This window comes from Budorcas taxicolor, chromosome 8, assembly GCF_023091745.1.
Source record: "Budorcas taxicolor isolate Tak-1 chromosome 8, Takin1.1, whole genome shotgun sequence".
Classification (NCBI taxonomy): Eukaryota; Metazoa; Chordata; class Mammalia; order Artiodactyla; family Bovidae; genus Budorcas; species Budorcas taxicolor.
The window spans coordinates 63298424-63361152 of NC_068917.1; the positions used below are offsets into that span (position 1 = coordinate 63298424).

A 62729-nucleotide genomic window follows, 5' to 3' on the forward strand; every position below is an offset into this window, starting at 1 on the left:
ACTTGCTTTAATTCTCTGTATCAACAGAGAGGGAGAGAGCCCTGAACCAAACACCTGTATTCCAACATTTTACATAGCAGTCCGGGCACCCTGTGCCTAGGAAAGCTGGCCATGTGTCTGCTCCTGAGTTTGACCTGGGCCAGGGCTGTTAGTCTTCGGAAAATCAGAATGCTTTTAGGTCAGGCATACAGAGGCAGTTGCTTCCATAACAAGGTAGCCACTAGGTAGCTCACATGAGGAGTCTGCGTTAAATCAGCATCTTTTGTTGTTGCTTTCAGGGCAGCAGAAGAAGCCTTTGTAAATGACATTGAGGAGTCATCCCCAGGCACTGAGTGGGAACGGGTGGCCCGGCTGTGTGACTTTAACCCCAAGTCCAGCAAGCAGGCCAAAGACGTCTCCCGCATGCGTTCTGTCCTCATCTCCCTCAAGCAGGCCCCCCTGGTGCACTGAAGAGCCACCCTGTGGAAACACTACATCTGCAATATCTTAATCCTACTCAGTGAAGCTCTTCACGGTAATTGGATTAATTATGTTGAGTTCTTTTGGACCAAACCTTTTGTCTTTAGAGTTGATCATTGTTTGTGATTGCATGTTTCCTTCAACTGTGTTCTCCCTGGCATTCAAAGAGGAGGGGAGGTGGCGGCAGAGGAAGGGAGGGAGGCCTCCCAACGGCAGCCTCAACCTATGCTTTTGTGCATTATTCTGAGAATAAATTTCTGTTCCAAGAAATAAACATGAAGCTTCATTATTGATCTCAAGGTGTGCTGCAGTTGGGAGTGAGGTCAGTGAGGAATTTCCTTTTATCCTTTCTAGGGCTAAGGAGGCACAGCCATTGGGTGCCCACCCTGCCTTGAACTAAAACAGCTCTGCGTCTCCACTGTCTGTAGTGGGAGTCTGTGGACCTTTCCATTTGAAAGGGGACTAAGGTTGCCTGAAAGTTCACCTCTCACTGCCCACTGAAGATAGAGCTACGAATCCCCTCACCACCCTGGACGGTTTCTCCCAGGTGGCTCGTTTGTCACTGTCCTGACTGTAGGAGCCTGGGTAGTGTATTTCAGCAGGGTTCTCCCTGGGCAGTAGAAACTAGTGAGACACTTACTCCTCTGGATTCAGCCAGTAAACCTGAGTCGGGATGGCATGAGCATGCCTGGCCCTGTTTCTCTGAATCCCTGTAGTACACACTGAGATCTGTGCCATTCCTAGCACTTTGCTCATATTCCTGTTGTCAGATCCTTCATTTAGACCTTGCTGGCCAGTACAGTAGCTACAGTGGCTATTTAAATCAGTCAGAATTAAAAACACAATTCTAGCCCTAGCTCCTTTTCATATGCGCTGTGGCCACATGTAGTTAGGATGCACTTGGATTGCACAGGGCAGACTATGGAACATTTACATCATCACAGAACATTCTGGACCACACTGATCCATATAACAGGTGCCTGTAGGAGGCTGTGCTCCATTTCAGGCATCAGCACGTTCACTACTTGCTCTCAGAACCTGTCACATTATAGGTGATGGATCGAGTGACTAATAAAACCATATTTCAGAAATCTGCTAGAGTTACCTGCTACTAGTTCCAGGATGCAGGCTGCTGCAAACAACTGTAGTGCCACACTCAGGAGGTGGGTGGGCAGGGTTAGGTCTTGCCATTGCCAAGAAGGAAAGTCCATCATCTCTTGTGTGGTAATTATGTCTGGGAGGGACAGGAGTGTTTACTTTTTTGCCTCTCTTCCCCTCGCCAAGCTACTTAGTTGGGCATTCCTTGATCTGGGCTGCATTGCTGGTCTTACTGCTCTTCCTCCCCTTTAGCCGCCTGAGACTGCAATCAAGCAGTTGCTTGCTGCTGTTCACCAACCATTTGTTGCTTTTAGGCCTTGCTAATGTCATTGAAAAGATCACATTGAAAAGTTGGGTTTAAGAACTAGCTCAAAGGCCACTTACGTGATGCCTTTCCTTTCCCCTGAGTTCCCATGACTGTCTACATGGGACAGCTTACCTTTTGATAATGTCTTGATGGTGTCATCTGGCCTGGTTTTGCATCTCACATAGGATTGGGTGTCTTGAAGGTAGATGTGGCAGTTATGTCAGTAAAGTCTGACTTTCTCCAAATTAAGGTGACTGCATCATATGACAGAAGTAATGCTATATGTTTCCAAGGCTAGCTTGTAAAGGGCAACATAGTTTACGGCTGGTTTATTGAAACAAACAAGCTGGTAGTCCTTGAGCCACCATGTAAAAATCTCTACCACCCTGAGGCCACCATGCTATGAGGAAGCCCAAACCAGCCTACGTGGAGAGACCCTGAAACTACAAGCAAAGAGAGATGCGTGGCCAGCCCTGTTCCAGCCCCAGCCACTGCCTAACTGCAAGCACGTGAGATGCCCCGAGTCAGAACTGCCAGGTAGAGCCTTTCCAAAATTCCTGACCCACAGAAACCATGAGAGAAAATGATTACTGTTTAAGCCTCTTAAGTTTTGAGGTGGTTTGTTACACAGCAATGGTAACTTTGAACTGTCTCTAATGCCTACAGTACCCACGTGGGGCTTCATAAAAAGGAAGGAGTTGGTCCAAGAACTCAGTGGTGCTCAGCATTTAGTTCCTGCACTTAAGCAAGAAAAAAAAAATACCCACATTGGAAAGGAAGAAATGAGACTGTCACTATTTGCAGATGACATGACTAAACTCTTAAAACTGTTACCAATAACAACTAGTAAATGAATTAAGTTGTAGGGTATAAAAACAATTACAGAAATTTGTTGCATTTCTGTATGATAATAACATTGTCAGGAAGAGAAATTAAAACAGTCCCATTTACAACTGCATCAAAAAATAAAATACCTAGAAATAAATATAACCAACACTAAAAACTATTAGACACCAATGAAAGAAATTTAAACAGACTTCATGCTCATGGACTGGAAGAATTAATACTGTTAAGATGTCCGTACTATCCAAAGCAATCTAAGGTTTAATGTAGCCTATCAATATTCCAATGGCATTTTGTTCACAAAAATAAAACAGTCCTGAAATTTGTATGGAAATACAAATGACCTGAATAGCCAAAGCAATCTTGAGAAAGAACAAAGCTGATAGCATTACCCCCTGATTTCAAATCGTATTACAAAGCTATAGTAATCAAAATAATAATTGGCATAAAAACAGACACATGGATCAACGAAACAGAATAGAGAGTCCAGAAATAAACTCACATGTATATGGTCAGTTAGTAGGACTACATCAAACAAAAAAGCTTCTGCAGAGCAAAATGAAAACTATCAACAAGACAACTTACTGAAAGGGTGAAAATATTTACAAATCATACATACAATAAGGGGTTCATATCCAAAATATATGAAGAACTCATACACTCAATAGCATAGAAACAGTTTACAAATGAGCAGAGGATTTGAACAGACATTTATCCAAAGAAGAGATACAGCTGGCCAATGGGTAAAGGAAAAAGGTGCTCAGTATCATTAATCATGAAAATGAAAACCACAGTGAGATACCACCTCACATTTCTTAGGATGGCTGTTGTCAAAAAGACAAGAAATTACAAGTGTTGGAGAGGAGGAGGAGAAAGGGAACCCTCGCGCACTGTTGGTGAGAATGTAAACTGGTGCAGCCACTATGGAAAACAGTATGGAGGGTCCTCAAAAAACTTAAAATGGAACTCCCATATGATCCAGCAATTCCAATTCTGGGTATTTATCTAAAGAAAACAAAAGCACTTAACTCCAAGAAGTATATGCAGCCTTACTTACACAGTCAAGATAACAGAAACAACCTAAGTGTCCACCGACAGATGAGTGGATAAAATCTGGTGTAAATACAGATGACAGAATAGTATTCAGCCATTAAAAAAAAAAATGAAATCCTCCCATTTGTGAAACATGGATAGACCTTGGGGGCATTATACTAAATAAGTAAGACATCAGACTAAGAAAGACAAATACCATATGATCTAAGTGCTACGTGGAATCTCAAAAACAAAAAAAACCCAGCTCACAGAGAACAAGATTGGTGGTTGCCAGACGGGGTTGGGAGGTGGGGAATGGGTGTAGAGGGTTAAAAGGTACAAACTTCCAGTTATAAAATAAGTCACAGGGATGTAATATACAGCATGGCGACTATAGTTGATAACACCATAAGGCAAATTTGAAAGTTGCTACTAAAATCAATCTTAAAAGTCCTTATCACAAGGAAAAAAACTTTTAACTATGGATTGTGATGATGTTAGCTTAACAGTGCAGTGATCATTTTGCAATATATATTTTTTTTAAGTTATATAACAATGCTTTCTATTAACAAGGTTTTTTTGGGGGGATTGTTAAGTCCATGTTAAATACCTTAAAGAAGTTATAAGACCTTCAAATAGTAAGCAGTATAACAAATCTCTTGGGGAGGGAAATGTTTTTAGCTAATGAGCTAATTAAGAACAAAACAAAATAGAAAAATGTCAGGATTTCCACAAGGAAATAATTTATTTTTTCTTTAGAATTTGGCTCAGTACAGTAACATAAAAATATTTACATTAAAATAAATTAAGATGTGATCATTTTAGCTAGTTGTAATAATTATGTTGGAATATATTAGCCTTTCCATGAATTTAATAAAAACTGAGATCTGGTTTTATAGATTCAGTACCATTCTTCCAAATACTTGGTATGAAACTTGATAGCAATGCAACTGTCTGGTATATACAGTAGTTGTAGATTTCACCAAGGAACAACAGATGCCCCTTCACAGTACAGACTGGCCCCAGACGCTGATGGCCAAGCCAGCAAGCTTCCTTCCCAGGAATCAACATGGAATGTTTCAGCCAGGACCTGGAGATTATTTCAGAGCTGACAGAGTTCTAGGAATCAGCCAGCCTATCTTTTCACATTAACCCACCAGGAAGGAAGGAATTCAAATACAATCTTGATTCCTTTACATGTGAACAAGTGAAATAATATGTTGTAGAAACCTTCAGGTTTTCCTAAAATAATAAATCTGAAAAACATATGCTAATTTATAGATTGTTTAAAAGTACCCATAAAAACCTGTCACTAGACGAAATACTATATTGGCAAAATTTCCACAGCATACAAGAATATTTTATTAAATTCACCACTGAGAGATAGTGTCAAGGATAAATCAGTTCATTTGCTACTGAGATATTCTTGTGAAAGCTTTCGGTAGCCTGGAGTAAATCAGAATGTATTTGCACTTTGGAAGATTTTGATATGACTAGAGGTTGTGTAGCTTAGCAGAAAAAGCACAGAGGGACCTGCCTCAAACCTTATCTTTAAGACTCATTAGCCATGTGGTTCTAGGCACACCACTTAATGACTTAGTTTGGGGCTCTATAAAATGGGAATTAAAACACCTACCTTACTGGTTGTGAGAATTTAGAATAATGTATATGAAGCACCAGGTTCAGAGCCTGGTACACAATAGGCACTTAATAAGTGGTGGCTATTAGTATTTCTTCCAGGTTGAAATTGATAGCAAGAACCTTGGCCTCTGCATCTTGACACCAATACAAACATGGAATCTCACTTAGCCAGAATCCAGATTCACAGATGTGGGCTCTAGGCAAAAGTGAAGTCGCTCAGTCATGTCTGACTCTTCACGACCCCATGGACCGTAGCCTCCCAGGCTTCTCCATCCATGGGATTCTCCAGGCAAGAATACTGGAGTGGGTTGCCATTTCCTTCTCCAGGAGATCTCCCCGACCTAGGGATTGAACCCAGGTCTCCCGCTTTGTAGGCAGACGCACTGTAGGCAGATGGTAAGTCTGAGCCACCAGGGCTCTAGGTATATAACACACAATAAACACTGCATTTATCAGTACTCCAGTCATATTCAACACAATGTGAAAAGCTACTGGAGAGAGAGGTGTCTGTTCTCAGTAGCAAAGATCCTTCTGGGATGGTTAATCTTTCAGAGACTGTAAGTCCTAGTGCCTTCTCAGCGGTCCTTAAGAAGATAAGGACAAGGTCACTAAGGCCACTGTAATTCAGACCTCTGATCTACAGTTGCTCAAGATTCTGAGAGAGTAATAGCAAATGACATCTTTCAGCAAGTAATGTACAGCAGTGAGAGATACGCCTGATGTCTTGATTGTGGCCATGATTTCATATAGATGTCAAAACTTACCAAATTGTGCACTTAAAAAAATACCTCAATAAAACTGCTTTTTAAGAGTTTACTTAAGCCTTTCGTGGTGAGATTTCCTTCCATTCCCTGACTGGATCCCTTTCTGTGTTCTGAATTTAGGGTCAGAGGAGGAAGGATTAATAACTCAAAACTCCAGTATCAAGGTCCCACCCCAAGCAAGGCCTGCAGGTCTGAGTGGTACATCTAGTAAATGGAGTCCTAAGGCGTCCTTGGCTACTGTTGTAGCTCCTTTTGGCACAGAAGAGTATGACAAGGTTTGAGCTTAAATAACCCCAGGAGGAGCAGCATCTACAAAATCAGGTTGGGAAAACTGACTTTGGAAGAGGAGACTAAAAGCAAAAACTTCTCTGCCGTAGTCACCTGCCAGATTGCCTAATAAGAAGTGCTCATCTAGAAGACAACCTGATTCCACCAAGGAGCTCTCGAGTCTCTGTCCTCGTGCATTCCTGGGAGGCCTAGTAGATCCTGCGAGTCGTGTAGTCCAGAACCATGCTGGCGGCGCCGAGCAGAGCAGGTTCCACCAAATCTGAAACCACCACGTCCACGTCCTGAACCGAGGACAAGGCTTGCTGGCGGATGACGTCTTTGACAGTGTGGATGTAGTGACTGGCTAGGACTCCAGAGAGGATCACAAGGGAAGGATTCATAGTGTGGAGGATGTTCACAACCCCAAGACCTAAAGCCGTTCCAGCTACAGGAAAACAAAAATTAAAATAAGTTCTTGGGAGAGAGCCCAATCCAAAGTCAAAGGAATGTGAAAAAGGGCACTAGCCAGGAATAGTTCACCTATACAGCCTCATGGGAAGTAGTGCTTTTAAAGCTCTTTATGGACTTTCCTGGTGATCTGATGGTTAAGAATCCGCCTGCCAGTGCAGGGGACACAAGTTCGATCCCTGATCTGGGAAAATTCCACATGCCACAGGGCAGCTAGGCCCCTGTGCCACAACTACTGAGCCTGTGCTCTAGAGCCCGTAAGCCACAACTGCTAAGCCCATGCACTGCCACTGCTGAAGCCCGTGTGCCCTAGAGCCCACACTTCAAGAGAAGCCACTGCAGTGAAAAGCCTCACTGCAACTAGAGAGAGCCTGAGCAGCACCAAAGACCCGACACAGACACAAAAGGGAGCGGGAGACAGTGCCACACATGACCCAATCAGAAAATGGGCACAAGACCTAGACAGACATTTCTCCAAAGACGACATACAGATGGACAGTGAGCACACGAGAAAATGCTCAGCATCACTACAGAATGCAAATCAAAACTACAATGAGGTGTCACCTCACACCAGTCAGAATGGCCATCATCAAAAAGTCTACAAACAATAAATGCTGGAGAGGGTGTGGAGAAAAGGAAATCTTCTTGCACTGTTGGTGGGAATACAGATTGATACAACCACTACAGAGAACAGTAAGGAAGGTCTTTAAAAAATTAAATATGGAGAACAGTGGAAGTTCCTTAAAAACTAAAAATAAAACTACCACATGACCCAGCAATCCCACTACTGGGCATACACCCTGAGAAAACCATAATCGGAAAGACACATGTACCCCAGTGTTCCCCGCAGCACTATTTACAACAGCCAGGACGTGGAAGCAACCTAGATGTCCATCAGCAGATGAATGGGTAGAGAAATTGTGGCACATAAATATAATGGAATATTACTCAGCCATAAAAAGGAACTAAATTGAGTCAGTTGTAGTGATGTGAATGAACCTAGAGTCTGTCATACAGAGTGAGGTCAGAAAGAGAAAAATATCATATGTGAACATATACATATGGAATCTAGAAAAATGGTACTGATGAACCTATTTGCAGGGCAAGAATATAAGTGCAGACAGAGAGAATGGATCTGTGGAAACGGGGTTGGGGAGGGGAGAAGGTGGAACGAATTGACACGTATACACTACCATGTGTGAAACAGACAGCTGGTGGGAAGCCCAGCTTGGTGCTCTGTGATGACCTAGAGGAGGATGGGGGACGTGGGATATATATGCTTATGTACTTAGAGCTGATTGATAGGTGTACAGCAGGAAGTGATGCAACACTGTAAAGCATTTATACTCCAATTAAAAAATAGAAAGGCAGTGCTACCAAATACCTTGAATGCAATTCCTTGTTGCCTCAGTAAGCAGAAAAATTACCTCTGGACAGACACGACGGAGCACTGGTCCTGAGGCCAGCTGGGCACCTGCAGGAGCTCCGGGCTGCCCCCAGGCAGAGCTGCTCAGAGCTGTGTGCTCACCTGTTCTCAAGATGCTCTGGGCCTTCGCGTTGCCGAGTTTTGCAGCCTGGATGAGATGGAGTGCGCCCACAGCTTCATCTTTTGGCACTGACATCCCTTCCACCAAGAGCTGGTCTTCTGTTTGGGCAGAGGCGAGAAGGAGCAGCAGTCATTCACAAGCTGCGGCAGCCCCGTGGGAAGGCCACACTTAGAACTGTGTCTGTGGGCAGCAGGCCCCCAAGTGGGAAGATGATCATCTTTTTTCGCACTTTGCAGTCATCATAAATATCCATATACTACATCTGCCAAAGAGGCCTTTGCTGCCTGGTTATACATCATCCAAAACTTCTTTAACTAGAAAACCCTCCCTCGCTTCTCCATTCCGTATTAAACAGTCGTGAAGTGTTTTTTCCTGCAAATTACCAGCACTCCTCTGCATTCATCTCCTTCCTTGCTTGTCTAGCTGAGATGCAAGGCTGCTGCCAGTGCCCCACAGCAGCAGGAAGGCCCAGCGCCTCCGGAGCTGACGGACCTGGGTTCAGCTGTCAGCTCCGCCCCCGCTGGCTGCACTACCCTGCCCACACGCGTCACCTCCACGCGCTTCTCTTCTAAGACTAGGGTAACGATACCTACCCTAGCAGGATTCCAAGTGCTGGCCAGAGGAAATGCTAAATGAATGTAGTATTCCTGTGATCTACAGTCCCTGTCCTCTGCCCTGACACTGCCGAATCACCAACCTAGATCACTCTCCCTCCTCATCGGCTGTTACTCCATCTCTGATGGGAGAAAATCCCAACCAAGAACACAGTTACCTAGACAAAAGCTGGGGGCTTCCTATCTTCAGAGGCCCTCACAGCTGCCCTGCCCACTCTGCCAGTCCCCTTCAGGGCCCTTCTCAGCCTTCATCTCCTCAGACTGTCTCTCCCTGCCCCCACTGTCAATATCTCTGGCCTCTTAGGGAGAGGACACCTCCAGGCAGGAACTCCCTTTACTCTCCTGCCCCTGCCTCTAAACAGGGCTGTGTTCTCGCACCCCCGACCTGGGCTTTGCAGCTCCCTCTTCCCTGCCTCCCCAGGGCCTATACGGGCTCCTCCCCGATCCTCTCCTGTGTTCTCACACCCCCCTACCTGGGCTTTGCAGCTCACTCCTCCCTGCTGCCCCAGGGCCTTGTACGGGCCCCTCTCCGATCCTCTCCTGGGTTCTCAACCCCCACTTCTGCTCCCACATCTCCTTGCACCCTCGCTGTCTCCTCTCCGCCCGTGCGGGCACCCAGATGCCTCGCCCTCAAGGCATTCTTCCCTCCTAGTCAGGGTAGTTAGTTTTCTGCTCCCACTACCTGACCAAACTTCTTTAAGATGAGCATTTATCCCCATGGGGGCAAAAACTGATCCTTAGGGGCAAAAAAATTTTATACAGAGAATACTTAAATAACCAACGTTTCTGTGGTATTCAAGTTTCATGGGGTGGTATGACTAGGAAAAAGTGTCTAAGCATTTAGACTTCTTAGTGGGGCTGATGATAAAAATGAGGTGGAAAATCAACACTGTTTTCATGGCTTCAATTGGGGTCCTTCCTCAGGGTCAAACCAATGAACCTGCTGGTTGCCTTCTGCTCAGCACTTGACACTACCCTCCACTCTCTCCCTGAACCACTCCCTCTTTGGTTCCTGTGGCTTTACCCTTTCCTGGTTTTCCTCCCTGCCTACCAGTACTGATGTTTCACAGAATTCCACCCTCAGTTCATCTCACTCCAAGGCTCATTCGCAGGCTTAATAACTACCTCAATGCCAAGGATTCCAAGTCCAGCCCCGTCACCTCTCCTGAGCATCAGATCCCTGTGGCCAGCTGCCTTCTTTCCATTGCTCCTGCACATCCCACTGGTTCCCAACCATCATCTTCTGCCAGACTCTATTCCTTCTCTTAGATTCCCAACCACAGTTACCCAGCCAGAGAACTGCAAGTCATACAGAACACTGTCCCCCTTAAAGCCATCCTCCACTCAACTATCATTGTCTTCCTAGAAAACAAGTTTTGTGAACAACCTAAAATTCAGATCTGTCTTTTCCCTAAAGTTTTTTAGTGGCTTCTCCATTAGCTGCTGGTCCTGGCAAACCTCTGGCTACACTGTACCCTGCCTTGCCCTTATGCAACACCACCTCTGTTTCCTATGCTTGGAAGTGCTGCCTGGCTCATCCGAACTTGCCTCAGTAATTTTATTTACCCTCTGACTTTCCACCAGACAGCCCAATGCTCCCTTCCCTGTATGGAGAGGGCAGGGAGGGGACACTGGTGTCCTTCCTATATGCGTGTATGTTCCTTGGCCATCATTCTCATTGCACTCGACACACCATATTATAATGATATTAAATGATTCCCTTTTACATTAGACTGGAAACCATCCTGATATTTATAACATGTCCAGAAACAACTGTAATTCAAAAGACCGCTCAGACTTGAAAAATTGTATGTTTATCCATTTACTTCTCCATTAAATCTGTATTAAGCTACCCAACCTGTGCTAGGGGTTGAGAAGACAAAAATGAAAGAAATCTCCCCTGCTCTCCTGGAGCTCAAGACCCTAGTCCCTGTCCACTGCTGGAGAGGAAGAGTGTTAATAGGGGTCAGTACCAGAGAGGCTTTGAGCTTCAGTATGCGGAGTCCTGATTTTCCGCTTCAGTATGCGGAGTCCTGATTTTCCTCTAGAGAGTGAAAAGCTTGAAAGTTCTGGCTTCCAGCATTCAGCTCTTTTTGGAATATTTACTTTGAAAATATCTACCACTTGGCTATTTATCCCTCAGATGAAAGAAACCCACCATCATGTAGCTTTTTTGCTTCCCTCTGCAAGGCCATTCCAGAGGCATATGCTTCAATACACCCGTGGCTTCCACAGGAACAGTCAGGCCCATCCAGGGACACCACAATGTGGCCAAGCTCTGCAGCACAGAAGGAGCTGCCGTGGATCAGTTCATGCTGGTGGACGATCCCCCCGCCGATTCCTATAGTGAGAGACGACAATCACTGAAGTGGCTCTGCACCTGAAACAGAAACCTGAGCTACGGCGATGCCTCCTCTGTTAGCAGACTTTGGAATGTGAGGTCCTGTATGGTGCCTACTTCCTTAAATAGCTAAAACTTGACCAAGTACCAAAACTTCATCTGGAATCCTTTTGGATGGAAATGTTTAGTGATCTCTGATGCCCTGTGTTGCATCTGCTTGGAGTCACTGATTTCAGCTTGGTTCTCACCAAGGTCTTATCTGGCACTCAAGTAAAAGCCAGCAGCCATGGGAGCACGTTGCCCAGAGGCAACCTTCAACAAGGAGAGACAGGAGCCAACAGATGTAGTGGGCAGCTCTGGGTGGATTCTACAGGCTTCCAAGGTAGCTTTGATAATGCATCTTCTAGTGGTTCTCCTGCTCTGCTCCACTCTTCCCACCGCCTCAGTCCTGTGTCTCAGAATCACCTCCAAAATAAAGTACCCACACCAAACTCCTTGCCTCAGGCTCTGCTTTGGGGGAAATCCGAGATAAGATAATCTTTTTAAAAGGTTTCATATACCACCTGCTTTTTTTTTTTTTAACACCTGCTTTCTTAAACAGAGCAGTTCTCCTGGGTTTCCTTACCCTACTGCTCTCCACCCGGGTGCCCTTTCCCAATAAAATCTCTTGCTTTGTCAGCACATGTGTCTCCTCGGACAATTCATTTCTGAGTGTTAGACGAGAGCCCGGTTTCGGGCCCTGGAAGGGGTCCCTCTTCCTGCAACAAATGGCAACTCTGGCGCGGACTCTTCTTCGCTGAGACTGACATCCTGACTACTCGGGGTACTCAGGGGCCAGCTTGCCTGCAAATGGACCAGACCCAGCGGCCGCAACTGGGACCCTTTTGTCCCTGGTCTCCTCCTGATGTGGACAACTGGCCAGAGTGCCCTGACTGGTAAGGAACAAGAGACTTTATTGACGTCTCTCCCCTTCCCTCTCTCTTTCCTCTCCTTAACCCTTCCTATCCTTCCCTGTTTTTCTAGTCCCCCAGTCCTGGATGCAGGAATCTGGTCAAAGGGCCCTTAGCCTGAGCTGAGGGTTGGAGACATCACCTTCTCTTGGCAGAGAACTCGAATTCTGGTTCTGGTCTGGTCTGATTTCTGGTAGGGCCGAGTTCCAGTCCTCCCTTCTCTGGAGGCCCAGGGAAAAGTCCCATAACGCCTGGGCATCTGTAGGTGGCAGGAGATGTCTGTAAGGCCACCCCTTTTGCCCCCTCTTTCCCGCCTCCTCCCCTTCTTTCAACCTGGCTTCCTTTCCTCCCTTGAAATCTTTGATGTTAGTACTTGGATCTGAAGTTCTGTGTCTCTATAGGAGGTTTTCTGAGAGACTGTATTCTTGTATTTAAGGGCTTCCCTGGTGGTGCAGAGGTTAAAGCGTCTGCCTGCAATGTGGGAGACCTGGGTTCAACCCCTGGGTTGGGAAGATCCCCTGGAGAAGGAAATGGCAACCCACTCCAGTATTCTTGCCTGGAGAATCCCATGGACGGAGGAGCTTGGTGGGCTACAGTCCACGGGTCGCAAAGAGTTGGACACGACTGAGCAACTTCACTTTCACTTTCTTAAACAGAATATTAAATAGTTTCGGCTCTTCTTAATGCCACCTTGTCTAAAAACGTATCATTCAATAATTATGAATATCAGTGAATTTTTTTTGTCATGGAGCTGAGGAGTTAGAAAGGGCATTTGGCCTTAATAGGTGTTGCATTTTAGAGCTGCCCTCTCTTACTTTCTGTAGCACCTGCTCCTCAATCTGCACTCCTCTAATTTGCAGGTTATTACTGGAGAAGGAAATGGCAACCCACTCGAGTATTCTTCCCTGGAGAATCCCATGGACAGAGGAGCCTGGCAGGCCATGGCCCCTAGGGTCGCAGAGTCGGACACGACTGAAGTGACTAAGCATGTACTCCTCTGAACTAGGAAATGATATCCAAGCTGTTAAATTGTGTCTGAGACTAAGTGCGTGACCCGTTTAGGGAGGGAGTCTGACGTGGAGGGAGTCTGACGTGGAGTTGAAGAGCACACAGGGTTTGAAGGGAGAAATGTGAGACCAAGTGTTGCCTCCAACACTGACTAGCTGAATCTGTTTCCTCATTTAAAAAATGAATTGGAACATTAGCAGAAGTGACAAAGTAGGAAGTCCAGAAGTCCACCCCTCCACTAAAGCAGTGATAAACTAGCAAAAACTGTCAGAATCAACTTTTTTTGGAACTCTGGAAACTAACCAAACATTTACAGCAGATGGGAATTGAGAGAAAACAGCTGAATCTTAGAGATTTCTGGCATTTTCTGGTCCCATCACCCCTACCCTTCACCTCCCAGCTTGGTGATGGCCATGAGTAACAGCCTACATTCCCAGTGCGGATGGCAATACTGGAGGGAGGAGAATGAACTATTCTCAAAACACTGTGGTGGTTTGTTTAGACCTGCTTGGTGGTTCCTGGAGGACTAGCTCAAAGGGCTGGTCTTTATCTCATCCTCCTCAGAACTCTCTAGCTCAAAGGGCTGAGAGGCTACCCAGGGGGCACTTGTCAAAGACATTTAAAGGCAAGATATACTTACTAGTTTCTACTGCTTAAGGCAATGGATGATAGTTGTGACAGACAATATACTAACCAAAGAGAGTGGGAAGAAAGGCTGGGGAACTAGCAATGAGAAGCTCTGTGGAATAAGGGCTTTGAAGAGCTCTGACAGTTCCTGGCAATTCAGAAGGTCACATTCACGCCCAGGGTCAGGCACATGCTCAGAAAAGACCTGGGTATTCTCAGCTCTCGCCTTCAGGCCTTACTGAAGCAGGAAGGGAAGGTGAAACTGCCTGAAGGTAAAGGCACGTGCCCAACACACACCGAGATCCGAAGCAGCCTTCTCTACTCTTACCTGTGCCTGTGATAAGTGTCACAAAGTTTTCAAGGCCTTTTCCTTGGCCAAATTTCCTTTCTGCCAGGGCGGCACAGTTGCCATCATTGTCTACCCACACGGGGAGATGCAAAGTGTCAGACAGGGGGCTTCTGAGGTCCACGGAGTTCCATTCTTGAATCAGTTTGGTTGAATGCAGCACAATTCCTTCCCGAGGATTTACACGGCCACCTGTGGAAATGCCTGAGCTCCACGACAAACACAAGGAAGATAATTCTGTTGAGCAATCTCAGAAGACTATGCTGGCTTTCTGGGCTTAGAACACAAACTATTCACCCAAGATCTCCTAAAACAAACATTACCAATGACTGCAAGGTAATGTAAGGCTAAACCTGTGCCTCCCCATAGACTGACAGTTCCATCAATACTTTTCACAATGTTTGCTGAGGGCCCACAAACAGGACTGGAGCCATCTACACACACGACAGTGACCTGATGTTCTGTGTCATGCATCAGAACTTAGCAAACTTTGTATATGGGAATGAACATGCTTGGATATGTAATTCACAATCTCACCTACTCCCAAAATTCTGCAGTTCAGTTTTACAGCTTCTGCTGCGGCTTCTACACACATCTGTAGGATTAGATTAATCCTCTCTTCATACGTTTTAGGGTTGAACTGAGTATACTTCTTAACTATTTCACCCTGAAAGAGAAAAACCAGATCTGTCTCACTGGTCTTAGCTGAGGAGTATACAGTGAATCTCTGACCATTATCATGATAAATCAGACATTGCTTTAGCACAGTACTGCAGACTCAGATGACTGCTTGGGAAGAGAGCCCCTGCTGGCCTGGGCCAGCCCTTGGTTACACGCAACTAGTTTCCAGGAAGCCAACCTGGCATATGGCCACTGAAGCAGTGACAACTCCACAGCCAACCAGATGGGCCCTCTCTTCTGGCTAATCCGCATCTTCACTGAAAGGTCATATTTTACTCTTTCAGGTTGATAAAATTCCCTTGTTTAAATACTGAAGCAACTAAATAAAAATGCCAAGTAAACTTTAATCATCTCCTATAACTGAAGCCAATAATGGTATCGAACCATGGTGTTTATTAAATTACAGTGCTTGGTGACATGTTTCAATACCAATCAGGCATAGTCCCTCCTAATTATTCTTGTTTTTAAATTTTTTTTTCTGTGCTCTTCCCACTTGTGTCTTCTAAGTAAATTTCAGAATAATGTTGTTAAACTTTAAAAAGCCTCACTGAAATGTTGACTAAAATTATGTTAAACTCAATTCAATTTGGAAACTCCTGGCATTTAAAAAATACTCAGCACTCCCATCCAGGAGATTTTTCAAGGCTTTCTATTTTATAGTTTTTAGATGTTCTTTATATAGGTCACATAGTTTTCTGGTTTAGATTTTTCTTAGAGGTTATGTTGTTCTAAATATGATCTCTTTTTCCATTCTTCTGTTACTAATGACTTAAAAAAAATTTTTTTTTTATTTTTGGCTGTGCTGGGTCTTCATGGCTGAGTGGGCTTTTTCCCTCGTTGTGGTGCAGGGGCTTCTCGTTGCAGGGACTTGCTGCAGAACACAGGCTCTAGGGCGCTATAAGGGCTTCGGTAGTTGCAGCTCCCGGGCTCTAGAGCACAGTCTAAATAGTTGTGGTGCACAGGCTTAGTTGCTGTGGCATGTGGGGTCTTCCCAAAGCAGGGATCAAACCCACGTCTCCTGCATTGGCAGGAGGTTTCTTATCCACTGAGCAACCAGGGAGGCCAATTAATGGCTTTTTATCCATTTACAAGGGTTAAAACTGTCACTAATGATTGTCATTAAAAATAAACCTCATTGTGCTTCTTGACCTTCACTGTGCATCAGAATCACCTGGACAGCTTTGAACAAATATTGATGCCTGGTCCCTACCCCCAGAGACTGGCATCTATCTAGTCTGGTGTGGGGGCTAGGCATCCATATAATTTTTTAAAGCTTCCATGTAACACTAGTAATGTGCAATCAGGGTTGACAAATACTCACCTACAGAAAAACTCAAATCTTTATCTGCAATTTCATATAAGTAAAAGTTATTGATACTTACATATTTATCATAATATCTAACCATTTTACTCAATTGTGTTATTCTACAAGCTTGTTGGTTTATTCATATTATCTATCATTTTTTTATCCTGTGCACAGTCACCATTTTTGCTGTTCATTCCTTGCTTTACTCCCTTCCTAACTCTGAGAATTATGTTAAATAATGTTCCAGAAAATATCCTTCTTTTCCATGTGATTTTAATGAGACTATCTTTAGACCTGCCACTATTGAGGGTGTTGGTCATTGATATGGAATGTATGTGAAGAACCCTGGAGAAGGCAATGGCAACCCACTCTAGTACTCTTGCGTGGAAAATCCCACGGATGGAGGAACCTGGTAGGCTACAGTCCATGGGGTTGCAAAGAGTCAGACACGACTGAGCGACTTCACATCATCATCACCATCATATGTTAAGAAAACATTTTTCTAGTAATATTTTTAAACTAATTTATTTAGTTTTTGGCTGCTCTGGGTCTTTGATGCTGTGGCACTTGGGCTCAGCAGTTGTGCACAGGCTTAGCTGCTCCTAAGGCATGTGGAATTTTCCTCGAGCAGGGACTGAACCCATGTCCCCTGCATTGGCAGGCATATTCTTGGAAGGAATCACCAAGGAAGTTCCCTATTAATACTTTTATAGGGAATTCCCTGGCAGTTCAGTGATCAGGATTCCACACTCTTACTGCCAAGGTCCTGGATTCAATTCCTAGTCAGGGAAATGAGATCCCACAAGCCACGCAGTGTGGCCCCCCAAAAAAATTTTTATAAAGGAGGCCCTTTGGCTTCACTAGATAAAATCATGTTTTGTTTTGCCTTTTTAAAAATTGATCTAAACGACTTTGTGTTTAAAGTCCTTTATATTTCTCATGGACTCCTGAAACGTCATACACCTATAATGTTTCAAAGATTTTTCTGGTAACTATTCTTCCTTGTCACATCATCAAAGATTATTTTATCACGGACGTTTTGGTGTTTTATAAAGGCTCTGTCAACGTTATGGTGCTGGTTTGCTTAAGAGACTGAACGTATGCTGAACTCAACTAAAATCATGATCCAGAGGAGAAGCAACTCCCCTCACCATCTGAAGATACCCTCCCCAGGGCAGTGAGAGTAATCAACATGCTCCATGCTCCAAGCTGTTACTGAGTATAGAATTTCAGGTCTCCTGCATGGTAGATGCCCTCTCTGGTGTCTAATGGGTCTCCCATTGTCAGCTCAAATCTACAAACTTGAATTCCTTGAGAATTTTACCTCTTTAAAATGTTAGTGATTAGTAAAATAGTAAGACAAGCATTGTAATGGACTTGTAAGTCAATACTACTGGCAAATGATTACAAGCTCTTATGTATGTTTATAGTCCCACCTTCCAACCATATTTTAAGAAAGTCAACTACTCGTGGGCTATAAAGTTATAACCTTAGGTGTTATTTTACCTTCATGCTGACTATTGCAACTCGGAGGTTCGTCCCGCCAAGATCAACAGCCAAGGCACTTAGAGTTTCAAGAATATGGTCAATATCTTGAGAGATGTTATCCTTCACAGGAGGAAAACAAAATTTCTTTTGTAGTGGCTCTTGAAGATCAATAGATTTGAGAAACTTCAAAATCCTTGGAACAGCATTTCCATCCCCATATATCTTTGAACTGCAATGTCCAAAAAGTCAACTAAATTAAATGTTTCTCTTGCACATATTAAATTATATGGAGGACATGGTATTATTGGAATCTGAAACTTCAGGTAATTCATAGTTTGGGCTTTTTCCCTTTAAAATATAAAATAATACCTGGATCTCTTCAGCAACACTTAATTAAGTACCTTCATATTATCAATGGAATATCTAAAACTACTGTTGATTGAAATACAACTGTTTCCAGCCTGAGATATCATTAATAAAATGCCAATAAGATCAAAGGAAAATTACCTCTTTTAAGCCAATATATCATAGTTTGGGATAATAAAAAAGTATTTTTTTCTTTTTATCTTTACTTCTATGGGGAAAAAGTTATTTTCAGAAAAAAAGTTTCAAGTAAAGGAAAACATCTTTAATTTGAAACAGAAAGGATAGTCTAAATTAAAATGCTGAAATGTACTGTTTTTAAAGAAAATCAGTTACATTATTTTCTAATACTTACATAAATTCAAAATAGGCTAAAGCAATATTTCCTGGTAGAAGTGCTACATTAATTAACTAAGACAAATAAATTATTCTCCACTGGAACCCTTGGTAGAGTCATAGCGGGTATTAACAAGCCCTATCTCACCAGCAGACAGGGACCCCTAAGAATGCAGAATGAGAATGCTGTTAGGATAAACAGCTTGAAAATAGTGCCCAAGGCAACTCCCCTTTTAAATCACTTTAAAAGTGCACACTCACCAAGGGTACTGTTTACCAAACTGAAGGTGCAATGCTTGCAATATTTTGTCTTGGGTATCAGCATCCCGGACGTGAAGGACATTCTCGCCTAGGTAAGTCCAGTGATGTCATGGTGATTCAGAAGTGGGAGAAACAAGAGAAGACAGAAATGAGCAGTGTGTCGTGCTCATCATTAGTCCTGAACCCAGAAGGCTTCAAACAAGTCGTCTTCTATTAGAGAAATGAACTTTTCTACTTTATACCTTTGCAAGCACTCTCAGCAATATTTCCATATATCAAACACTTGAGGGGCATAGATTCCTTTATTCCCAAAGAGAATAAATAAAACTTTGGTTTCTTTATTGAAATAAATAAGGTAATTAATCCAGTATCCACTTGTCATTCATAAAGTCATCCAGCACATCCACTCTCTCCATCTGCCCTGACTTCCATCTACTCAGCCAGTTGCTGGATCTGGTCAGGCCAGGGTATCAGTCAGTTAGCCAGTCAGCTGTTGATGCAGTCACATTCTCTCCATACATTTTCTGACCAATTTGAGGGAGTAAATACAGTGACAATGACATGTTTTTCAACAGACTTGGCTATGAGGAAGAGCAGAGCAGAAGGGTGGTGGCTGGGGAGAGGTGTGGGGTCAGAGAAGGGGTTGTTTTGTAGTTTTAACATAACAGAGGTCTAGGCATGTTTAAATGCTAAGGAAGCAACATGGAAGAGAAAGGATGACTGATAGTCCTTGCGAAGACAGGAGGGTGGGGCTTTAGAACACAGAAGGCTAAGCAATGGACAGGCAGGGGTGACCCCATACCCCACATACTCCAGTGTAAAGAAGGTAAAAAGGAAAGGATGGAGGGCATGTGTTTGTGTAAGTGTGGTGGCAGAAAGGACACACTGCTTTTGCTAGATGACCCTGGTGCCAAATCCAGTGTTCAATTCCCTATTCATGTCTTACTTGAACTTTCAGCATCATTCAACACCATCTCCTTGAAACTCTTTCTTTTCTGGGCCTTAATGAGATCACACTCCTGATTTTCTGGCAGTTCCTTTTCAGTCTTTCTTCCTGGCTCTTCCCTCCTCATCAGAAAGACTCCAGAGGTTGGTCTTGGGCTCCATTCTCTTCTCTATTTACATGTTCCCCCCTGGGTAATCTCATTTCATCCCTTGGTTTTAAATGTCAGTATCATTCCTGGCAGAGTGTGCCATTATCCTCAATATCCTTTGTACCAGTAGCAGAATTTTTAGTCTGACATCTGATCACCCAGCTAAAGATTATACACATTTTTCAGCTTCCCTTGGATGTGGCCATGTGACAACATTCTAAGCTGTAGGAAGAAATACTTGCAACTTCCAAGTTGTGCTTTTAGGGGGAAGGGTGTCTTCCCCTCTCCTCCTTCCCCAATGGCTAAAATGTGCCAGTGTGTCAAGTGAGAGCAAGAGCTGGAGCAACCATCAAGAAGACAGAAAAAAAAAAGAGAGAGAGATGGAAGTTAAGTCTCTGATGACTTACCAGTGAGAAACAAAGAAAATCTGTTTGAAGCACTATTTTCTTGTGTCTGTTATAGCAGCTGAACTGATATCCTAACTAACACCACCCATTTGCCAATCACTCTCAAATTTGTATCTTCAATTTCAGCTCTTCCTGGAACAATATAGGTGCTAGCCCGCCATCTCCACTCCAATATCTAAAAGGCATTTCAGACTTAACATGACCATCAGAGAACTCTTGGGCTTGCCTGGTGGTTTAGCTGGTAAAGAATCCGTCTGTAATGCAGAAGACCCTGGTTCAATTCCTGGGTCGGGGAGCTTCCCTGGAGAAGGAATAGGCTACCCACTCCAGTATTCTTGGGCTTCCCTGGTGGCTCAGATAGTAAAGAATCCGCCTGCAGTGCGAGAGACCTGGGTTGGGAAGATCCCTTAGAGGAGGGCATGGCAACCCACTCCAGTATTCTTGGAGAATCCCCACAGACAGAGGAGCCTGGAGGGCTACAGGCCATGGGGTCGCAAAGAGTCAGACACAACTAAGCGCAGCGCAGAGAACTCTTAATTCTACCCCCTCCCAAACTGTTCCTTCCTCAGGGTCCTCCGTATCAGGAGAGAGAACCCCCATAGCTCAAACCAAGAGTGTAAGGGTATTGTTGATTCCCTTCATTTTACTGGACCCAGGAAGATGAAAGGCTAGCATTCATATACTTAAACATTCAATCACATTCTCAAACACAACTGTTAAAGACCATAATTAACTAAGAAACTTTTAGCTCTGCTCTTACAAAGACAATAAAAATACAAGTAGGGCCCTAAAACTTTGGTAGTATGTGTGCTATCTACAGGTTTCAGGCTACAGTTGGTCATTAACCTCATTTACTCATTTATTCATAAACACATATGACAGCACTGATACATGCATACCTGTAACAATGCAAACAAATGTAGTAAGCCTAGTCAGTTGAAAGATAAAGGTAACTACCTGTTTCTCTTCCAATCTGACGTGTTCCTAAGTTGATCACAGGTGTTCCAAAAGCTCCAACTTCTCGTACCCCACAGCTGCTGTTCCCAATCATACAACCAGCATGGGCAACCAGCTGTATAAACTGGTCAAATGGGACATGTTTAACTGCACGAAAATTGGGATGATGCTCAATGCCCTTCTTCCGCATCACTCGAACCATCTCTTTGCTCCCTATGGAAAGAACCAACTGTTAAATGGTTTACAAGATAAAGGAAAATTTTTCACAAGAAATAACTAATGGCTATTCTACTGTGGTCAGTGGGATCACTAGTTTCCAAGAGACACTTAACTTCTAAGGTTTATATCTCTTGGCTACTGCATTTTCTCTGGAGGGAAGAGACTAAACATGAAAATAGAGTGGAGATTTAGAAGTATTTCTTTCCTATTAAGTTTCTACTAGACATGACAATAATATCACAAACTCTTCAATCTACTGAAAAATTGGTCATGACCCTTTGAAAACAGAATACTTTCAGAATAGAATGGCCTTCAATGATAAGACGAGCAGGACAGGAATGTCAGTCAAAGAAGACATGATAGAAACAAAAAACTGGAAAGGTAGGTGGCATATTTTCAAGTTCAATTACCTGCATCAATATTTGGAAACAGAACTAGGGTCCGCTTGTTAAATGAGATAAGTGCATCCAATGTTAATTCAAACATTTTTATGGAATGCTTAATGTCAGTGGTCACAGGGTGCTGAAGTGCAACAATGTAATCTTTAGGTTTTACATCATCACCTGTTTAAAGAAAATCAAATTACATGGCTTCATTAATTAAGAATCTTACAGGAGGAAGAAGCAAATTCTGAACAGCAGGACCCCCAGGTCTATGCTTTTAAAAATTCTAAGGAAAAAACAGTTTGTCACAATCTAAGCAGGGCATCCAAATTAGGATCTAACAATAAGAACTTTTAGCAACAAGTCCAAGGATTCTTCAGCACTTAACATTTTACAAAGGTGCTTGCTACCACAAACAAAATATAAAACTTTAAATAGCAGACACTACACTTCATTGTTTTAAAATCAAAAATATTTTAAAGTGTTAGAAAAATGCGCCTCTTCCCAGTTTCTAACTGGTGTTTCTAATGATTTATCATCAATGAGTAATAATGTGTTGCAAATCAGAGGGTTCAGAGACTGACTGAGCATTAAATAAATTTCATGTAATACACAGGAGCTTCCCCACTCTCACTCACCAGATTCAATAGAATGCCAGTGTTTCTAACTCTGTTCAAAAGAAAGGCTTCACTCATCCTCAGGGATCTCAAGGACAGTTCCTCAGCAAAAATGTAAAGTGTAAAAATTTGGATGAAGAGTGCTATGTCAAATAATACAAACCATTTTGCAACAGTGCCTATATTATCCCATAGAACTGGAAATCAGTTCTACTTGCTAATTTTTAAAAATTATTTATTTTTGGCTGCGCTGGGCAGGAACTGCTATTGTTTCAGCAGGCTTTCTCTTGTTGCAGCGAGCGGGGGCTACTCTTCATTGTGGTGCTCAGGCTTCTCCTGTTGCGGAGCACAGGCTCTAGGGCACTCGGATTTCAGTCATTGCAGCTCCTGGGCTCTACAGCACAGGCTCAGTAGCTGTGGTGCAGAGGCTAGGCTGCTCTGTGGCACGTGGGCTCTTCCCAGACCTGGGATCAAACCTGTTTCTCCTGCATTGGCAGGCCGGTTCTTTACCATTAAGCCACCAGGGAAGCTCCTACTCACTAAGTTTTAATGAAAGAATATCTATCTTTGTGATATTAATTTCAATGAACAACTTTATCATGAACTATGTGTATCATTAATCCAAATTCAACCAGTAGCAGTTATTGTTTATGATGTAATAGTAACAGAGAGTTGTTCCTAAGAATCTACAGTATTATTCAAAAGACTACAGGCTCCAAAATTTTATTTAAAAAAATTATTGGACCCATCATGTTCTAAACTGGGGGTGGCGTGGGGATATCATCATTACATTTTGGTACAAGGCAGAAAAAAGGTCTAAAGGCCTAAAAGACTATCAAAAACATAAAGATGCTGTCAACACAAACTCAGGCAATATATTAGATATAGATCAGGGCCATTAGAAAGAAACTAGTTCAAAGAGAATTAAAAGCTCGGGGAGAAGCAAGCCAACAAAAGAGGTGTCTGCTGTAACAGATCTGGAAACATTATGTATATGCTGCAATCTGGCCACAGGTACAAGTTAGTCCCACTATGGTGTGTGACTGCTACAATGTGAATTAGCTCATCTGTGACTGGCAAACAGAGGAATGATGTCAACCTTTAATGCAGTAGTCGAGTTATTCGTTCATGATTCCCCAAGGCTGATGGCTAAGAACATTAAAGGAAACGTAGACAACAAGCTGTGGTGAAATAGTGTGATTGTCACAAGGCCCCCACACCCCATGGTCTTTCTTGGAGTTCACTCTGCCCATTTACTCTGTCTTGAGAACACTTATTAGGCAAGTCTCTTTGATCTTTGTGCCTTTCTTTTTTGGTGGCAACTGTTCTTTGAGAGTGGGGATGAACGGAGCTTTTGTGGTCCCACGCAGAGGATCATTCTACACAACTTACTGCTAAGGGGCAAGTGGAAGGCGAAGAGGAAGAAAAATTCCAGCAGTTTACCCCATGAGAGCTTTCCACACCTCATTTATCTTCTACTTTAAGTGCAACTGAGAAATATTTGTAGAATACAGAAAATAACCCTATAATGCAGAATGCAGCAGGACTGTACTTTGTAACTTAAGGCTCTATATGGAGCCATTTAAGCAGTTTCTTCATTAAAAAAGGAAAACAGAAGAGCAAAAACTAGACATCTTTAAAAAAAAAATGAAAAAACACAGGACAATGAGCTGGAGCTACCCATCCCTAGCAACATATTCTGTGCAAATCCCACACTGGTTCCTCAATGTGATGTAGGACTTTGACATTATCTGCCTTTGTCTCCAGAACTCAGCAGCTTCAGTCCTTCCACACATTTAAACCATTTATTTAAAGCCTTTCTATTATGGTACCATTATTTGGTTTTGTGTCAAAAGTTCTATATTTACTATGGCATTTTTTTCATTATTAGAAATGTTAACATGTCTTTTCAACTTTGCTAACATTTTTATTAGGGCTGTTATTTATTACTATTCTGGTTACAAAGCTGCATGTTTGAGTGGCTTACCCAATGCTATTTTTCCTATAAGGAGAATGATAACATCAGAAATTGTAGGTCGAGAAGCAGGTAAAAGCTTTGGAGAAAATGTCTTCTTTTCCCTCACTGGCTTAAAAAAAAAAATCCAGTTTTTGCTATTTTGTCATTCTTCTTTTCACAGAGAAACTGCTTCAGTTCAGTCGCTCAGTCATGTCCGACTCTTTGCGACCCCATGAACCGCAGCACGCCAGGCCTCCCTGTCCATCACCAACTCCCAGAGTCTACCCAAACTCATGTCCATTGAGTTTGGGTAGTTTGTCCATTGGATAGTGATGCTATCCAACCATCTCATCCTCTGTCATCCCCTTCTCCTCCTGCCCCCAACCCCTCCCAGCATCAGGGTCTTTTCAAAACAGTTAGCTTTTTGCATCAGATGGCCAAAATATTGGAGTTTCAGCTTCAACATCAGTTCTTCCAATGAACACTCAGGACTGATCTCCTTTAGGATGGACTGGTTGGATCTCCTTGCAGTCCAAGGGACTCTAAAGAGTCTTCTCCAACACCACACTTCAAAAGCATCAATTCTTTGGCGCTCAGCTCTCTTTATAGTCCAACTCTCACATCCATACTGGAAAAACCACAGCCTTGACTAGACAGACCTTTGTTGACAAAGTAATGTCTCTTCTTTTTAATATGCTGTCTAGGTTGGTCATAACTTTCCTTCCAAGGAGTAAGCATCTTTTAATTTCATGGCTGCAATCACAATCTGCAGTGATTTTGGAGCCCAAAAAAATAAAGTCAGCCACTGTTTCCCCATCTATTTGCCAGGAAGTGATGGGACCAGATGCCATGATCTCAGTTTTCTGAATGTTGAGCTTTAAGCCAACTTTTTCACTCTCCACTTTCACTTTCATCAAGAGGCTCCTTAGTTCTTCACTTTCTGCCATAAGGGTGGTGTCATCTGCATATTTGAGGTTATTGACATTTCCCCCAGCAATCTTGATTCTAGCTTGTGCTTCATCCAGCCCAGTATTTCTCATGATGTACTCTGCATATAAGTTTAAAAAGCAGGCTGATAATATACAGCCTTGATATACTCCTTTTCCTATTTGGAACCAGTCTGTTGTTCCATGTCCAGTTCTAACTGTTGCTTCCAGACCTGCATACAGGTTTCTCAGGAGGCAGGTCAGGTGGTCTGGTATTCCTGTCTCTCAGAATTTTCCAGTTTCTTGGGATCCACACAGTCAACAGCTTTGGCATAGTCAATAAAGCAGAAATAGATGTTTTTCTGGAACTCTCTTACTTTTTTGATGATCCAGAGGATGCTGGCAATTTGATCTCTGGTTCCTCTGCCTTTTCTAAATCCAGCTTGAATATCTGGAAGTTCACGGTTCACGTATTGCTGAAGCCTGGCTTGGAGAATTTTGAGTATTACTTTACTAGCGTGTGAGATGAGTACAATTGTACGGTAGTTTGAGCATTCTTTGGCATTGCCTTTCTTTGAGATTGGAATGAAAACGGACATTTTCCAGTCCTGTGGCCACTGCTGAGTTTTCCAAATTTGCTGACATATTGAGTGCAGCACTTTCACAGCATCATCTTTTAGGATTTGAAATAGCTCAGCTGGAATTCCATCACCTCTATTAGCTTTGTTCGCAGTGATGCTTCCTAAGGCCCACTTGACTTCACATTCCAGGATGTCTGGCTCTAGGTGAGTGATCACACCCTTGTGATTATCTGGGTCGTGAAGATCTTTTTTGTACAGTTCTTCTGTGTGTTCTTGCCACCTCTTCTTAATATCTTCTGCTTCTGTAAGAGAAACTGCTTAAATGGTTCTGTGTGTTCTTGCCACCTCTTCTTAGTATCTTCTGCTTCTGTAGGAGAAACTGCTTAAATGGTTCCAAATAGAACCTGAAGCCCTGCAATTACAAATTTGTTGTATTCTGCTTTATAAGGGTTATTTTCTTTCATTACAAGTTTTTCAGAAGACATACAGAGCTAGCAGTATAACCAGAACAGAGTGCAAGAATGCTTGCTTAGAAGCATGCAGGACGGGGAGACTGAGAGACGGAAGTCTGTTACATCAGCATTATCTCGACAGGTTCCCTGACAACTATGAATCTGTCCAGAGGTAAGAAATACACAGAATGGGCTAAACTATAGAGTAAAAAAAATCCAATTTCTTTCCTGTTCTAATGTGATCTGGATTTAAAATCTTAAATTATACAACCACTAGATCAATTTACTATTTATTAACTTCATTATTCAACTGATCTACCTTTTCACAGAGAGTCCTAAATACCCAAACAGATAATTAGTTCTGATTTATCCTCAAGATAGTACACTCATTATAAATTAACCAACTGACATTGTTTGCAAACCTTTTTTCTTTGCCTCTGATTAGCAAAAAGTGACTTCCAGGAATTCTAGATCATTGATCTGAAGATAAATAAACAACCTTCCTTAAGGCTTATTTACAGGGTTAACAAACTCTAATCATAGAACTATGACTTCTGCTTTCTAACAATAATCATAATCCCTTATAAGTACTTATGGCTTACTGCTTTCAACATTATCTCATCTGAATATTTCAACAGGCCCATAAGGCATTAAAACTAATTGTTTTCATTGTGCTAAAAAGACAAAGGAAAAAATATACCCATAATTCTACTAACCAGAAGTAAATATTATCAATGGTGTACATACTTACCAACTTTTCTATTATGCTGTTGTTTTTTATAAAAACAGCATCACATTATACAATTTGTAGGTTCCTTTTTTTCCCTTTTTGATATGTCAGGATCTGTCCCTGTAACTAAATATTCACCTGTAACGCTGTATTTAACAGATGAAAAGCACTGTTATATAAAAATAGCAGAGATTTTAAAAATTCAGTCCATTAAGCCTATCTTTTAGAAAAGATGAGTCTCAGAGAGGTGAAGTCATACTACAGGGCAAGATTCATGAACTAAAATTTAGCCTTCTGACTGCTAATGGTACCTTCTCTATACAACAGTTACCAAAAGGACTGAGACATAACCATACTTTGGCACAAAAGCAACCATTAGACTGAATAAAGTCTGGCACACACCTAACCACATCCGAATGATGCTCATGTAGTCCTTGTTCTTAGCAGAGAGCAGCTTGTCGTAGGAAGGGCAGCCTGCCAGCAGGATGCGGTCATGGTCCTCACACATGGATATCAGGTGTTGCTCTGCACTTCGGGTGCAGCACACGTGATAATGAGCCAGTTTCGTTATGGCGTGTCTGATAGAGTCATCAATGGTCCCACTGACTTCCCCCCCTTCAATGTGAAGGATTCGGATGTTCATCAAGGCAGCAGATGTAGCCAGAGCCAGGGCATCAAACCTGTCTCCATGAACAATCATGATATCAGGCTTCAGGCGATTAAGGACATCCGGTAGCTTCACAAGGGCCAGGCCTACTGACTCCACCATGGCTGCCTCATCTTCCCCTCTGACAATCGTGTGTAACCTGGTGTTAATGTCAAAGTCATCTTGTTCAATCATGCGGTACGTGTTTCTAAAGCAGGGAGAAATTAAAATGTGAGAGCATGTTCTTAAATATAGGGCTATAAAAACATCAACATTAACTCTGAAGGGAGAAATATTTCACAAAATTTCCTTGTTAAACTGAAGTATAACTTACACACAAAAAAACATAAGTCATAAATATACAGATCACTTGATTACTTTTTCTACACAAACACCCCTGTAGTCACCACCTAGATCAACACCTCCCACACTTTGCAGGTCTCACCCATGCCCCGCTTCAGTGAGCACCCGGAGGGAGAACTTTGGAGGGAGAATGTTTTTATTAGGAAAAAAGAGACTAAATTTTACAGTGATCATGACTTTCTCTTTCCTTTTAAAAATATTATATGCCAACAAAGGTCCATCTAGTCAAGGCTATGGTTCTTCCAGTGGTCATGTATGGATGCGAGCATTGGACTATAAAGAAAGCTTAGCGCCGAAGAACTGATGCTTTTGAAGTGTGGTGTTGGAGAAGACTCTTTAGAGTCCCTTGGACTGCAAGGAGATCCAACCAGTCCATTCTGAAGGAGATCAGTCCTGAATATTCCTTGGAAGGACTGATGCTAAAGCTGAAGCTCCAATACTTTGGCCACCTCATGCGAAGAACAGACTCATTGGAAAAGACCCTGATGCTGGGAAGGATTGGGGGCAGGAGGAGAAGGGGACAACAGAGGATGAGATGGTTGGATGGCATCACTGACTCAATGGACATGAGTAAATTCATGAGTCTACTCAAGAAACATGAGTTTACTCATTTGAGTAAACTCCAGGAGTTGGCAATGGACAGGGAGGCCTGGCGTGCTACAGTCCACGGTGTCGCAAAGAGTCGGACACGACTGACGGACTGAACTGAACTGAAAATTATATATAAATTTTTTAAAAGAAATCATGCTACTTAATAGAAAAAATGTTACTTATAAATGCTCCTAAAAAAGTAGTATGGAACTGGGATACCTGATATGGTACTATATTATAAATTTTGAATGATGGAAATTATCTCCTGAATTCTTTTCGTATGGTACCATTCATGCAGCATAATTCTGACTGGGGTGAAAATGTAGGCTTAAATTGGCTGTAAAATGCAGTTTCAAGTCTGTTTCATGCTTCAACAGCAACAGCAATTCTCAATGCTTTAAAGTTTCCTGTTTGTTATGACTAGATTTTAAAAGATCTGACTTTGTTTCTGGAAATATATAAAACATTACTTAAAAATTAGAAAAATACAGAAAATTATCATGCATAAACCTACCACTCAGCACCATCAGTATTACCATGATTTCTTCCTTTTTTTTTTTGTTGCCACACCATGCAGCATGTGGGATCTTGGTTCCCTGACCAGGAATCAAACCTGCACCCTCTACACGGGAGCATGGAGTCTTAAACACTGCACCACCAGTGAAGTCCTTCTTTCTAACCACTTTATTCATAATTTTTTCCCATAATATTTTTAAACGGTTGAGAATACATCATAGTACAACTTTGTAATCTATTTAACCCACTTAACACTATGATATTTTCTCAGATTATGAAGGATTTTTTACATACATCATATAGATGGCTTAGCAGTCATTTTATAGATTTCTCTGGATTTTCCTACAAAAGCTATGACATTGTAAATAAAGAAAATCCTGTGAGAATTCCCATAGGAATTTAATGGGCTCTTCAATGTTTGACAGGATTCAAAAGTGAAGGTATCTCTGTAGGAAGTTATTTTTATAGGGTTTGACAATGAACCAAATTTCTTTAATATAGAGCTATTGAGATTTTCTATCTTTTCTGTAGAAAAAAATTCCGTAAGCTGTATTTTTCAAAAGCTTGTCCATTTCATCTAAACTGACTGTCAGTTTACTGGCCTAATATCCTCCTTTTATTCTTTTAATGCTGAGATTAGTGACATCCTCTTTGTTATCCTATGTTGCTAATTTCTGTGTTACCCCATCCTTGTTCTGCAGAAGCATGCTGATTTTCTTATTTTAAACAAATAACTTTTAGCTCAAATAACTTTCTTTATTGTTTAGTCTACTTTTACATTTCATTGATTTTGACTCTATTGGCCCTTGGTCCTCCCTTCTACTTATTTTGGGCTTCATTTTCTTTCTTGTTTATTAAAGTGGAAATGGATCCTTGACTCTAACCTCTTTTTTCACATAAGTATTAATATTTAAAATGATAAATTTCCCCATAAGCTCTGATTAATCTGTACCCACAAATTTTGATACACTGTAATATTTATTTAGGTCAAAATATTTTCTAATTTCCTTTAGGATTTCTTGTTTGGCCCCTGAGCTTAAAACTCAACAATAAACAACCCAATTTAAAAATGGGTTAAACCAAAGATGATATAAAGATGGCAAATAAGCATATGAAAAGATGCTCCACATCATGTGTCATCAAAGAAACGCAAATTAAAAAGGGATACTGCTACACACCTATTAGAATGGACAAAATCCAGAACACTGACAACACTAAATTCTGGCAACGATATGGAGCAACAGGAATTCTCATTTACTCTTGGGGGAATACAAAATGATACAGCAGCCATTTTGGAAGATAGTTTGTCAGTTTCTTGCAATACTAAACATACTTTTTTACAAGGAGCAATCATGCTCCTTGATCTACCTAAAGGAGCTGAAAACTTACATTACACAAAAATCTACAAAAATATGCTTTATTCATAACTGCCAATACTTGGAAGCAATCAAAATATCCTTCAGTAAGAGAATGCAGAAATAAACTACCATACATCCACACAATGCAATATTATTCAGCACTGAAAAGAAATGACTCAAGCTATGAAAATACATAAAGGAAACTCAAAAGCATATTACTAAATGAAAGAAGAGGCTACATAATGTAGGATATTCCAACAATATGACATTCTGGAAAAGGCAAAAAATCTATGGAAATGGTAAAAAGATCAGTTACTGCCAGGAAATGGGTTGGGGGGAGAGGAAGGGATGAATGGGTAGAAGAGAAGATCTGGGAGGCAGTGAACAGTGAAATGAGCACTGAAGAATTGATGCTTTTGAACTGTGGTGTTGGAGAAGACTCTTGAGAGTCCCTCGGACTGCAAGGAGATCCAACCAGTCCATCCTAAAGGAAATCAGTCCTGAATATTCATTGGAAGGACGGATGCTGAAGCTGAAACTCCAATACTCTGGCTAGGTGATGCAAAGAACTGACTCATTTGAAAAGACCCTAATGCTGGGAAAGATTGAAGGCAGGAGGAGAAGGGGATGACAGAGGATGAGATGGTTGGATAGCATCACCAACTCAATGGATATGAGTTTGAGTAAACTCTGGAAGCTGGTGATGGACAAGGAGGACTGGCATGCTGCAGTCCATGGGTTCACAAAGAGTTGGACATGACTGATTGACTGAACTGAACAGTGAGATGACTCTGTGATACTATAATGGTAGATACATGTCAATATATATTTGTCCAAACCCACAGAACTTACCCCACCAAGTTGAACCCAATTAAACTATGACTTTGAGTGATAATGATGTGTCAGTGGAGGTGCATCGTTTGAACAATATGTATTAATGAGGTATGGTAGGGGATGCCGATAGTGGGGGGTGTTATGCCTGTATAGAGGAAGAGAGGTATATGAGTGACTTCTGTACCTTCTGCTCAGTTTTGCCGCAGGACTTAACACTATTCTAAAAATAAATCTATTTTTAAAGGCATTCTTTCTTTTATATATACGCATGTATTTTACCATTTGTAGTTACTCCTTCCTGTAGATGTAAGTTCCCAACAGGTATCATTTCTCTTCAGTTTCAAGAATCTCCCTTAGCATTTTTAGCAGCACATACCTGCTGGTGATAATTTGCTTAGCTTTTCTTGAAAGTATCTTTACTTCAACTTTATTTTTAAAAGGCACTTTCACTGGATAAAAAAATTCTGGGTTAGCAGAGGTTTTTTTCCCCTTTTCTGAGCACATTAAAGATGTTCCATTGTCTTCTGGCCTCCACTGTCAGTGAGTTAATTATTCTTATCATTAGTTCCCCTGTAAGAAATATAATTTTTGGTCTTGTTGCTTTCAAGATTTTCTTGTCTTCAGCAAATTGATTATGCTATGTCTACATGTAGTTTTCTTTGTATTTATTTACTAAGAGTTGTTGACCTTTTTGTATATGTACATCAATGTTGGGTTTTTCTGGGTTTGTTTTTTTTTAATACTAAATTTGGAAACCTCTGGCAGGTATGTCTTCTAAAATTGCAACACAGCTTTAATTCTGAGACTGTCCTACCTACAGAATGTTCATACATAACCATCTGAATCAGGAACCATAATCAAAATCCCTTTGAAATAAAGCACAAAACTAGAAATCAATTACGAGAAAAGAGGGAAAAAAATGATTTCATGGATACTAAATGACATGCTAGTAAAAAAAAAGGGGGGGGGGGGTGAGTGAGAAAATAGAAACAGAATTTAAAAATACCTTGAGACAAATGACAATGAAAACACAGCTATACAAACGTCTATGGGATGCAGCAAAAGTAGTTCTTAGAGGAAAGGTCATACAATACAGGGCTTCCTCAAAAAAAAAGAAAAAGCTCAAACAAACAACCTAACCTACCACCTAAAATAATCAGAAAAAGAACAAACAAAACCTAAAGTCAGAAGAAGGAAATAAAATATAAATTTATCAGAGAGGGAATAAAATAGAGATTTAAAAAAACAATAGAAATAAAAATCAGTAAAACCAAGAGCTGATTCTTTGAAAGGGCAAACAAAACTGACAAACCTTTAGCCAGGCTCACCAAAAAGAAAGACAGGAACTCAAATTTTTGAAAAATTAGAAATATAAAAGGAGAAATCTCAACTGATACCACAAAATACAAAAATCCCTAAGAGAATACTATGAACAATTATATACCAACAAATTTGACAACTCAGAAGAAATGGGCAACTTTCTAGAAACAGACAAAACATACAGCCCACCAAAACTGAATCAAGTAAGAAATAGGTAATTCAGGGAATTTCTGGGCAGTCAAGTGGTTAGAACTTGGTGCTTTCACTGCAGAGGGTCAGGATTCAATCCCTAGTCAGGGATTAAGCCCACCTGGCGTGGTCAAATTAATAAATGAAATGAAATATGGCATAAATGAACCTATCTACAAAAACCAGACTCACAGACATTCAGAATAGACTTGTGGTTACCAGCGCGATCAGGGAAGGGAGAGGGATGGACTGGGAGGTTGGGGTTAGTAAATGCAAACTATCACATTTAGAATGGATAAACAACAAGATCCTACTGTATATATAGCACAGGGAACGAAATCCAATTTCCTGGGATAATGGAAAAGAATACAAAAAAGAATGTACATGTGCATATAACTGAGTCACTTTGCTATATAGCAGAAATCAGCACAACATTGTAACCAACTATACTTCAAAAAACAACAAAACCTGTAACACCAATCTGAAAAAAAAATGTGCTGAATAAATGAACCGGTGAATTCCTAAGGAGTCTGTTATTCATTTGAATTGTTTTGCCCAATTCTTAAGAGTATAAAAATGATGTTTTTAAAAAAAATTCAACTGGTTGAGGTAGAAAGGTAGCTGATTGGCTCTGTTGATCTAATGTCTTCTTTTCTCCTACAGTCTCGCTTGTGCATTAGTTTCTGGCTGTGCGGGGCCTTCGTGGCTGCGTGGGCTCTCCTCTAGCTGCCGTGCTCAGGCTTCTCTCACTGGTGGCTTCTTCTGTGAGCGTGGGCTCCGGGGCGCTCGGGCTTCACTAGTGGCAGTGCGAGGGTTCAGTAGTTGCAGTTCCCCGGCTCTAAGCACAGGCTCAACAGTTGTGGCACAAAGGCTTAGCTGCTCCATGGCAGGTGGGATCTTCCCTGACCAGGGATCAAACCCACCTCTCCTGCAGTGGCAGGTGAATTCTTTACCACTGAGACACCAGGGAAGCCCTAATGTCTTCTTAAATAATACAATCCCATGGTTTAAAATGCAAGATACAAAAGGTTATAAGTGAAAAGGCTACTTCTCACTTTTGTTTTCCAGTCATCCAGTGCTTCTCCCCATAAGCAACCAGTTTCTTGTGTGAGAACGCACTACAGACAAGTATTCCCAGTACCAGTCACGTTTCCATTTTAACAGTCTCACCTGACAAACACTACTTTCCCCCTTAATTACTGTGGCAGGCAGGTAAGAAACCTACCACCTTCTCTTTGAAAGCCCCTCCCCTACCAGTCTTCTGCCAAACTTTTTTCAAAGAAGTAAAAGAACACACTTAGATTTTTACCTCAGTTTGTAACTAAAACTCTTTTACTTTGTCCAATTTCTGTTAAATAATGTAAGAACACTCAAGCGGATTTTCTTAGATAGCCAAAATTCATTTCACATTTTAAAAATCTATGAACTTTTAAGCTATCCATAAGTTTCTTCTCTAGTCATTAAAAGTGTTTTCTTATCGCAAATTGCCAAATTTGTTTTTGGAAGCATGTTTTTGTTTTTGCTGTCATTATCTTATTGTTAAAGGACAGTCTGAAAAAGACAATTTTACCTTAACACAAGCTTCTTTCATATTGTATTTTTTACCTTCTTCAGAGGCTGCATTAATGTTTTCATGCCACAAGGGTGCACTAAAGCCACTTTATTATTAACACATAACAAAATGAAATGTTTCATCTTTGGTATATACATTCTTTCTGTCCCTCAAAGATTTCCCAAGTTTCATCTTTAATATTTAGACTGTGATCAATAACAAACCTAATGTCATCAAAATAAGTATCAATGGTAATGGTAATTCTACTTTATCTTATAGATTAGATTTTTAAAATCTTGTTCAGTGTCTACTACTTTATACAGTTTTTTCATGTAGGATTAGCATTAGAACTCACAAAACATTAAATAGAATCACATTATAGTCACACAATATACATTTATAAATGGAATTTCTGAATGTAGTAGCAAATAATAGTAATAATAGTGGCTGTAATTTACCAAGCATCTAAGAGGCAGCATCCCTATATAGACATTTTATGTCACTATCTCCATTCCTCACAGTAACCTGCAATACAAGTTTCCACTTCGTTTTATAACTGAGGAACCTGAAGCTCAGAAGTTCTAGGCAACTTCTCCAAGGCCACCTAAAAACTAAGTGGTAGAACTGGCATTTGAAGCTGGGTCCACATGGCTCCAGGACCCAAGTTCTCAGTAGTACACCACGTTGCAATGAAGAATATCATAAGAAAACACTTTCATCTTACCCATAGTCATCTATCAGGTGAGAGCCAAGTACCACCACGTCAAGTTCAAAGAACTCAGGTTCCATTTTAATGCCAAACATGATGGGGGCAAGTTTAGAATAATCAGCACGGTTGCAAGTGGCAACACAAACCCGAAGCTTCCGGTTATTCTCTTTCTTCTCCATGATTTGTTTTCTTTTTGAGAGGTTCTGAAAATAGAGTTCCTGAAGTTGCAAAAATAAAAATTAATATCCTATGATAAGCCATAATGGAAGAAAATATGAAAAGAACATATGTATGTATAACTGAGTCACTTTGCTGTACAACAGTAATTAACATTATAGTTCAACTATACTTCAATAATAAGACATTACAGAGACAAAAAGTTTATTTATAATCAGAATGATAGATCCAAGATATAAACATAAAATTTTGCAGTCTTACATCTTTAACCATCATTAAGTATAGCGATAAAGGGAGGGACTTTTAAACCTGAACCATTCCTTCAGAAGAATACCCAATGGCAGCCCCCAAAGTATGTTTCATGACCAGAATCTATCATCCTAATGTAGACAAGTTGGGAAGAATGTTTAGATATTTTGAAAGACAAGCAGTCCCCAGCACTGCAGATGTGCATAGTTCTGTTATCAATCCAGACTTGGTTAAGTGCTCCCAGTCCAGATGATCCACTAACAAATGATGTGGCAGAGAAGCGGAGGACCGGCGGAGCAGCAGAGGACCAGCGGAGCCCCAGCCATAGAAACAGCTGAAGCAGGGACCAGACTGTCTGCCCCAGATAATATTCAAATCCCTCGATCATCAAGTACGCATCACTTCCCCTGTTCTGCCAAGACTTCTTCCTTTTTTGTTTGCATTTAATGGATAAAGTCTTAGAAACATTATAGAATAAAAGCCCAGACACTGCCAGTCCTTTGCTGATTAAATGCACATAAGCAAATTTATGTCTTGTCCTCATTCACTGTTGTAAATTAGCATGAGCAGAGGCTAGAAGTATCATCTGGATTGTGGTGAAACGTTTAAAAGCAATAGCCTCTTTCTGCTTTTATTCATTTTCCCCATCATGGTTTAAGTATAAAGCTCCTGGAGAAGCAAATGGCAACCCACTCCAGCATTCCTGCCTGGAAGTCCCACGGACAGAGGAGCCCGGTGGACTACAGTCCACGGGGTCAGAAGAGTCAAACACAACTTGGTGGCTGAACCACCACCACTGTGAATGAAGGTAGTCCTCAGGGTTAGTTGCAGGGTGTGACTGTATCTCTTTCTCTTCTTCTTTTTTTTTTTGTGACGGAAAGATAGTTTTAGTTTAATTTTATGGGCTCCTTTCCCCCCTTTTATGGTGATCTAATTGCACTGGTTAAAAGCAACTAATCAGTTCTTTAGAATATGGTCTCTAATCAAGTCTAACTTTATTTAGACACTATAGCTGGACAAGCTTGATTGAACTAAAATGGGAACATTAAACAAACTCACTAACAACACTGTGATTTAACTGTCAAGTGTAGAATTCTCCCTTTAAGCAAAAGCTTGTGACCATTTTGTATGGTTTGTCTGCAAATTTTTGTAAATCTTATGTTTTAGTAAAATATTGTTTGTTACTTAAAAAAAGAGTAACAAATCAACTCTCATTTAAAAAGTAAGCAAACATCAGCTCTTTATTATTAATTAAAAATTACTTGCCATTCCTCACAATTAATCCCAACATACCAGACTAAGAAGTTTGGTTGAGAGCCATTGATCTAGTTCAGCTTCCCCACTTACAGAAAGAGAAAGACAAGCCTTGGGGGAGGAAATTACTTCCCCACGATTCAAGATCACATCCTATAACAAATGAGTTACTCACTCTCACACTACACACAAAGCACTGTGATTAGTGCTGAGGAAAAGATGAGCAAGATGAAACAAAACCCCCTACCTTCAAGGCCTCATTCACATCCCTAGCCAGTGCCTACAAACTTGACAACTCCAAATGCCTACCAGCTATCTCCTGCCCCACAGGCCCCTCAAAGTCACTGTCCCAAATGGAACTCATTTTCTTTTCCAAACCTGTTCCTCCTTCCTATTCTCTAACTGCGTTATGAACTCCCATTCATCCAAATGCCTTGACATCCTTGTCTTCTCTGTTCCTCACCCTGTACTTCCTCAGCCCTGTCAATTCTACCTTCTGAATATCTTTCAAATCTATCTCCTCTCCATCCCCCTCAACCAGGACATCTCCTAGTCCAATACCTGACCTCAGGTCAGAACTATTCTAACAGCTGTCAAAGTGGATTGTTGTTTAGTCTAAGTTGTGTCCGACTCTTTTGTGACCCTATGGACTGTAGCCTGCCAGGCTCCTCTGCCCCTGGGATTCTCCAGGCAAGAATACTGGAGTGGGTTGCCATTTCCTTCTCCAGGCAACCACCTCAACCCAGGGATCAAACACGAGACTCCTGCTTGGCAGGTGGATTCTTTACCACTGAGCTACCTACTACCGCTCAACTCCTCTGCACCCCTATCCCCCACCATCCTGTACTCTCTGTTCAAAAAGTAAAAACCAGGGACAAGGTGTAAAAGTTATGTTTCATGGAGTTTTTAACACTTCCTTATATCAATGTAAAGTTTAACTTCATGGACTAATCTCAATGCTTAGGTCTCAGGAAGTGTATCGACATTTAGAATTTGTGATCAGGAATCCAGAGAAGCTTGAGTAAGGGTGCCAATAAAAGAGGAGCTGCCTTTTCAATCAAGGTAGACCCAGACTTGGTAGAAATGCTGCCAGTAACCTTCTGCTGTTGATACCTCATCTCTCTTATGCTGGAACTTCTATAATCACACAAACTGCCCATCATTAGGCCCACTCAGAATTTATAATCTCCAGTAAGAACTAATTCCACCCAATGGAAAGCATTTATAAGATCGTGTAATGAACATTCTGTCAAGAGAGTTGTATTTGTAAGGTCTAAGCACTAGCTATGGCTCAGACGGTGAAGAACCTGCCTACAATGAAGGAGACCAGGCTTCAATTCCTGAGCAGGGAAGATCCTCTGGAGAAGGGAATGGCTATCCACTCCAGTTTTCTTGCCTGAAGAATCCCATGGACAGAGGAGCCTGGTGGGCTACAGTCCATGGTGTCACATAGAGTCAGACACAACTGAGCAACTAATACTTTCACATTTTCTTTTCCCAGAAGCACTACCTAACCAAAGAGACAAAGATATTTTTCCAAAACCAGCTGGCCTAAGTGTTCTTGTACATAAACCTTCTTCCACTCATTAAAATTGAGCTGAATAAATTGCTGATGATATTTAACTTGCTAGGTGAGGCAAAGCAAATGGATTTTGTTACCAACCAAATGGTTGGTAAATTTGTATTTATTTTAGAATAGTAAACTTTCTATCTGGCAATTCTAAAACGCTTAGTGCTTAGCAGGTAATTCAAAGGTTATTCTACCAAAAGTGAAAGTAGCCATATCACACAAACTATGAAAAATACAATAATGTTACTAAGACCAAAAGTTTTTTTAAAGAAAAAAGCTAAATCTTTTTTTTTTAAGTGTAATAATGGTAAAAATCCTTCTTTAAGGGGAGAATTCTTTTTAAAAAATAGTTTTAATTTAACTAACTTTTGATTAGATAGTACATTCACACAGTTTAAAACTGAAAAGGCACAAGAGGCTCTAAAAGTCTTCTCATCTGTGTCCTCAGACGTGGAGTTCTCCCTGGGAGCTTAGAGTTGCTAGTCACTTATCCATCCTCCTACATAAACTATATATACAAAAAATACACATATATTTCTTCACATATATAAATACAAATATATTTTATAAATATATAGAGAGTGTATTACGCAATTAGCAATATATTCTACAAACTACTGTCACATACCTTGCTCTTTAATTGTTCTTAATTACGTTTCTGAATCAAGTGGTAAAATGGGAAAGTTTAAAGACGTTGTTGTTGTAGTGTTTTAGTCACTAAGTCATGTCCAACTCTGGTGACTCCCATGGACTGTAGCCGCCAGGCTCCTCTGTCCACGGGATTTCCCAGACAAGAACACTGGAGTGGGTTGCCGTTTCCTTCTCCAGGGAATCTTCCTGACCCAGGGATCAAACTCACATCTCCTGTATCGGCAGAGGGATTCTTTAACCACTGAGCCACCAGGGAAGCCCTTAAAGGCATTCAGTTCAGTTCAGTTCAGTTGCTCAGTCGTGTCCGACTCTTTGCGACCCCATGAATTGCAGCACGCCAGGTCTCCCTGTCCATCACCAACTCCTAGAGTTCACCCAAACTCACGTCCATCGAGTCAGTAATGCCATCCAGCCATCTCATCCTCTGTCGTCCCCTTCTCTTCCTGCCCCCAATCCCTCCCAGCATCAGAGTCTTTTCCAATGAGTCAACTCTTCGCATGAGGTGGCCAAAGTATTGGAGTTTCAGCTTTAGCATCAGGCCTTCCAAAGAACACCCAGGGCTGATCTCCTTTAGAATATGGAGAATTTGGAATTTGGAGCTCCTTGCAGTCCAAGGGACTCTCAAGAGTCTTCTTCAACACCACAGTTCAAAAGCATCAATTCTTCGGTGCTCAGCTTTCTTCACAGTCCAACTCTCACATCCATACATGACCACTGGAAAAACCATAGCCTTGAATAGATGGACCTTTGTTGACAAAGTAATGTCTCTGCTTTTGAATATGCTGTCTAAGTTGGTCATAACTTTCCTTCCAAGGAGTAAGCGTCTTTTAATTTCATGGCTGCAGTCACCATCTGCAGTGATTTTGGAGCCCAAAAAAATAAACTCTGACAGTTTCCACTGTTTCCCCACTTATCTGCCATGAAGTGATGGGACCAGATGCCATAATCTTCGTTTTCTGAATGTTGAGCTTTAAGCCAACTTTTTCACTCTCCTCTTTCACTTTCATCAAGAGGCTTTTTAAAAAGTTCCTCTTTACTTTCTGCCATAAGGGTGGTGTCATCTGCATATCTGAGGTTATTGATATTTCTCCCGGCAATCTTGATTCCAGCTTGTGCTTCTTCCAGCCCAGCGTTTCTCATGATGTACTCTGCATAGAAGTTAAATAAGCAGGGTGACAATGTACAGCCTTGACGTACTCCTTTTCCTATTTGGAACCAGTCTGTTGTTCCATGTCCAGTTCTAACTGTTCCTTCCTGACCTGCATATAGGTTTCTCAAGAGGCAGGTCAGAGATATGAAATCTGAAAGTGCAAGTCTGAGCTTCCCTGGTGGCTCAATGATCTGCCTGCCCATGCGGGAGATGCGGGTTTGATCCCTGGTCTGGGAAGATCCCATATGCTGCAGAGCAACTAAGCCTGTGGACCACAACTATGGAACCTGTGTTCTAGAGCCTGAGAACCGCAACTATGGAGCCCACATGCCACAAATACTGAAGCCCACGTCCCACAGAGCCAGTGCTCCACAAGAAGAGAAGCCACCACAGTGAGAAGCCTGCACACCCCAAGTGAACAGTAGCCCCCACTCTCCACACCTAGAGAAGAGCCTGCACAGCAGTGGAGATCCAGCACAGCCAAAATAAATAAATAAAATTGTAGTGTTTACAGTGCAATTTTGAAAATTGCTGGCCATCAACTTTTCAAATATATGAGAGCCCTGAGAGTGAAAGTGTCACAAACAGTTATTGAGAACTGACTCTGTGCAGAGCAACGGAAAGCAGAGATGCGGAGCCGAGGAAGATCTCAACTCTAGTTTTTAGGAGCTTAGAATCCAGTACATGCCACCAAGCCACATTAATAGATCACCTTCCCAACAGAAGCATGAGAAACAAAAGTAACAAATTTTCTTTCACTGCCCAGTATAATTATTATTTGTTCTGGATAAAATGTCATGTCCAAGCATCCATTTTTACACTAAGAACTGTGATCAGAGTCTCCATGACCAGTATGAAATGAATAAATGTGACATAATGGACTTAAACTATACCAGGAGTTTTTAAGTTGCATAAAGTGCAATGTAAAACAAGATAAAACTTTTTTATTTACACAGTGGACTCCCAGAGTAATGAAAACAAATAGACTATGTTGAAATGTGTCAATATTAATAAACGTCTAAAATATAATGTTAGATGAAAACAGCATATTCTAAAAAGATACAATAGGGCACCATCTAAAAATATGTAAAACATTACTATATGTTGTTTACTGATTTATAGTAAAATTATACAGCAACTCAAGAAAGTAGTTACCTCTGAAGGAGGAGGGAAGGTAAAGGAAAAGAGGGCTTAGAAGGTTTCTGTTGTCTATGTAAACATTTTTTAAAAAATCGTTTAAGTAGAGATCTGAAATAAACATGGTAACATATTAATATGTGTTAAATCTTGAGGATTGGTAGAGGGTGTCATGTTGTCTTCTGTCCTTTTCAGCATATATAAAATATTGTATGGAAAACGAGAAATCTTTTAAATGATCAACAAAGATGCACTGATCACTGTCCTTAAAGCCTAAAGCTCAGAAAGCAGATGGACTGGATATTTACATTCATTTCACTCAATTCCATGAGAGTAACCAGAGCCACTAAAACATAGATACTGGTATGAAAATAAGCCTTCACCTCGAACTCACTGGCAATCTGAGAAACCTACATTCTCTCAAGACTATTACAAATACTGACAAAAAGGTGAGTGACCCCTTCCAGGGAAATAAATACTGTGGTCCCATTCAACTATCTAAAAAGACACTTGGCTCAAGCAGTTTCTGAGCAGAAGTGAAGTGAAAGTTGCTCAGTTGAGTAACTTTTCGACCCCATGGACTTTGAAACCCCATGGACTATAGTCCATGGAATTCTCCAGGCCAGAATCCTGGAGTGGGTAGCCTTTCCCTTCTCCAGGGGATCTTCCCAACCCAGGGATCGAACCCAGATCTCCCACATTGTAGGCAGATTCTTTACCAGCTGAGCCACAAGGGAAGCCCTTCTGAGCAGAAGACACCATCAAAGTAAACAATTGCCAAGCACATGTTAAGAGCTTTACAAGCATTAATTCACTTCATCCTCACAGCCCTATCTTATTAGCCCTGTTTTACAAATGGGCATACCTCAGTGAAAACCAATTTACTTGCCCCAAATCATAGCTGCTGCGGCTGCTGTTGCTTCAGTCGTGTCCGACTCTGTGCGACCCCATAGACGGCAGACCACCAGGCTCCCCCGACCCTGGGATTCTCCAGGCAAGAACACTGGAGTGGGATGCCATTTCCTTCTCCAGTGCATGAAAAGTGAAAGTGAAGTCGCTCAGTCGTGTCTGACCGTTCGCGACCCCAAGGACTGCAGCCTCCCAGGCTCCTCTGTCCATGGGATTTTCCAGGCAAGAGTACTGGAGTGGGGTGCCATTGGCTAATAACTGCCAAAACCAAACACCAAATCAGCATTCAAGATAGTGCTCATATCCAGTGTTTGCCTGCCTGTTCATTTTATAAGCACTCATGAGTGAGAACCTTCCTGCCAGGCACCGCGGCAGTGAAGGGCACATATGATGAATCCCTCCCTTCCCTCAGTGCAGACCGGATGAGGCTCACAAGAATCAGGAGAGGTCTATCCAAAGTGGTCTGAAATTCAGAACACTATCTTGAGCTATACTCGGGTGTGACTCCTTCCAGAGCTTCCACAGTCGACTCGAACAGTTATCTCTAAATGCCAAGCTGTACCCTACGCCGCTTCTCCATCAGGATTCAAAAAAAAAAAAAAAAAAACTTTCGTGCTCTAACAATTTTACAAGTGTGCTGCGGCGCGCGGTAGGGGCGTGGGGGAGGGGGGCTAGTGAAATAAATGCATATCAAGCTTCCAGGGAAGCTCAGACTCAGAGTACAGTCAGGGTTAGGCGCAGACCTTCAAGATCATCTTTCGTCAGACACTACATCCCAGGGCCACTCATCTTCAAGGAGCCCCCTGCCTTCTCCTGCACATCTCTGTGAGCGGCTGCTCGCTGTCTTTCAGGATAGCCGGAGGAACAGAGTGCAGCCGGCCTTTCTCTGAGACCCCGAACCCCACTCCGGGGTTACTCACCCGGGGTCCGCACTCAAAACTGCTGCACCAGCCAACAGCTGAGCCCACAACTGGACTAAGGAGCGGCCCTGACGTGCGGGCCCACGGGAGACAGCGAGGCCCGGGCCGGGTGCGGACCGGCGGCGTGATGAGGTGCGGAGCCGCCGGCCGGGGATCTGAGGCCTCCGGGTGGAGGCCGAAAGAGGAAGGCTCTGGGGGCCGACAGGTGGCGTTCCCCGAGCCCGCGTCCCCCTTCCCCGAGTCCCTGGCGGGCACGCAGGTCTCACCAGTAGCGCGTCCGCTGTTTCTCCCGCGTCGCCGCAGTCAGACCTCGCGGGTGAGAACGGAGGGCCGATCCGGAACGTAGGCCGGGGCGAGACCGCCCCTTCGGCTTCCGCCACCCTGCACCGCAAGCGATGACTCGCCTTGACCCGCTCCTAGCGCACCCCGCGCGCCCTGCACACCCACCCGAGCGCCAAATCGGCCGACGCGCCCTACGTCAGCGGCGAAGAATTCTGCGATTGGCTGAGCGAGGAGGACAGGCCGGGGCGGCGCCTTCCGTGAACGTGGCGTAGCCCCCAGGCGACCAGCCCTTGTTCTCAGCCGGTGTTCCCGCCCCTGGACCGCTTCTCCGCCTGTCAAGTGAAAGTTCGGAACCCGAGCGCCTTACGGGTAGTTGTTTTGGCCTTGCGCCCTAGAGGCAACGTCTCAGGCCTTCTCACGCAGTCATTTCATAGGCAGGACCAAAACAATACGGTCGTGTGGCGGTCCACCCAGAGCTCTCTCCCGAGTGAAGCCGTGCCCCTCCAGAACCGCGTCTACTAGAAGGATCTGTGGATGCTGATGACCAAGGCAAGGCGGAGACCTGCTGATCCTTATGATGAGCGGAACCCCCAGGCCGTCCTGCCCCAGAGACTTACAGAGAGGAACACAGAGGTGGCAGAGAAAGTGGCGGGAAAGGCCTCACACAGCTCCTGATGAACAGTTTCTAATGATTGTTTCAAATTCCTTAGTCACCACTGACAAGCTTTGAGTTGGTGATACAGTATATTAAAATATTTTTTACAGCTAGTAAATAACTTACCGCAAGTGAAACTATTTAAACAGCCTAATGATTCATTGTCAGTTCTTGCTAAAGTGAATTTCAAGCCCAATAAACTTTTGCACTTAATTTATTTCAGTTAATGATGCTCTAATTTACAGAATATTTGTGAACCGTTAGTTCCCCTGCAGCTAGCTTGTTGTCACCAAAAGGTCACATCAGCTACAAAAGGACAGATATTAGGGGATTTCCTGCAAGCAAGTACCAGAAGATTTCTTTTTTAAATATCACTTTTGCTATTCTGTGGAGAATGGACTGGTTAAAAGTTGAGAATGGTGGTAGCGGGAAAAAAATCTCTGAAAGGAAACACACACACACACACACATACACACAAAACCCATACCACTAATTGCATTTGGCAGAACTGGGAATAGACAGACTTTTCACTGAATTTATTTTTATAATATCTTTTGTATTTTGTAGTATATGCATACATTCCATATCAAAGAAAAGAAAATTAATGGTAAAAAAAAATGGTGGCAGTGAAACTCGATTGAAATGGTTGGATATGATATTTAGTTTGGAAGTAGAACTGATGAAACTTAATCATGAATTAGGTATGAAAGGATGGGGTTTCCCAGGTGGCTCAGTGGTAAAGAACCCACCTGCCAATGTAGGAGACATAAGAGACACGGGAAGATCCCCTGAAGAAGGGCATGGCAACCCACTCCAGTATTCTTGCCTGAAGAATTCCATGGACAGAGGAGCCTGGCGGGCAACAGTGCACAGGATCACGAGTTGGACATGACTGAAGTGACTTAGTATACATGCAAGGATGACAGAGAAAAGGAAGGTTGACTTCCAGATGTCTTGTATCAGTAATTGGGTGATTGGTGCCATTTACCAAGATGAAAAGCTGGGGGAGTGGTCAGGTTTAGGGATTTAAAAGTAAAGGTGTAATTTGTGATGTGTTAGATTTGAGATGCCTATGAGACAGCCACAGGAAGCTATTATAAAGGCAATAAGATGCATGAATCTAGGGCTTGCCTGGTGGCTCAGTGGTAAAGAATCTGCCTACCAATGCAGGATACACAAGTTTGATCCCTGGTCCAGGAAGATCTCACATGCCAAGGAGCAGCGAAGCCCAAGTACCGCAACTGTTGAGCTTGTGCTCTGGAGCCTGGGAGTCGCAAATACTGAAACTCACGTGCATCTAGATCCCATGCTCCACGAGAGAAACCACCACAATGAGAAGCCCCTACTCACTGCAACTGGAGAAAAGCCTGCATAGCAACAAAGACCTAGTGCAGCCAAAAATAAATAAAATTATGTATACAAAAGATATATGAATCTGAACACACAGATTCACTGGACTCTAGATGGACTCTACTGCTGCTATAACAAGTTACACAAAACTTAGTAGCTTAAAAATATAATTATATTAACTTCCAATCTGGAGGTTAGAAGTCTGAAACGGGTTTTTGAGGGGCTAAAATAAAAGAAGCAGTATAGATATCATCACAAGAAAAAAATTTATAACTATGTGTAGTGATCAGTGTTAACTAGATTTATCATGGTGATCATTTCACAAGATCCTTGTGTTTTACACCTGAACCTAATGTAAAGTTATATGTCAAATATAGCTTAATTTAAAAAAAAAAGATATCAGTAGTTTTGTCTTCCTTAGGCTGCAGGGGAGAATCTGTATCTTTGCCTTTTCCAATTTCTAAAGGCTACCTTCAGACTTCCCTGATGGGGCTCAGTGGTAAAGAATCCGCCTGGCAATGCACAAGACGTGGGTTCAATACCTGGGTTGGGAAGATCCCCTGGAGAAGGAAAAGGCAACCCTCTCCATTATTCTTGCCTGGGAAATTCCATGGACAGAGGAGCCTGGCAGGCTACAAGCCATGGCAGTCGCAAAAGAGTTGAACAGAACTTAGCGACTAAACAACAACCACCTAACAGAAGGTAAAGACCTAACAGAAGCAGAAGAGATTAAGAAGAGGTGGCAAAAATACACAGAAGAGCTGTACGAAAAGGTCTTAATGACCGGGATAACCATGATAGTGTGATCATTCACCTAGAGCCAGATATCCTGGAGTGTGAAATCAAGTAGGCCTTAGGAAGCATTAATATGAACAAAGCATTAATACGAACTGGAGGGGATGGAATTCCAGCTGAGCTATTTCAGATCCTAAAAGATGATGTTATTAAAGTGCTGCAGTCAATATGCCAGCAAATTTGGAAAACTCAGCAGTGGGCACAGGATTGGAAAAGGTCAGGTTTTATTCCAGTCCGAAATAAGGGCAATGCCAAAGAATGTTCAAACCGCTGCACAACTGCGCTTACTTCACATGCTAGCAAGGTAATGCTTAAATCCTTCAAGCTAGGCTTTGACAGTACATGAACTGAGAACTACCAGTTGTACAAGCTGGATTTAGAAAAGGCAGGGGAACCAGAGATCAAATTGCCAACATTTGTTGGATCATAGAAGAAACAAAGGAATTCCAGAAAAACATCTACTTCTGCTTCATTGACTATGCTAAAGCCCTTGACTGTGTGGATCACAACAAACTGTGGAAAATTCTTCAAGAGATGGAAATACCAGACCACCTTATCTGTCTCCTGAGAAACCTGTATGCAGATCAAGAAGCAAGTTAGAACCAGACATGGAAAAACGGACTGGTTCAAAGTTGGGAAAGGAGTACATCAGGGCTGTATATCGTCACCCTGTTTATTTAACATATGCAGAGTACATCATGAGAAATGTTGGGCTGGATGAAGCTCAAGCTGGAATTAAGATTGCTGGGAGAAATATCAATAACCTCAGATATGCAGATAGTAGTAGATAATATGCAAGCAGTACCATCCTAATGACAGAAAGAGGAAGAGGAACTGAAGGGCCTCTTGATGCTTAAAACTCAGCATTCAAAAACTAAGATCATTGTTGCATCCAGTCCTATCACGTCATGGCAAATAGATGGGGGAAAAATGGAAACAGTGACAGACCTGACTTTCTTGGGCTCCAAAATCACTGTGGATGGTGACTGCAGCCTTGAAAGTAAAAGATGCTTGCTCCTTGGAAAGAAAGATATGACAAACCTAGACAGCATATTAAAAAGCAGAGATATCACTTTGCCAAGAAAGGTCTGCATAGTCAAAGCAATTTTTTTTCCAGTAGTTATGTATGGATGTGAGAGTTGGACTATAAAGAAGGCTGAGCACTGAAGAATTGATGCTTTCAAATTGGCTGGAGAAGACCCTATCCAGAACAGAACAAGAGTTTTCTTTTCTTGAATAAAAATTAATATCAAAACAGTGTTAATGTTCAGTTTCTATCTGGTGGCTTATTACATGGATGTGTTTAGTTTGTAAAATTTCATATTGTACACTTTACCTTAAGTGTACTTTTTGTGTTTATATTGTAAGTACAATATGTTTCTAAAATACTTAATGCTTAAGATGATAGCTGGGGAAAATGTAACTAGAAATATAAATACTTGTAGTAATAGGAAATACAATTTTGAGAATTTGTACACTTATTATAGATTTTGTGGTTTTTTGACCAATATTGAGAATTTTATAGTTTCATATATAGTTGAATAGTTCTGTGTTCATAGAATCATTTAACCCTAAATTATCCCTTTTTAGGATTTTCTCCTATGTTCTCTTGAGATGAAGTTGCAGCAAGAAGCTGTAGGAAGCATTTTCTCTTGGCTTTTTAAGATCACTTTTCTATGGGTAAAGATTACCGTTCTGGATTTCTGGGTCTCTGCTATAGGGGAGCATTATCTTTTCTAATAATTAGTGTTTTCATTTTCTGTGGATAAATACCCAGAAGTGGAATTTCTGGATGGTATGGTAGTTCAATTTTTAATTTTTTGAGAAACCTCCTTACCGTTTTCTATAGTGGCTATGCCAGTTTATATTCTCACCAACAATACACAAACTTCCTTTTTTTTCCAAGTCCTCACCAACAGCTGTTGTTATCTTTTTGACAACACATGCTAACCATTTTGACAGATGTGAGGTGCTATTTTATTGTGGTTTTGATTTGAATTTCCTTGATGTTTGGTGACATTCAGCATCTTTTCACATGCCTGTTGGCCATCTGTATGTCTTCTTTGGGAAAATGTCCATTTAGGATCTCTTGCCATTTAAAAATTGTCTTTTGATGTTGAGTTGTATGAGTTCATTATGTGTTTGGGGCATTAATTGCTTATTGCATGTATCACTTGAAAATATGTTCTCCCTTTCAGTAGGCAGCCTTTTCATTTTGTTGATAGTTTCCTTCACTGTGCAAAACTTTATAGTTTGATGTAGTCGCACTTGTTTATTTTGGCTTTTGTTGCCCTTGCCTGAGGAGATACATCCAAAAAAAAAAAAAAAAATTGCTAAAGCCAGTGTCAAAGAGTGTAGTGCCTATTTTCTTTCCAGAGTTTATGGCTTCAGGTCTTACGTTTAAGTCTTTAATCTACCCTGAAGTGGCACTGGCCTGCTAACAGATGGGCCTGGTCTTGACACGGCTGGCAGTAGTCCGTGTGACCCCAGGGGGGTCAGCCCATCAGTGTGTGGGGTTTGGGCCCAGGGCTCCCAGGGCTGGTGCCCATCCACTAATGGATGAGGCCAGGTCCTGCTGTTCCTGGAGTTGGTGTTAGTCTAATGGTTAGTGCACCAGGCCCTGACACAGTTGGCTGCAGGGTCTTGGTGTTCATGGAGCTGGTGTCTATCAGAGGTGGGTGAGGCCTCTTTCTAAGACTAGTGTCAACCCACAGGTGGAGCTGAGTCCTGGGATCTCTGACTGAGGGGCTGAAGGTTCTATAGTTGATGTAGACCCACTAGGTGGGTGGGGCTGGGTCCTGGGCCATCTGGTAGGTGAGGGTGTGTCCTGGCACAAGGCTGGAGCCTCAAGGAGTCCTTTCTGCTAGTGGGTGAGGTCAAGACCCTGCTCATCTGGGGCACCTGGCCTGGGGCATCCCTGGACTGGTGCTGACTGGCTGGTGGGCAAGTAGTTTCCAGCACTAATAAGCTACAGGGAAGACTCTAAAGTGGTGCTTGCCAGTGCCAGTGCCCTCCTGGTGGGTTGACCTCCCAGAAATGGCTGCATCTATGTCCCCAGGGTGAGTTTCAGTTGCCTCCTGCCTCTACAAGAGGCTTTCCAAGATCAGCAAGTGGGTTTGATCCAGGCTCCTTTCCAATGATTGCTTCTGCCATGCATCTTGGAGCGTGTGAGATTTTGTGTGTGCACTTTGAGTGGAGTCTCAATTTCCCATAACTCTCTGGATCTCCCTAAAGAAAGTGCCACTGGCCTTCAAAGTTACATGTTCTGGGGGCTGGTCTCCCCAGTATAGGATCCCTGGGATGGGAAGCCCAATGCAGGGCTTTGACCCCCTGATTCTGGGGGAGAACCTCCGCAACTGTAATTATCCTGCCAGCTGTGCATCACTTACTGGGGGACATGAGTCTTGACCAGCCGCATCTCTGCCCCCCTTCCCTTCTCACTGTGGTTCCTTCTTTGTAACTTCAGCTTTTAGAAGACCTTTTCCGTTAGTCCTCAGGGTGCTCTTATGCACACTTTGTCTGTAAATAACTGCAATTTTGGGGTGCCTCTGGGAGGAGGTGAACACCAGGTCTTCCTGCTCCATCTTCTCGGCCACTCCTCAAGTCACATGTTTTGTTTGGTTTGATTTCCTTTGGCTTTAATCTGAGGGCTCTACAAACTGCAAAAAAGTACTGATGGCTTTGTAGTGTAATAAAATCAGAGTTTTAAAAATTTAGGAAACATTTCTTGCAAACAAAGCAAGGCAGTTACCTTGATACTCTTGGCAAATCACCGAAGGTGTATGTTTGTTCCTTTTGAACCTAAAGTACATTCCAGATGATGGCTAAAGCCAGATGGTCATTTTCAAGAAAAAATGAAGCAGACAGGCCTCTCTGTTTCTTTCTTGATTCGTCAGTTTTACAGGTAGGTGTTTTTCACAAGCTTGTGGCTATTGAACTTTCTCATGTTTTCACCTAACGTTAGAAAGATGAGCTACTGGTGTTCCGGGTTCTCAGATGTTTCCAAAGCACACCCATTTTGTTATGGGTGACTCCAGCCCTTCTTAGTGAGTAACTCTATAGAATTACTCTGTAAACAGAATTTAGGATTCAGGGCACAATTAGATCGTCAAAGAATCCTTGAGAGATCATCTAATTCAGCCTTCTCATTAACAGAAGAGATCTCTCTACAGCATCCCTGACAGACGTTCACCTGGCCACTTTGGGCACATTTATTCTAACTGGGACTTGTCTTGCTCTTTAACTTGGTGACTTAATGACAAAGTACTCTACCTACCTCTACCTCTACTCTACCTTAATGGTAAAGCCTCTCTGCATACATGTTAGTAGCCTGCTGTTCTGAACACTTCATGTTCACCCAGTACTCCTAACCATCTTAAGATGTAGACTCTATCAACTCTATTTCATAGATAGAAAGACTGAAGCATAGAAGGAAAAATTCCTTAAGGTCAAACAGCTATTAAGTAGAAAACCCCAGCCCTTGATCCCACATGCTCGACCTACATTTCCTCTCTGTACTGCAGAACCCACATACATCATGACAGAAACCTGTCTTCAGGGTGATCTTGTCAATTTTTGGGTAAGTTGTTGAGAATTCACATAACTGCTATACAGCCCATATCTCTCTGAATTGCACATAATGGTCTTAGAAAATTTTAAAAGATATCTTTAAAATCAACATATATGCCTATTACATTCTCCTGATGTGCTTCAAAAAAGAAAAGGAGGTCAGTTTGGCATAATTAAAAAATAAACTTATTAAAATATAACAAAGAAAGTTGCACATAACAAGCATGTGTTGAATTTTGGGTTTTCATGAAGTGAACACACTTGGATAACTACCACTAAGATAAAGACAAAAAGTACCAGTATCCATGGGCTGCCTAACCAAGAGCTGCCTATCCATGACCCATGACAAAACCTGGAACCAAAGCTATGCTTAGTAATAGATACAGTGGTAATTAAGGAAGCATGTTAAACTGACTCTCTGAAGATATTAGACTGTGGAGTACAAAGAAGATTGGTCAGTCAAGGAATGAGAGCACAGATATGTTACAAGAGGTTGAACAGGGGGGCCATAGGGCAAGAATCCTGTCTCTGACTTGCCTTGGATCCTGAACAACTCTCTGACTTCAAACTGTGTATCCTTAAAATAAATCCTCTTTTTCTTAAGGTTCCCTATTCCTTGTAGTCAGAAGATACTAACACCAAACTCCGAGACTTAGTCCAGTGGAAAAGAAAATTGTGGTGTCTGCCACGTGGGTTTTTGGTGGGGAAGGGTAGGGGTGTGTGGGGGGTGTGTGGAAGAGAGGCAGGAATGGTGACATGAACTTGCCATTCCTGCTCTTGGCCCGTATCATGAAGAAATCAACCTCAGATAGGAAAAGCTGAGTAATTAATCACCATATTATCTGGATGTTTCTGTTTAATAATCCTTGCCTTAGCCGTTCCCTCTACCCAACTCTGTATTTCAGCCATGACCTTTTAACTGTCAGAGTCTCTTGAGTATATAAAGAGATAAAGCACAGCTTACAAAGCAAGTATCACTACATAAGCCAGATTGCTTACAGCCTAACCAAGTCATGTGAGTACCTCCTCACAAGAGAGAATTACTTCTGTGACACTGATGAGGCTTCCCTATATAGAGGAGAAAGCACTTCTTTTCCTCTTGGGAAAGTCATGTGAGGGTTAAGTTTATACTGGCTGAAAATAATTCGGTAACATGTGAACGAACTGTATGGGTCAACTTCAGGTTTGTAAGAGACTATAAGACTATAGTCTATAAGACTATAAGTCATGCTTACACACATCCTGATTAAAATATTTGTGACAAGAAGAGAAGCCTTTTTTGGGTTCATATTTCGGGATAATATCATCACTGTTCATATCCCCAGTTACTAATCATGTCAGCCAATTAGCATTTTAGAGTGCCTGCCACGGTGAGCCATGCCTGTGCTAGTTTTCCCAATTATAGAAGAAAAGTACAAATAAATACAATGGCCATGTGTGTGGTTTTGTGAAATATTGCCCTTCATTGGACAATTTAATGTATTTTTGTAGGTTGTGAAAGTATCATGTTTTGCACTGATAAATACTTTTATTTCTTATCTGTCTTGCTAGGGCAATGAGCTAACCCAGAGAGAGCTCAGTCATCCCTGACCAGCAGGATCCAGAAAGCTGAACTGGCACAGTTACTCCAGCTGAACTGGAAAAGTGTTCGAAACTAGTTCGTTTTTAACTTTGACCCTGTTATAAAAAGTTGGATTAACAAAATTACAATCTTAAATAACTGCTCATCAAAGAGTAATGTGGGAAGTATGTTCTTTTGGACTTTAAAGGATCTGCTAAGCAATTAACGTTAGGAAAAATCTCATGATTTCTCCACAACAGCTGAGGAACCAGCCCAGGTATATGTCCAGAACCTCTGGAGCTGAGGAACAGCCCACAGTTAATACTTGGCATCCAGCTAAGATGAAGGTGCAGGCCCACATGGATGTTCCTTTGGAATGCCACTGTGGGCTTCTTCATACCTGTGTGAATACTTAGAGGCGTGCATGCTCAGTCATGTCCAACTGTTTGTGACCCTCATAGACTGTAGCCAGCCATGCTCCTCTGTCCATGGAATTCTCCAAGCAGGAATACTGGAGTGGGTTGCCATTTCCTCCTCCAGGGGATCTTCCTGACCCAGGGATCAGACCAATGTCTCCTGCATCTCCTACACTGTCAGGCAGATTCTTTACCACTGCATCACCGGGGAAGCCCAGACTGTGAATACTTAAGACACACTCAAATATACATGGTGAACGACAATAAATTCTAAGCATGAAAAGAAGACCTCAACCTCTCCTCATGTTTTCCATGCTCCTACTCTGCATCTAAGTGAAACTTTCAAATAATTTTTTCCCCCTACCCTCCTTTCTGTCCTGAAATGTGGGCACTCCCTTGCAATGACACCTTTTCCCACTGGTCTTCTGCACACTTGGTCTTTCAGAATGTCATCCACTCTGACTTTCCGTCCTGACTATGACTTGTGTATAGGTAGTTCCTTGGATAATACTCTGGCCTGATCTTTCTTCCTAGTCCTAAGTCAATATCTTCAACTGTCTGCTAGATATTTCCTCACCTCCAACTCTACGTAAAATTTAGTTTGGTTTTTTACTTCTTGACCGTTCTGCTTATTTAATGGTAACAACTGGTCACTTTCATTCAGACTCAAAACAATGGAGTCTGATTTTAGCCTCCTCTGACTTTTAATATCCAAATTCTTCAAGATTTTTTCTTTTTTGCATCTACTCTTCTCATTCCTTTCATTATCATTTAGTTCAGATCTTTATCTTATGTTCTTAATTCTGAGATGCCAACATTTTAATAATTTTATATACCTAAAATTGTATAATCAGTGTAGACATTTAATGTAGAGCTTTTTATTACAAAAACCTATTATTCAATAGTGTCTTAGAATAAAAAACTGACATCTCAGACCTAGATTACTGTGCTACCGCTCTTTCAGCCTGAATTCCCTTTCTTTTCTAATCTGTCCTGCACACTACTGTCTGATTAATCTCCTTAAAAGACTGCATTCACTATGTCCAGTGGTTAAGACTCTGTGCTTCCACTGCAGGGCACAGGTTCATCCATTGCCAGGGAACAAGGTGTGACCCCCCTCCAAAAAAAAAACCAACTTCAGTGGTACCCATTCTCTGCTAGGTAAAGTATGTAAGTATGCCTAGGGGATCAAAGTACACATTGAAGGGACCCCACAGTCACACCCTGACCTCTTCCTGTCCTTATCAGTATAATTGCCCTACCCAGATTCTTCTGCCCTGAACACATCCTCTTCTGCTTCTGTTTGTGTCATTTCCCATAATTAGAAGGTTATTCCTCCTGCTACGTATGCCCTACTCAGACTGCAAGTTCTCTCTCTGTTGTAAACGTAACCTGAACACTCTATCCCCAAATACTCGTCTTCCTCCAAATTCCTGTAGGACTTGTCTTGATCCCACAGCCATCCAGGATGATCCATTTTTCTGCCACCATGTTTCACATATATTATTATTATACTAATACTAATATTATTACTATACTAATTATAATTAGTTGTACTAATTAATTAATTAGTATATTGATCAATTAATTATACTATTATTATACTAATATATTATTAGTTATCTAGTATCTTTGAATGTCTGTATGTATGTATGTTGTTGTTGTTCAGTTGCTAAGTCATGTCCAACTCTTTGCAACCCCGTGGACTGCAGCATGCCAGGCTTACTTGTCCTTCACTGTCTCCTGGAGTTTGTTCAAATTCATGTCCATTGAGTCAGTGATATATTTATGAGTGTAAAGCAAGTAATCTGATGTTTTATAATGAACCCAGGAAAAATCAGTCACATTAGTTGCCTCATTCTATGTCTTATTTCTCTCATCAAATTACAAAGTCTTTGAAGTTATCTCTATTAGTTATACTTGTTTCCCTTGAATTGTGATTTATTTAAGAAATACAGTCTAATAAGTGCTGAGTTCAATACGGGATCACATCTCTTAACAAAGGTCATGGCCACCTCTATTCTTTTCTCTATGGCTGGTCCTAATCACTTATATTCAGCTTCTCCCATTCTGCCCTCCTCCAGCACCCAAGACAATGATCTTAGCAGAACAATACTATTGCTCAGGCTTTAGCATAAATCAAATATAAAGGAACATGATGAGTTAAGGTGGATGTGAGGAGGCAGAAAGTCTTGAGATGCAGCTAAGATATAGGGCAAGGCTGGGTCAGCAGGTTAGGCTGGGTCAGGTAAGATGTAGGGCAGGGCTGGTTAGCATGATGTCATGCTAAGGAGGTCAGACCTTCTTTCTCATCACTGGAACTGGGAGGTTTTATTAATCAGCCAGCTATGTCACGGAGGGACCTGATCAGATTTACTTCATTAGAGTTGTGGGAGATGGATAGGGAAGAGGAGGAAGAACTAGGAGAACATAGGCCAGTTAAGAACACTATTTCAGTACGGTAGTGGTGGTGGTGGGACTGAAAAGCGAGAGAATGGAGTCAAAAGAATGTGGCTATTTGCAGCCCATTGAGCCAACTGTTCTCTTTTCCCCATGGGGGCCTAGTGTGCAAGGGCTGCAAACAGCAGCCTCCTTAGTAGTGTCGGAAGCCTGTAGCCTGTACAGGTTGCCCTAAGGTACCTTGGAGACAGCCCTTTCCAGTAGACATTTATGATTGGCATGCTGTCCCCAATCTAGGTTCCAGGCAGGTGTGTGTAGTGCCTTTGGAAAGCCCCAGGGCAGAGTGGCCAGGGTCCACATTGGCCAAATCATAATGTCCAAGTTGCAGAACAAGGTGTACGTGATTGAGGCCCTGTGCTGTGCTTAGTCGCTCAGTCATGTCCAACTGGGAGAAGGCGATGGCACCCCACTCCAGTACTCTTGCCTGGAAAATCCCACGGACAGAAGGGCCTGGTAGGCTACAGTCCATGGGGTCGCTAAGAGCCGGACATGACTGAGTAACTTTACTTTAACTTTTCACTTTCATGAATTGGAGAAGGAAATGGCAACCCACTCCAGTGTTCTTGCCTGGAGAATCCCAGGGACAGAGGAGCCTAGTGGGCTGCCGTCTATGGGATCACACAGAGTTGGACACGACTGACGCGACTTAGCAGCAGCATGTTCAACTCTTTGTGACCCCATGGACTGTAGCCCTCCAGGCTCTTCTGTCCACGGGGATTCTTCAGGCACGAATACTGGAGGGGGTTGCCATGCCCTCCTCCAGGGGATCTTCCCAATCCAGGGATCAAACCTAGGTCTTCCACCTTGTAGATAGATTCTTTACTGTCTGATCCACCAGGGAAGCCCAACTGAGGCCCTACACAGGGCCAAATTCAAGTTCCTGGGCTGCCAGGAGACCTGCATCTCCAAGAAGTGGGGATTTACTGAGTTTAATGCGGATGGATTTGAAAACATGGTGGCAGAAAAGCAGCTCATCTTGGATGACTGTGGGGTCAAACACATTCCTAATCGTGGCCCTCTGGACAAACAGCGGGCCTGCAGTCATGACAGCCTTGACACTGTTGCCTCCTGACTCATGCCCACCAATAAATCCTACTTTCCTGTCCAGAAAAAAGAATGTGAAGAGAAAATGGACATAACTTGATGGCAGAGATGAGACAGAGAAGAAGACAGTGGGAAGGAGCGAATGGCACAGGTTTCCACTTTGAGCAGTGGGGTAGCTGGCAGTGCTCTTCCCCGAAGTAGAGAAGCAGGTTGGGGATGGGCTGGAGTAGGTGAGAAGACAGTGAGATCTGATTTGGATATGTTGAATTTGTGACTGAGGGCCTGAAGCGAGAGATGGGTTGGAGAGACAGACCTGTGATAGGCACAACTCACCCAATAAAATGTGTATCTGTCTTGAAATACACTGTTCACTCTTAGCCCAATGCAGCCAACTACATTTCTTGTCCTACCTGTTTCACCAGATTTTTATTATGTTCCTGGCTCCCAGTTTGTTATACTTTTACTCTTGGCCAGTTCAGAACTCTTTCTGTACTATATTATATAGAGTAGTTATATAAGTCTTAAATAGACTCTTTGACATTGTTTAATTTCATGAGGAGTAAAGTTCCGTGGAAACCCAGTTTATTGCACCTTATGTTACAATAAACCGTGGTGTTTCCTGGCCAGGTTCCCTCTTTTCCAGCTCACTTCATCCAACTGCCTAGGCACAGAATCTTCTCTGCCCTCCTTCTATTCCCTTAACCCCTTCTTTACACTATGGTCACAGCTTTATCTTTTTTTGTTGTGGTTGTTAGTTTATTTGACTGTGCTGAGTGTTAGTTGCGGCACACAGGCTTTTCAGTCCTTGTTGCAGCATGCGGGATCTATATTTGTGGGATGTGGGATCTACTTCCCTGACCAGAGATTGAACCCATGCCGCCCTGCATTGGGAGCTCAGAGTTTTAGCCATCGGAACAGGAGGGAAGTCCCCACTGCTTTATTCTCAAAGCTTTCTTCTTCCTGGGTTCATGATATCTCCTGGTGTTCCACCTACCTCCAATTTCTCTGGCTGCTATATGTCACCAAACCCCTTCTTAAAGTTTCCTAGGCTTCCCTATTTAGCCTTCCTTTCATCTCATTTTAGTGCAAATGTGATCTCATCCACTTACAGGGCTTAAAAAACAACCACTAACATTATTTCTAAATCTGAATTTGTGGCCCAGTCTTCTCAGTCCAAATCCAAATATCCAACTCCTTTTCATTTCAGTTCAGTTCAGTCACCCAGTCGTGTCCGACTTTGCGACCCCATGAATTGTAGCACGCCAGGCCTCCCTGTCCATCACCATCTCCCGGAGTTCACTCAGACATGTCCATCGAGTCAGTGATGCCATCCAGCCACCTCATCCTCTGTCATCCCCTTCTCCTCCTGCCCCCAATCCCTCCCAGCATCAAAGTCTTTTCCAGTGAGGCAACTCTTCACATGAGGTGGCCAAAGTACTGGAGTTTCAGCTTTGGCATCATTCCTTCCAAAGACATCCCAGGGCTGATCTCCTTCAGAATGGACTGGTTGGATCTCCTTGCAGTCCAAGGGACTCTCAAGAGTCTGCTCCAACACCACAGTTCAAAGGCATCAATTCTTCAGCGCTCAGCCTTCTTCACAGTCCAACTCTCACATCCATACATGACCACAGGACAAACCATAGCCTTGACTAGACGGAATTTGTGGCCCAGTCTTCTCAGTCCAAATCCAAGTATCCAACTCCTTTTAGGATACCTTTTTATGCATGTGTTACACGGGCATTTCAATTCAGTTTGCCGCAGTGGAGTTTTCCTCTTCCCCCCACACGTGGCCTTTCTCCATTCTAATTTTCAGTGATAGTAGTCACCCTCCCAGTAACCTAGGAGCCGCTCCTGACTTCTTTTTTCTTTCTCAAACTCAGTCTGCCATGAAATCCTACCCATTTTACAGTTTAAATGAGCATTTTCCTAGATGAGAATACGGTGTGGTTGAAGATAATAAGGAGGGATTGAGACTAGTCCTGACAAAGTTTTGTTGAGAAATGTTGGAAAACGTGGTTGGACTATCAAGTGGGAGAGTGACTTGAGAGAGGCCACACTCCACGTGAAAGACATGGAGTATTTCACAACTGACGTGGTTGTAGAGCGACCAAACATTAAGCAGATGGATGAAATGGTCATTTCCAAGTGCATTTTAAAATAGCAGTTACTTGAAAAATAGGAGTAACTTTATAACCAGAGGCAACCATTTCTCACATTTCATTGATGACGTGAGGAAAAAAAAACCCTACAAATTTCCAACTAGAAGGTCAGAAAATCTGACCATGAATTTAAAGGGAAGTGCTACTAAAAAATAAAAAATAATAAATTCTCAGAAGATAAACTGAAATTAGGCATTAGCGATGTAACTAGTAGACTGTGTTGAAAATAATTGCAAGAATGACATAATTTGATTAAAAGGTGCTTATAAATCAATTCCTTAACTATAAATGATCTTTAAATTGAATATATATAAACATATTTTTTAATAAATCACCAAATTGAATTGTGATGATGATTTTCTGAAACATCTGCATTTCCGTATTTCTCAGTAAAAATTTGAGGTTAAATAAGCTGTTATAATATAGCATATGATATGATATATTATATATTGATAAACATAAGTAATTTCCATTTAATTTGGCTCAGATACTAATTAAATTAAAAATAAATGTACTTCCCTCACCAGTATAGTCAGTCAATAGGTATATAGCTGGGAGAAAAAGAACCATAAATCAGGCAGCTCTATATACCATGTTTTAAAAGCAAAGGAAAAAATAAAAGTAACTGCAGTAAACACTGCACTTATAGAAAAAAAAAAACTACATTTATGAAGCAGATATTTCAAAAAGTAAAAGCTTATCCTCTTTATGTGATGAAAGCATCAAGAATCTTATGGAAAGATTTCATTTTCGGTTTTGTGTTTGGAATTGTTAAGAGGCTGTGACTTTAAACACAGGAGCTTAGAGACAACTAGCAACCAGAGAATTACTGCTACCAGGAGTCAGCAGTTAAAAAAAAAAAAAAGACATTAGAAAAAACTGCTAGGTGTGATAGATTTAAAACCAAAGCTTTTCCTCTTCCTCCTGGCCATTTTCTCCTTTTTTTCCTGATTGCATTTTCAATGATAAAAGTCTGTCAAATCGCTAAGTTACTTACATGGGGGCCTGGAAACCCCAAGGCATGGTGAGGATACACGTTAATTTCCATCCTGGAGCTCTGTACCTGGTGTTTGAATCAGTGAGCAGAGCAGCCGTTTGTTTTCTTGGTTTAACTACCACAGAGCAGTCTTAAATAGACGTCTGAATTCCAAACTAAATCTCGAGCTCCGCCTCTCTGAAAAGGAAGAAAAAAAAAATGTGACTCTCAACTCTTCTGTCTGCCTGGACAGTAGCTTAAAAGTAGGACAGTCAGTGTCTGAGTGTTAGTTTCCTGTTTTGGATGCACTATTCTACCTGATGATTTTATTTTCCACTAGAAAAATTATTTTCTTCTGAGTTTCTTAAAGGTAGAAACAAAAATCTACGATCAAAATCTCAGTAGTGTTCTTCATATTGGTTTCATACACAGGCAAAACATTTACTGATGTATTGTTTAGAGCAAAGAAGGAAAATAAAGAGATTAAACAAGAGGATTTAAGGTTCCTTCACAGTCACAGGCCTCAAGGTACTTAAAACCCTTAATTTCCTGAGACTGAAGGAAAATCAATACTGTTGCACTTTATCTAAGCTGCATTAGGACTGAAAACTGTTGATACATTGTATAAGGGGAGAATCTTATATTTGAGGGGCTCAGGGACGCCCCATAGCCACATTGGTGGCAAGGGATATAGGCTGATGATTTGCTTATTTTAATTTCACTGGTATATGTTCATTTGAATACATCACCATCCTAGCCTTATCTACCACATAACTGTACATTCTACTTAAGGAAAGCTAAGATTAGAAATAATCTGTTTGGGGGAATTTCCTGGTGGTCTGGGGCTTTCACTGTGGGGGCTTGGGTTTCTATCCTTGGTTGAGAAGATAAGATCCTGCAAGCTGCACAGCCAAAAAAATAATCAGTTTTTAAGAAGAGAACACTCTATACTGCTATTTTTAAAAACGAATTAATGGAATGGGGAGCATATAGCTGAGCATAGGCTAGCACATTTACCGAACTATCACAGGCAGGCACAAACTGAGAAATGAAATTGACTTAAAGAATAGTAAATAAAATCTAACTATGTATGAAAAGAATAATACCAAATGACCAAATGTTTGTCTCTGGACTGTGAGGATGATCCAGCTTTAGAGGTCTTTTGATATGATCTGTTACATTAACAAAAGAGAAAAATTGCAAAAATTAGATTTTGAAAAAGTGTTTGCTACACCTGTTTCCAATTTTAAAAAACTGAAACCAAGAGAAAAGCTCTTTTTGTCATGTAGGATATCTGGAAACTTCCTTAACTCATTAAAGTACAACAACCAAAATCCAGAGGAAGCATCACATGTGACAGTGAAACCAAAAACCTCTTATGCTACCGCCACTTCCCAGTGAAGGTCCCACTTCCCAAGACATCATATTTGGGGGGAGTTTAACATATGAGTTTAGCGGGCACAAACGTTTAGTTCATAACAATGCCTCTCAGGATGGGGCCTCTTTACTCAGCCCATCAAGATGACTGCAGGAGTGAAATAAACCTTACGACAGGGTTAGGCTGAGGGAGGCTGGAGCTGAAATTCCCCGGTATTCTCCGTCTACTGCTGGGTGGCAGTCATTCTCAAGGGAGGCAGTTCCATACCCCAAAGGGATATATTACAAAATGTGTACTGGAAGATAATCTTTGTCACAATGAGCAACAGATGCTTTTAGTTTTACTGGATAAGAACTTTTTTGCAATGTCAGAAATTGTTCTGCACGATAAAAATTTCTTCTGCCCCAAATGATGGGATTCCTTGATGGCTCAGCAGTTAAAAATCTGCCTTCAATGCAGGAGACACAAGAGTTGCAGGTTCGACTCCTGGGTCAGGAAGAACCCCTGGAGGAGGAAATGGCAACCCACTCCAGTATTCTTGCCTGGAAAACCCACGGACAGAGAAGCCCGGCGGACTACAGTCCAAAGAGTTGCAAAGAGTCAGACATGACTGAGCACAATATCAAATGATGGGAATATTCCTACTAAGAAATTCCACTGAAATATTTACATGTAGAAAGCTTATGGAATTTATAATTACATAAAAAATAATAGAATTGTCTCCTGCAATTTTGTTGGGAAGTTCAGGAGTGTTAGGCATCATGGATTCCCCTCCAGGCACAGAAATTCCTAGTTAATCATTACATATTAGTATTTATGGACTCTGAAGCAAACCATGGTCTGGTCTTGAAGCAGTGCAGCAACCAGAGAAACCAGCTGGACCACCAAAGAGTAATTCTAAAATAACTCAAAAATTTTCTTATATTTCCCAAATATGATGAAGGGTGTACATAACCCTCAGCAGCATTTTCTGATTAATGTCCACTCTTCATTCCCATTCATCTCTTCACATCCAGTTTGCTTTTTCCTCACATAAAAATTTTGTTTTAAAAAGTCCTCTCTCTTCTTTTCTAGTCTCTATCAGTAAAGCCCAGAACTGAGAGCTGACCTGGGAAATAGTCTCATGGCTGGTTTTCAGGCTGCGGCTCTGGGGGGCCCATGGCTCAGCTGTGAGCAGTGTCCCTGGGAGGTCACTCAGGCGACAGCTGCCTTCGGTTGCTCATATTTGTTAAACACACATCAGGCCAAAGATGGGCCTGGCTGGTTGAAGAGTAAATATACAACAAGTTACTTTTTGGGTGCCAACTCCCTTTGTCCCTGTACAGACACCAAAAATGACAACACAGAGAAAAAAAAGGGCCCGTTGACTGCAATGTGGAATGTGGGACATCTTACTGCTGAAGCCTGCTCTAGGCTGCAGCAAGGAGTTTCACACTCTGAAGCCCTATTTTAAGGGGACTGGGGCAGAAGCCCCTTCCTCCTCAGAACCTGGAAGGCCTGAGAAATCATACCATGATATCCTCCCAGGGAAGGTAGGGAAGTAGATGGGAGATGCCCTAGAAGTTTCCCATTCTCTCGCAGTAAGTTGTCTTTTAAACAGAAACACACACCAAACAAGGTCATATATCAATCAGTTGACAAGAATGTTGTGACCAGAGGTTTGCAGGAACCTAATCTTTTGCTTCTCTTAGATGCAATAAACAGTTTGGTATTCACTACCTTGGCCTTCACAGCAACTGTATGGACCCTAAGTACTACCAAAAAAGAGAATAATCTGTATTATGATGAACACAGAAATATATTTGGGCTTCACACACAGCTGGTCTCAGGGACCACTCCTCCCTTACCAAGGGTCCTGAGACCACTTTGAGAACTGCTGCTCCAGTACCCAGCAGTTCAACAGGATGACCCCGGGAGTA

General features: G+C 41.9%; 2 protein-coding genes and 1 non-coding gene across 6 annotated transcripts in view; 2 read left to right on the forward strand and 1 right to left on the reverse strand.

Annotated features, from left to right (window-relative positions):
• CLTA (clathrin light chain A) overlaps nt 1–733 on the forward strand; it is a 17477-nt gene extending 16744 nt beyond the window's left edge. For all 3 annotated transcript variants that reach the window (XM_052644506.1, XM_052644507.1, XM_052644508.1), the window contains one exon: nt 279–733. In XM_052644506.1, the coding sequence (XP_052500466.1) occupies nt 279–450 (172 nt within the window). In that variant the 3' untranslated portion in view covers nt 451–733. The remainder of the gene's footprint in view (nt 1–278) is intronic.
• A 3827-nt stretch (nt 734–4560) lies between these two features.
• GNE (glucosamine (UDP-N-acetyl)-2-epimerase/N-acetylmannosamine kinase) lies at nt 4561–43563 on the reverse strand. Of its 2 annotated transcripts, XM_052644686.1 has the most exons (12): nt 43432–43563; nt 35164–35366; nt 27473–27924; nt 21835–21987; nt 21206–21418; nt 18748–18835; nt 17806–18016; nt 14850–14979; nt 14295–14516; nt 11199–11381; nt 8408–8524; nt 4561–6856 (listed from the first exon to the last, which is right to left on the reverse strand). In XM_052644686.1, exons 2-12 carry the CDS (start codon nt 35325–35327, stop codon nt 6621–6623), a joined length of 2169 nt encoding a protein of 722 aa, XP_052500646.1. In that variant the 5' UTR covers nt 35328–35366; nt 43432–43563; the 3' UTR covers nt 4561–6620. The 2 variants fall into 2 exon arrangements, with proteins under 2 accessions (XP_052500646.1, XP_052500647.1); XM_052644687.1 differs by lacking the exon at nt 35164–35366 and having other exon boundaries at nt 43432–43522.
• Nucleotides 43564–55311: 11748 nt separating this feature from the next.
• LOC128052892 (small nucleolar RNA SNORA70) lies at nt 55312–55446 on the forward strand. The gene has a single exon (XR_008199853.1). It is a non-coding gene; the product is annotated as a small nucleolar RNA SNORA70 (small nucleolar RNA).
• Nucleotides 55447–62729: the final 7283 nt, after the last annotated feature.

Coding starts and splice junctions, on each gene's coding strand:
- GNE (XM_052644686.1), bottom strand. CDS start 35,327: ATGGAGAAGAAAGAGAATAACCGGAAGCTTCGGGTTTGTGTTGCCACT. Junction 21,988..27,472: donor CATCATTCGGATGTGGTTAG/GTGTGTGCCAGA, acceptor TTCTTTAAACAG/GTGATGATGTAAAACCTAAA. Junction 18,836..21,205: donor TCAGATTGGAAGAGAAACAG/GTAGTTACCTTT, acceptor GGACTTACCTAG/GCGAGAATGTCCTTCACGTC.